Source organism: Carcharhinus amblyrhynchos, unplaced genomic scaffold (genome assembly GCF_965287045.1).
Source record: "Carcharhinus amblyrhynchos unplaced genomic scaffold, sCarAmb.v2.hapA scaffold_38, whole genome shotgun sequence".
NCBI lineage: Eukaryota > Metazoa > Chordata > Chondrichthyes > Carcharhiniformes > Carcharhinidae > Carcharhinus > Carcharhinus amblyrhynchos.
In genome coordinates, this window is record NW_027649779.1 from 9606541 (window position 1) to 9668090 (window position 61550).

Genomic DNA, 61550 nt, shown 5'->3' on the forward strand with positions numbered 1-61550 from the left:
TTTAGTAGGAATAACAGCAAAATAGACTATTATTTAAATGGTAAATAATTGCAGCGTGCTGCTGTGCAGAAGGGCCTGGGTATCCTTGTGCTAGAATTCCAGGGAGTTGGTTTGCAGGTGCAGCTGGTAATGAAGAAGGCAAACGGAATTTTATCCTTCATTGCAAGAGGGATGGAGTTTAAAAACAGCGAGTTTATGTTACACTTGTATAAGGTGCTGGTGAGGCCACATCTGGAGTATTGTGTACAGTTTTGGTCTCCTTACTTTAAAAAACATATACTGGCCCTGGATGGGGATGAAGAAGTGATGCACGAGGTTGATTCCGGAGCTGAGAGGGTTGGCTTATGAGGAAAGACTGAGTAGACTGGGGCTATACTCACACAAATTCAAAAGAATGAGGGAAGATCGGGCATAGGCCTGAGTTCGAGGCTGTCACGTGGTTCTATATGCTCACCCCACCATCAATAGCCAGGGAGGAGTTGTAAACCTGCTCTCCTCCCGTCAGTGTCTGCTCCTGTGAGTCTACACTGTCTGTACCAGTATGTCAGTGTGTAATTTTGCCCTTCATTGCTCGAGGAATGGAGTTAAAAATAACGAGTTTATGTTGTCGCTGTATGAGGTGCTGGTTAGGCTGCACCTGGTGTTCAATTTTGGTCTCCTTACTTGAAAAAGGACATACTGGCACTGGAGGGGGCGCAGAGGAAATTTAGGAGGTTGATGACGGAGTTGAGAGGGTTGGCTTATGAGGAAAGACTGAGTCGCCTGTGGTTATGCACATTGAAATTCAGAAGAATGAGGAGAGATCTTACAGAAACATGTAAGATTATGAAGGGAATACATAAGATAGAAGCAGGGAAGTTGTTTCCACTGGTGTGTGTCTATTTGTGTGTGTCTGTGTGTGCTTGTGTGTGTGTGCTTGTATGTGTGTGTGTGTGTGTGTGTGTGTGTGTGTGTGTGTGTAGGTGTGTAGGAAAAGGCACGGGACGGAACTTCACAGTCTTACTCCTCCTGAAGCTACAAAATCCCGCCTGAGACCATCAGACCTTGATATGCTCCGCCCTCGACTGTTCTGATCCCTGTGGCGGTCAGCCCAGTATAATTTCAGCCAGGGACTTAACGGATACACCAACAAATGTCAGAAGGGGACAGTAAAAACATTGAATCGTGTTTAGTAGGTATTCAATCCGAAAGGCTGATCTTATCCACAGATCATCTGCAGTAAACATAGAAATCCAAATGAATAAACTCGTGTCCTTTGTTGGAAGACTCCAGTGCATTGTTCCCAGATTCTGATCCATTGTTGGAATATTGCTGTTCATTGTACATAGATTCTGATCCATTATTGGAACATTCCAATCCATTGTTCCCAGATTCTGATCCATTGTTGGAATATTCCGGTTCATTGTACACAGATTCTGATCCATTATTGGAACATTCCAATCCATTGTTCCCAGATTCTGATCCATTGTTGGAAGGTTCCGGTTCATTGTACACAGATTCTGATCCATTATTGGAACATTCCAATCCATTGTTCCCAGATTCTGATCTCTCCTCTCCCTCCCTTTCTCTCCAAAGCTGCTGATCTCTGTTAGTGTCGGAGCTGCCGCTCCCGTTGACTCAGTGGGACAACACGTTGAACGGAATCCCTCATTAATGAAAGAGAGAAACCCTCCAGGCACACTAATCAGATCAATGGAGATTCACATCAATTACAATCACTAAACAAACAGCTTCACTTAACCCCCTTCAATCCAACATTTTTTCGACCCAAAGTAGAAAACGTACAGCCTAGACGGAGTGTTGAGGATAAGGGAGGTATGGGAAGTTGGAAATAATGGACCATAAACCTTACAATGTTCATTCTATATATCAGAGGTCAGTCTGCTAGCGTTTATTTCCAGAGGTTTAGCATACACGAGCAAGGGTGTGCTGCTGAGGTTTTATAAGGCTTTAGTCAGACCACATTCTGAATATTGTCAGCAATTTTGGGTCCTGCACCGAAGGGAGGATGTGCTGGTCTTGGATAGTGTCCAGATGAGCATCACAAGACTGATCAGGGGAATGAAAGACTTAACACATGAGGCATGTCTGAGGACTCTGCGAGTGTACTCGATGGAGTTTGGACCGAATGAAGAGGGGGATATCATTGAGAATTAATGAATAGTGAAACGCCTGGGTAGAGTGCACTTGGGGAGGGCGATTCCGTTAGCAGGAGAGATTAGGTCCCAAGGCACAGTCTCAGAGGAAAGGGCCGACCCTTTTGAAATGTGGTGTGGAGATGCCGGTGTTGGACTGGGGTGGGCATATTGAGAAATCTCACAGCACCAGTTGTCCACTCACCTCATGAAGAAGCAGCGTTCCGAAAAGATTGTGATTCCATATAAATGTGTAGGGCTTTAACCTGCTGTTGTGAGAATTCTTACTTTACAACATTGATGAGCAGGGTTTTTTTCGGAGAGAGGGTGGTGAATCTGTGGAATTCATTGCTGCACAAGGTCAGGTCACTGAATGTATTGAAGGAAGAGTTATCCAGGTTCTCGACTGGCAATGGGATCAAGGGTCACAGGGAAAAAAAGTGGGAGAATGGGTTTGAGAAACATATGCACCATAATTGAATGGTGGAGCAGGCTCGATGGCCCTAATAGTCTAATTCTGTTCCTATATCTTTTTGTCTTACGGTGATAATGTTTGTGGGGTTTAGATGAGATTAACATTAATCGGAAATGATACAGAATGCTAAATCTAGGCTGTAGTCTGGATCTAACGTACAGCTTATATAGAAAACAACTTTAGTCAGGGGCTTCACATAGATCACATAGATCTCAGTGTTACATATTGTACAGTCCTAGCTAAAGTCATCTTATAGAACTATCTCTCAGTGTTCTGACTGTGCAGTCTCAGCAACAAGCTTCACATAGAACTATCTCTCAGTGATATGTACAGAACAATAAGAGCAAGAGACTTCAGGTAGAAGTATCTGTGTTCTGGACGGTATGAGGTACAGTCACAGCAACAAGCTTCAGGGAGATCTATCTGTCAGTGTTACATACAGAACAATCAGAGAAAGAGGGTTCATATTGATTTATCTCTCAGTATTACATAAAGAAGAATCTTATCAAGAGGCTTTACATCAAACTTCCTTAGCATTTTCTATTGTGAGTTTGAAAAGAGGCAAGACTGAGAACATGATACCAGGACACCTAAACAGAGTCAGCAGCACCTTGAGGAGAGTGTGAGAGGGGGACACGGGGACAGAAAGTTAGCACATTGAGGAGGGTGTGAGAGGGGGACACCGGGACACCGGGGCAGATATTCAGTACCTTGAGGAAAGTGTGAGACGGGGACACTCGGACATGGGGAGAGACACTCAGCACCTTGTGAAGAGTGTGAGAGGGGGACACTAGGACACCTGGACAGATAGTCAGCACCTTGAGGAGAGTGAGAGGGAGACATAGAGGATTCAAACTACTGGTAGAGTCGTACACACTGTGATTGAAGCCGTTTGTTTGTGTCTTGTGGTGCTGAGGGTTCCTTTCCATATCGACTCCACAGTCAGGTGTCAGGGAACGTGAATGAATGGGTTCCATGTCCTCAATACTGAGACAACAACAAACACAGATTACAGATGTAACGGAGATTGACGTGGAATATTCCCAGTAGCAAAAGAAATTATCAAGTGATATGTCATGATGGCTAATCCCATTTCCCTCGCATTGTAATCAGCTACAATTATTTTGGGAAGGTGTTAGCTATTCATGACTAACTTTGAAGTCCACTAATGTAAAGACCTAACACTCACTGTCAGTGAATAATTAACAAGGTATATTGTTTAGATAACCAGGAACTTTAACTAAACAAGTCACATTTGTATTAAAGGTGGTTTTTGACTGACATGCTTTTTCAGAAAGAACAAGGGTCATTCAGACTAAAACAGTAATAACAAAACCTGAGTCACTGTCAAAAAGATATATGTAACCAGGTCTGATCGTGTTCGGAAGTTTGGAGAAAAAAAAACAAAAGAAGAAAGAACAAAGTAAATTAAAGCACAGGGAAAGATCCATTGGCCCTCCAAGCCTGTACCAACCTGAAATAAATCTCCACACCCTTCCGGGAACAATGTCTTTCCAATCGCATCATATTCATGTATTTGTCAGGCACCCCTTAAAACTCATACCAGCATTTATTACCCCAGGAAGGGAATTCCAAGCACCCACCAACATCTTTGTAAAAAAAAACTTGCCTCGTACATCTCCTTTGAACCTTGCTACTCGCACCTTAAGCCTGTGGCCCTTAGTAATTGACTCTTCCGCATTCGAAAATAAGCTTCTGACTGTCCATTCTGTCCACGCCCCTCATAATTTTGTAGTCTTCTATCAGGTCGTCCCTCAACTTCCGCCATTCCACTGAGAACAATTCAAGTTTCTCCAATCTCTCCTCTTAGCTAATGTCCACCGCATCAGGCAACATGCTGGTAAATCTTTTCTGTACTCTCGCCAAAGCCTCCACATCCTTCTGGTAATGTGGCAACCAGATTTGAATGCTATATTCCAAGTGCGGCCAAAGTAATATTCAAAAAGCTGCAACATGACTTGACAATTTTTAAATTTAATTCTCAGGCTGATGAAGGCAAGGATGCCGTATGTCTTCTTGGCTACCTTCTCCACCTGCGTTGCCACTTTCAGTGACCTGTGTACCTGTACACCCAGATCCTTCTGCCTATCAATACTCTTCAGGATTCTCCATTTACTGTATATTTCCTATCTGTATTGGACCTTCTAAAATGCATTACCTCACATTTGCACTTTGGTCATTGTCCGCTGTCTGTACATGCTATCTGATATGATGCTTCCTGCTGGTTAGACGGTGATTTATCTGAATCCCTGTCTGAAGCTGGCAGAGTAAAGAAACAGCTGCTCCAGTTGATCTAAATTCCTTTAACTGCCTTTAACTTCTTCAGGTGTTCGGGGCCTTGCTTCTGGTTGTGTTCCTGGTTCAAGCGCCGGTGGATCTGCACTGAAGGCAGCTGGATAATTTTATAATCCTACTGATTTATCCCCGTATTCAGTTTGGCTCGAGGTTAGCAACAACCGGCATTTCAAATCTAATAGGTCCCGTTTAGATGAGTGTTTTATTTAAACTCATCGGCTGGCATAATGCGAAACCTATAGAGCCAGTTACCCAGGCAAACCCGATGCTTTTGTCCAAATGTTGCAACTTAGAGTCGCTGTGTACTCTGCAGTTTAAACTTCTTAACGTCAAACAAAAACAGCTTTTTAAAGGGACAACACACTTTTTTTCCCTTTAGTCTTTTTATACTTATTTTAGATCTCTTTTTCAGCCCACAAGGATATCATCGGTGCAACTTATGGGTCGAAGGGCCTGTTTGTCCTGTAGTTTTTCTATGTTCTATGTTCTATCTTTCTAAACATTGTTTATTTAACTTTGAACTCAACTTCATAACACAGGCAGCATTGAAGAAGTGTTCAGTGCTTTGTAGATGTGATAACTCGACGAGGACGCACACCAGAAGCAACAGTAGCAGACAGGGTAGAGCAGATGGCAAGAGTAGCAGAATTAAACATGGGCTACATCATTAATAATTAGTAGAGAAACTTACCAGGGACACCAATAACAGCCAGGATTGGATAGTAAAAATACTGAATCACTATCAGTATATATTGGACACGCAGAGCTAAAGATATCCAATCTCGAGAAACATAGTACAGTGCCCAGTATAAACTTCTCTCGATTGTTGTATCATTCAGAACTGTGACCCTCAGATGCTGATCCATTGTTGAGACGTCCTGCTTTTCATGGATTCAGATTCAGTACAAAAAGTCTGCAATCTCTTTCTCCCAGATGTTTGTTCCTCGACTCCCTCTCTCTGGAGCCGTTCATCACTGTAGTGCTCCCACTGTCAGTGTAGATAACACTGGAGGAATCCTTTATGAAGCATAGATGGGAATTCTTCAGAGGCACAATTAGTACCGGCAGAATTAATTCTGGCATTAATTACACTCACTGAACAAATAAGTTTACCTTCCATTTTGCATCTAAAATCTTTCCTGTAAATGCACCACAAAACAAGCTTGGGTTGTGTGAGCTTTCCTGATGGAAGGAATTTTGCGAATATCGGAAGGGCTGACGAGTATCTTTCAATCCTTCTGTGGAATGCGATTCTCACAAAAAAATAAAGAAAAAGATTGTGCAACAGTTCCCCCAACCTGTCCGTAAAAGAGTGCACATTTTAAACCTGGAAATGTAATGGTGTCAGCATCGTATCAGTGACAGAAAGGGAAATGTTTGAACCCATAAGCTTGGAGAAAATAACTTGTAACATCTAACACCATATTAATGATTTGGATGCGAATTTAGGAGGCATGGTTAGTAAGTTTGCAGATGACACCAACACTGGTGGTATAGTGGACAGTGAAGAAGATTATCTCCAATTGCAGTGGGATCTTGATCAATTGGGCCAATATGCTGATGAATGGCAGAGGGAGTTTAATTTAGATAAATGCGAGGTGGAGCATGTTGGTAGATTGAACCAGAGCAGGACTTACTCTATTAATGGTTGAGTATTGGAGACAGTTAGAGAACAACGAAATCCCTTCAGACTCCTTGCTGTTGGCCCTGAACAACCAACTTAAACCACCAAACAAAGAGCAAAGGGCAATACTGCACAGGAAGAGGCCCTTCGGCCCTCCAAGCCTGCGCTGCTCATGTGCCCGACTAGACCAATCGTTTGTATCCCTCTATTCCCAGTCTGTTCATGTGGCTATCTAGATAAGTCTTAAATGACCCAAGCGTGTCCGCCTCAACCACCTTGCTTGGCAGTGCATTCCAGGCCCCCACCACCCTCAATGTAAAATATTCCCCCTGATATGTGTGTTGAACCTTGTCCCCCTCACCTTGAACTTGTGACCCCTTGTGTTAGTCACCTCTGACCTGGGAGGAAGCTTCCCACTGTTCACCCTGTCTATGCCCTTCATAATTTTGAACACCTGTATTAGGTCATCCCTCATCCTCCGTCTTTCCAGGGAGAACAGCCTCAGTTTACCCAATCTCTCCTCATAGCTAAGACCCTCTATACCAGACAACATCCTGGTAAACTTCTTCTGTACTCTCTCCAAAGCCTCCGCGTCATTTTAGTAATGTGGCGACCACAACTGTATGCAGTATTCCAAATGTGGCTTAATCAACGTTCTATATAGCTGCAACATCATCTGCCAACTTTTATACTCTATGCCCGGTCCAATAAAGGCAAGCATACTATATGCCTTTTTCACCACCCTCTCCACCTGTGCTGCCACTTTAAGGATCTGTGGACTTGCACATCCAGGTCCCTCTGTCTGTCTATACTACTGAAGTTTCTGCCATTTATTGTATAGCTCCCCCTACTGGCTATGAGACCAGCCAATCCCCATGACACTGCCCACTGGTACTGACACCCATGTTTGGCACCTTACTCCTGCAGGGACAGTTGAGGAGTTTGGTCTGGAGACTATTTTCCTCTTATCAGCTGCCAGGCGGCATAGGAAGGGCCCTTCAATTCTCCTAGGAGTTAGGTGGGACTTAGGCTGAGAGTAATGGGTTAATCTTTCCACTCTCCCCGGAATGGGGGTGCCAAGGCCTGGCTGATCTTCCAGCCTCGGCAGACCCGAAGCTACAAGTGTGAGCAAACCCCTTTGAATTCCTCTGACAGAAATGAGAGTTTAGTTTGACTTGGTCGGGTGGGGTGTGATTAGAGGTGTCTGGGGGAGATTCAGGGTGGCACAATGGCACAATGCTTACCACTACTGCCTCACAGTGCCAGGGTTGAATTCCAGCTTAGGCTTACTATCTACATGGAGTTTGCACATTCTGCTCATATCTGCGTGGGATTCCTCCGAGTGTCCCAGTTTCCTCCGACACTCCAAAGATGTGTTGGTTAAGTAAATTGGCTTTGCTAAGTTGATCCGAGTGTGAGGAGGGATGGCAGGTTAAATATGAGGAGTTACGCAGAAAGGGTCTGTGTGGGACTGTGGTAAGTTCAGACGATGGGTCGAATGGCCTCCTTCTGCAATGTCGGATTCTTTGGGAGGTGCAGAAAAGTGTAGCTAGATTGGACAAGTTGGAGTTATTTTCCTTGAAACAAAGAAGGCTGGGTGGTGACTTGATAGAAGTATACGAAATTATGAGGGGAAGATACAGAGCGACAGGATAAAATTATTTCCCTTGGTGGAGAAGTCCAGAATGAAGGAACGAGAGAGCGTCATGTATTTATGCAAAGGTTGTCATTGTTGTCCAAAATTCAGTGCGTTATTTGCTGGTAGAGACAAATGCCGTAAGCTCCTTTAAAAGTTTCTGGCTCTACACATTATTAGAACATAAGAACATAAGAAATAGGAGCAGGAGTAGGCCATCTAGCCCTTTGAGCCTGCCCCGCCATTCAATAAGATCATGGCTGATCTGTCGTGGCTCAGTTCCACTTTCCCGCCCTCTCCCCATAACCCTTAATCCCCTCTCTTATCAAAAACCCATCAATCCGCGTCTGAAAAATATTTAACGAGGCAGCCTCCACCACTTCAACGGGCAGAGAATTCCAGAGATTACCACCCTTTGAGTGAAGAAGTTCCTCCTCAACTCCGTTCTAAACCGCCCCCCCCCCTTTATCTTGAGGCTGTGCCCCCTTGTCCTACTGTCCTTTCTGAGCGGGAAGAGTCTCTCCACCTCTATCCTATCCATCCCATTCATCATCTTATACGTCTCAATGAGCTCTCCCCTCATTCTTCTAAACTCTAACGAGTACAAGCCTAGTTTATTCAGCCTCTCCTCATAGCTCCACCCCCTCAACTCCGCTATCAGCCTAGTAAACCTCCTCTGCACTCCCTCCAAGGCCAAAATATCCTTGCGTAAGTGCGGCGACCAAAACTGCACACAGTACTCCAGCTGCAGCCTCACCAGTGCCCTGTACAGCTGCAGCAAGACCTCCCTACTTTTACATTCAATCCCCCTCGCTATGAAGGCCAGCATCCCATTAGCCTTCCTGACCACCTGCTGCACCTGCAAGCTGGGTTTTTGCGACTCATGCACAAGGACACCGAGGTCCAGTTTTTCTCCACATAAGTAATAGTCCTTCCTACCATTATTCCTACCAAAGTGGATCACCTCGCACTTGCCAACATTAAATTCCATTTGCCAGTTCCTGGCCCATTCGCCCAGCCTATCTAGATCCTTCTGCAGGCTCTCCACACCCTCCGCGCAATTTGCCGTTCCACCATTCTAGCTGTCATCAGCAAATTTCGACACCATACACCACACATACTATTTGATAGGATTTAAATTAAGAGAGCAGCATGTGCAGCGAGACCTGGGTATCCTCGTACACCATTCACTGAAGGTAAGCATGGATGTGTAACAGGCCAGAAAGAAGACAAATATTATGTTGACTTTCACAGTGAAAGGTTTCGAGTACAGGAAAAGGGATGTGTTGTTGCAAGTATACAGAGGCTTGGTGAGGCCACACACCTGGAATATTGTGAGCAGTTTTGTTCTTTTCATCTGAGGAAGGATGTCCATGCCCTCGAGGGTGTGCAGAAAAGGTTTACCAAACTGATTCCTGGCATGTTAGGGCTGACACATGAGATGAGATTGAGTCTGTTAAATTCATATTCGCTGACGATCAGAAGAATGAGGGAGGAATCTCTTAGAGACTAACAAAATTCTAATAGGGTCATACAAGGTAGTTTCACAAAGAATGGTAGGGGAGTCCAGAACTAGACTCAGAATAAGGGGTCGACAGTTTGGAAGAGGGATGAGGGGAAATTTCTTCACCCAGAGAATGGACAACCTGAGGAATTCACCGCCATGTAAAGTGAAAGTTTACAAAATAGAGAATGGTTTGAAGAAGCAGTTGGATATGGCACTTGGAGCGGAGGGGGTCAAAGATTATGGTGGGAATGCAGAACCGGGATATTGAGTTGGATGATCAGCCATGATCAGAATGAATGGGGGAACAGGCTGGAAGGGCGGAATGGCCTCCTCCTGCTTCAAATTTCTATGTTTCTATGGGCTGGGTGGGAGAATGTGGGATTATAACAGGGACTTGGGTGATCTTGGGCCGGCATGTAGAAGACGGGCCAAATGTCCTCCCCAAACATAAAATCACTAATTTCACAATAGGTGTCATTTATCGACTATGTGGTAATAGCCCAGAAATGCTAAATCTTGTAAATGCTGAAATTAGACAACTGTGCCGTCAAAGCAGAATGAGTATGAATGGATGATTTTAATCCTAACATAGACTGGGAAAGACAGGCAAGTACCTGCCAGGAAGGTAATGGTTCTCTGGAGTGTGTTCGGGATCACCTCCATGGCAGCATGCCGTGGATGCAACAAAGAATCAAGAATTACCGTATCTAATGCTGAGCAATGAACCTGATATAAAACACGACTGAGGTGTTCATGAGCGCTTGTCAATCATCGATTATCCAATGACAGTGCCACCCCTGGACCCGACGGTGCAAAGCTAACAAAGAGGAACATGGCAGTCTATTACTCTTAGAATCAGGTCCATTATTTGAACATTGCAGTCTATTGCTCTCAGATTCTTATCCAGTATTTGAACATTGCAGTCAATTGCCCTCAGATTTTCATTCAGTTTTAGAATATTGCAGTTTATTGTTCTCAGATTCTGATTCAGTATTGGAATATCACATTTTATTACTCACATATTCAGACCCATTATTGGCACATTGCAGTCTGTTGCTCTCAGATTCTGATACATTATTTGAACATTACAGAGTATTGTTCTCAGATTATAACCAGCATTGAAACATTGCAGTCTACTGTTCTCAGATTGTGATCCATTATTGAGACATTGCAGTCTACTGTTCTCAGATTCTGATTCAGTTTTGAAATATTACAATCTATTATTCTCAGTTTATGATCCAGTATTGGAACATTACAGTCTATTAATCACAGATTCCGACCCGTTTTTGGAACATTCCAGTCTGTTGCTCTCAGATTCTGATCCACTATTGGAACATCCCGGTCCATTCTTCCCATAATCTGATCCAGTATTGGAACTTTGCAGTCAATTGTTCTGAATCGGACCCAGTATTGCAACATTGCAGTCTATTGTTCTCAGATTCTGATCCAGCATTGGAACATTGCATTCTACTGTTCTCAGATTCTGACCCATTATTGGAACATTACAATCTATTGCTGTCAGATGCTGATCCATTATTGGAATATTGCTGTATATGTTCCCAGATTCTGATCCAGTATTGGAACATTACAGTCTATTGTTCTCAGAATCTGATCCACTATTGCAACATTGCAGTCTGCGGTCCTCAGTTTCTGATCCATTACTGGATCATTGTTCTCTATTGATCTCAAATTCTGATCCAGTGTTGGAACATGGCAGTCTATTGTTCTCAGATTCAGATCCAGTATTGTAACATTGCAGTATGTCGTTCTCAGATTCTGATCTAATATTGGAACATCGTATTCGATTAATCACAGATTCCGATCCATGTTTGGAACAATGCAGTTTGTTGTTGTCTGTTTCTGATCCAGCACTGGAAAATTCTGATTCTGTACTGGAACATGACAATCAATTGTTCTCTGATTCAGATCAAGTGTTGGAACACAGCAGTCTATTGTTCTCAGATTCTGATCCTGCGATGGATCATTACAGTCGATTGCTCTTAAATTCTGATCAATGTTGGAATATTACAGACCATTGATCTCAGACTCTGATCCAGTATTTGAGCAGTGCAGTCTATTGTTCTCAGATTCTGATCCAGTATTGGAACATTGGAACATTTTTTTTCCCCTCAGAATGTGATCCAATATTGGAGTGTAACAGTTTATTGTTCTCAGGTTTTGATCCATTGTTGGAAAATTACAGTCGATTGTTCTCAGATTCTAATACATTATTGGAACATTACAATTTATGGTCGTGAGATCCTGATCCAGTAATGGATCATTACAGTCTATTGTCCTCAGATTCTGATCAAATGTTGAAACATTTACAGCCCATTGTTCTCAGATACTGATCCAAGTTTGGAAGATTACATTCTATTGTTCTCAGACTCAGATCCATTTCTTAAAAATTGCATTCGGATGTTGTCAAATTCTGATCGTTTGATGGAACATTGCAATCTATTGTCTATTGTTCTCTGATTCTGATCCGGTATTGAAACTTTGCAGTCTATTGTTCACGGATTCTGTTCCAGTATTGAAACATTACAGTATATTTTCTCGGATCCTGATCCAAAATTGTTCTCAGACTCTGATCCATTATTGCAACATTACAATCATTACAATCTGTTGTCCTGAGATTCTGATCCATTATTGGAACATTGCAGTCTACTGTTCTCAGATTCTCATCCTGTAATTGATCAATTTTTCACGAAGAAGAAAATGTTCTTATTTCCCGAAGTTACACATGATCTGCCTCTCTAATCTTAAGGACACTTCGTTTTGAGTGCCAGTCTGCCTGCTTTCATCCTAAAGGCTTCTACTAATACTTTTTCCTTCAAGGCTCCAGCGAGAATTGAACTCGTGACCGTTGGGTTATAAAACCAGCGCTTAAACCACTGAATTATGGAACCAAATGCAGCAAGCTACTCGCAGTAGGTGCAGTACTATCAGTGGATTGAGGAACAGGATTGGGTTTGAGGTCGGTCATTTTTGATGAATGTGGAAATGTCTGAGGTGGAGAGCAGGAAGTTAAAAGTCGCAAATAGAAAGTGATATGATTTCATGTGTGTATCTGACATGTATGTTTTGTATGGGGGCGAATCAGCAAGCACAGCATTGGTGGTTCAGCGGTGTAATGCTCGCGCGCCAAGCGGGAGGCCCGGTTCGACTCCTGCCCAGTTAACGAGCAGTGGTTACTTCATCTCTGTTGTTGTTGTGTGTTAGTTGCATTGAATTTGCTGTAAAAAATCATGAACATTTCTTTGCATGTGAAAGCATTGGTTGAATGAAATGAGCAGCGGCCCCTGATCTTTGCATTGATGGCTCTGTTGTCGAACTGTCAAGTACCACGTGAGAAGCCCTGGGTTCGATTCCCGCCCAATGCAAAGCCCACTCTTATTCACTTCTCTCTCCATTCAGCCCATAATCTTTCTTTCTTTGCAATTCTGTACTACCCACCCATTTCAACCTCCTCAATCTCTTTACCATTTGCCTCATGCTACTTTTTTAACATCTGCATCACTTTTCCTTTTTCTTTCAGTCATTAGTTTCAATACATCTATTTCCCAGTCCATCAAATCTAATTCATGTCTCAGATCATCTTAGGTCCCTTTGTTGAGATTTAGCACCCTGGCCTCAGAATCTACTACCTCAGTATCCAACTTGATATAGAATTATATCATATTATAGTCATTGATCTCCAAGGGCTCTATCTCAACGAGATTGCCAAATAATATTTTCATGTTACACAATACCCCGTCTAAAAGGGCTTGTTTCCTTGCTGATTCCTCAACGTTTTGGTCCAGAAATTTATCCCGTATATACCCCAGACATTCCTTCTCCATCGTACTCTTATCTGGGAACATGAGTGGATTCCAGGTTACCTCTGAACAATGCCTATCAACAGTGGCTTCATATAATGCAGATTCCAAGTCATGCTTTGGTGGGTGTTTTCATTGTGGTGTTGGGAGGCGCGGAGAGGGGTCGGGAGAATGGTGGTGGTGATGTACAAAAACGGCAAGCAGTTTGCCCACGAAAATATGGAACCTTCCATGTTGCCAATGTTGTACATAGGAGGAATGGGCTCGTGAGTGAATCTATTTGTTTACTGAACTGTAAATCAAATGCACCTAGCTTAATTGTCACCCTTGAGGTTTTCACTGCATATAAATGAAGGATGCTTTTAATGTGCTGCAGAGCTTCAGTGTACAGCTTGGAGGATTTGTTCAATTTCAGAAATAACAATGCACGGGCCAGCGAATGGACTATTTTATGCCACTTACTATCCTATTCTCGCTGTTATTGGTATCCCGGGTAAGATATGGATTTTGAATATATAGATACAGATTTTGATAATATTTTTGTTTGGTAAATTGATAGAAAATCTGTTGTTGTATCTTAGAAATGGGCTGTTTGTTATTTAAATGCAGTGTTATTTCAGTTTAATATACTTCACTTGGGTTCATATATGGAGATGCAGTATATGATATTTCAGTTTTAGACAGAATTATAATTTAGAAACATGGGCTCCCTACAGTACAGAAGGAGGCCATTTGGTCTATTGAGTCTGCACCAACAACAGTCTCAGAAGGTTCCCCTGTAACCCCACATATTTATCCTACTAATCTCTGACAATTAAGGACAATTTAGCAAGATCAATCAACATAACCCGCACATATTTGGACCGTAGGAGAAAACCACACAGACACAGGGAAAACATAAGAACATAAGAAATAGGAGCAGGAGTAGGCCATCTAGCCCTTCGAGCCTGCCCCGCCATTCAATAAGATCATGGCTGATCTGTCGGGGCTCAGTTCCACATTCCCGCCCTCTCCCCATAACCCTTAATCCCCTCGCTTATCAAAAACTCATCAAAACGCGTCTTAAAAATATTTAGCGAGGCAGCCTCCACCACTTCAACGGGCAGAGAATTCCAGAGATTCACCACCCTTTGAGTGAAGAAGTTCCTCCTCAACTCCGTTCTAAACCGCCCCCCCGCCTTTATCTTGAGGCTGTGCCCCCTAGTCCTACTGTCCTTTCTGAGCGGGAAGAGTCTCTCCACCTCTATCCTATCCATCCCATTCATCATCTTATACGTCTCAATGAGATCTCCCCTCATTCTTCTAAACTCTAACGAGTACAAGCCTAGTTTATTCAGCCTCTCCTCATAGCTCAAACCCCTCAACTCCGTTATCAGCCTAGTAAACCTCCTCTGCACTCCCTCCAAGGCCAAAATATCCTTGCGAAAGTGCGGCGACCAAAACTGCACACAGTACTCCAGCTGCGGCCTCACCAGTGCCCTATACAGCTCCAGCAAGACCTCCCTACTTTTATATTCAATCCCTCTCGCTATGATTTCCAGCATCCCATTAGCCTTCCTGACCACCCGCTGCACCTGCAAGCTGGGTTTTTGCGACTCATGCACAAGGACCCCGAGGTCCCTCTGCACCGTCGCCTGCTGCAGTTTTTCGCCACATAAGTAATAATCCTTCCAACCATTATTCCTACCAAAGTGGACCACCTCGCACTTGCTAACATTAAATTCCATTTGCCAGTTCCTGGCCCATTCGCCCAGCCTATCTAGATCCTTCTGCAGACTCTCCACACCCTCTGCGTAATTTGCCATTCCACCAATCTTGGTGTCATCAGCAAATTTCGACACCATACACTCGGTTCCCTCCTCCAATTCATCTATATAAATGGTAAATAGCTGAGGACCCAGCACCGACCCCTGGGGCACTCCACTAGTCACCAACTGCCAATCCGAATAGCGCCCATTAACCCCCACTCTCTGCCTCCTATTTGACAACCAATCCTATACCCACGCTAACACCCTACATCCAACTCCATGCCCCCTTACCTTCTGCAATAACCTCTTGTGAGGTACCTTGTCAAACGACTTCTGAAAATCAAGAAAGACCACATCCACCGGCTCTTCTCTATCCACGGCCCTAGACACATCCTCATAGGACTCCAATAAATTTGTCAGACACAACTTCCCCTTAACGAAACCATGCTGCGTCTGCTCTATCAAGCAATTCCCCTCAAGATGCCTCGCTATTTCCTCCTCGATGACGGATTCTAACATTTTACCTACAACAGACGTTAAACTAACCGGCCTATAATTCCCCGCCTTTTGCCTGCCACCCTTCTTAAACAACGGCGTAACATTAGCTGTTTTCCAATCTTCCGGCACTTCCCCGGAATCCAGCGACGTCTGGAAAATAACCACCAAGGCATCCACTATCACCTCCGCCATTTGTTTCAGAACCCTCGGATGCATTCCATCCGGTCCTGGAGACTTGTCCACAATCAGTCCCTCCAGTCTGTCGAGCATGCAGACTTCACACAGACAGCGACCCAAGTCGGAAATCTAACCCAGAGCCCTGGCGCTCTGAGGAAGCAATGCTAACCACTATGCCACTACACCCCAGTTATTAGTCCCACTTATTTTGTTCACAGTATAAGATATTATCCAATGCTCCATGGTGCAAATTTATAGACACTGCGTTTGTTAGATTTCCTAGTTATGAAATGTTATACATGAATGTGTATGGACGTGTTTCTTTTAAACATTGCAGTTCAGTCAAATGTTATAAGATGCTGCCTAACGTTTTAGCATTGCACAGAACAATGACAAATCACAGTGCAGTAAAATTCAATGTCGTGCATTATTTCATTACAATATGCTGCACTGATTTATCAAAATGTAACAATTATATTAAATATATTGTGATATAAAATATATTAATTCATAACAGGAATCCACAGTACTATCTCTAGATGGATATGGTATGTTTCAGATTTTTCCATACATCATAATAGAACGTTAATTTAATGAATGTTTTTATTTACTGGGAAGGTCAACATACATTGTCCATCTCATGGTTTTACTTCAGAAATTTGATTTCAACGTTTTTTTTTGCCACTACGAAAGTCCATGCGGAAAGGCGAACTTGTCAGCAGCTTGCGCAAACCAAATTTCCCATTAACCACAACATTCGGGCAAATGTCTTAAAGACTCAGTAAAGGAAAATATTTTAAACCGAGCTATAATGAAAGCAAGAGAGGCAGGGCACTTGAGGGAGAGGATTGCTAACATTGAGGTTTTGGCAGCTAAAGGCAAAATTAACACTGATGGAGCTACTTAATTCCTGAGCATACCAGATGTTAAATATTGTATGATATTAACAGTGTCGTCGGAGGTTTGCAGATAAGGAGCGGCGAGGCTATGGATGACTTGAAAACAACAATGAGTTTATGAAATTTAAGGACCTATTAGGCCGTAGCTGTTGTAGGTGAGAAAATATCGGTGTGATAAATGGTCAGGACTCATTGTGAGCAATCCTCCTGTTTTCAAATGTTTCAAATGAGCATAAACACACTAAAGATCCAGTTTGGACGAACACCCAGAAGACTAATCATGTTGCTGAAATGCAGTTTTTACAAGATATTGGACAAGTGTTTAAGCCCCAACTAACCTAAGGCAGGTTTGTGATGTGTGATATGACAGTCGATACTAGGCATCTGCACTGGATGATGTTTATGGGGCAGGGAGGGGGGAGGGGGAGCGTTTGAACGCTCAAGTCAAATACAAGTAGGAGCTAAGATTGGAAATGATCTTACACTTCAGAGGATGAACTTAATGGCGAGAGGCTAAACTTTTCTTGGTCGTTCAAGACAGTGTTTCCTGTTTCAAAAATGTTGATCATAGAAAACGTCTGTTCATCTAGAATAGGATGCCAAACAAAAGACCAGGGTTCTGGCGTAGCAAAATAACATTAGGGTGGGTGAGGAAGGTTTCAGAATGCATTAGATGAGGCTCGTGTTTAGAATCTGCTCGGTAATGTCTTCCTGTCTTTCTCTTTTTATCGTTAATAGCCAACTTGATGGTGATTATAATCTTATCCCGAGGGCGGAGTGGCCTCTCCCGGTGCATCACCTTCTACCTGGTGGCGATAGCAGTGAGCGATTTTCTTGTCATTATCACTGCCGTCGTCCTCAACCGGATTGGAGGAATTTATTTCCGTGAAAGTGTTCTGTCGACCACCCGCGGATGCGCTGTCAGCACCGTGTTGGTCTATGCCACGCGGGATGGCTCAGTCTGGCTGACAGTGGCTTTCACCATTGACCGTTTTGTGGCCATCTGTTGCCAGAGACTAAAGACCAAATACTGCACTGAGAAAACTGCATTGTCGGTTATAGGACTGATCTGCACCCTGAGCTGTGTCAAGAATATCCCTTTCTACTTCACCTACCAGCCCTTATACATTCTGGACGGAATGCCCTGGTTCTGCGATATCAAGTCCAGCTATTACACCTCGCCCGCCTGGCAGGCATATGACTGGCTTGACCGCATCTTTACACCCTTTCTTCCATTCCTCCTGATTCTACTGCTCAATGTCCTCACGATAAGACATATTGTAGCGGCCAGCAGAGCCCGTAGAAAACTCCGAGGCTGCCAGAATCAGGAAGACCTAGAAATGGCAAACCGCAAAAGGTCAATTGTCCTGCTGTTCGCCATCTCCCTCAGCTTCCTCCTCCTTTGGGTCACCTATGTCGGGCATTTCCTCTACGTACAGATTACGGGTGAGGCCTACTTTACCGGCCTGGATTTCAATGACCCACAGTTCATTCTTCAAGAAACGACCAACATGCTGCAGCTTCTCAGTTCGTGCAATAACGTTTTTATCTATGCGGTGACGCAGACCAAGTTCCGGGAACAGCTGAAGAATGTACTGAGGTTTTCCTTTACCATTTTTATTGCCTGCATTAACCGGTGAATAAGCAATAAAATATTGTTATCTTTCCCTTTCAAGCTCATATTCTCGTATTGTTTCTTGTCCATTGGATTGGTTCATTTTATGCCAGCTTATCTCTCACCTGAATCAAAAATTCCAGAGTTCCATCCCTCCCTAACACTGCAGAGCTGCAATGTCCGTCCTCCAGTGTCCAGAGTTTCTGGTACTAACTAAGTGCTGCTGCGTTGGAGACAATGAATTTTTTTCTAGATAGAAGAAAATTCACGTCTGCCCCCAACAATGGAAAACACCAGATCCCCCAGTCAATCAGTTGTAGAGAACCAAGATGATTTTTTTTTTCTAATCAAAGTTGTTACATGATTATGTCTGATTATTATTGAACATTTTGTTATCCTTGTAATGTAGTGAACTGATAATGATTCCACCATTATTTTAAACCCCGTTGATTCACATTGTTTTGGTGAAATATCCCAGCTTTTCTGATTTAAAAATAAGTTTTAAACAATATGATTCCACCAAGATCCCAATGAAATCCTAACTTTCAAATACCAACACATAAAAAAAAAACAAATGTGCAAATATATCCCCTGGTAACACATTCTTTTCAGATTCAGATGTAACTGTTTCAATTTTAATGTTGACGCGGAGCTGTGGTTACTATCAGAGAATCTTAGAAGCCCCACAGAAGGAGAGGATTCGGCCATCGAGCCTGTACCAATTCTCAGAAAGAGTATTTTACCCAGGCCCTCTCACCAACCTATCCCCGTAACCACACAAAATTGTCATGGTTAATGCACCTAACCTACAAATAATTGGGCACTAAGGTGGGATGCAGCATGGCCAATGTACCTAAAATGCACATTTTTGCATTTTGGGTGGAAACCCGCACAAATAGTGGGAGAATGTAAACTTCGCGCAGCCAGCCGACACCTGAATTGAACTTGGGTCCCTGATGCTGTGAAGTGCTAACCTTGAAATGGGAGACCTGGAGAAATTGGATTTTCTGCACTCGGAACTTCAGGGGAAAAAAGAAACGAGAGAAGCGAATAATCCAATCTCATTAGTTGTAGATTTAGGACTCGGTTGAGCGACATTCTAACAATACTAAGCACAATGTACGTTGTTAATCCTGGTGTGGTGGTGCCAGCGTTGTACTGGGGTGGGCACAGTAAGAAGTCTCACAACATCAGGTTATCTGATGAAGGAGCAACGCTTCACAAGCCTGTGATTACAAATAACCCTGCTGCACTTGAACCTGGCGAGACTTCTTACTACTCGTTATTTATTGTTACATGCCAGCAAACGAGGGAAAATAATGTCGGAATTAATTTAAATGGCAACCGTGACAAAGGCAAAAGAACAATAAAAAAAACATAAAATTCAGGAATGATAAAATCAAAGAAATAAAATCCGTAATAATATTGCACAACAATATTTCAGCAATATCATGGTACAGTTTTCGAAAGTACATGTGTCTGCAGAGAACGAAAAATCCACTAGCTGGCTCTACAGGACCTTCTTTGATCAAAAATACATGAAACTAGTTCACCGCTGTGAGATAATTCTTCGACTTCGGATTTCACTGTGAACAACAGTATATGTAGATCAAACAGATGTAGAAGAATTGTCAATGTTACAGCACTTACAGAGTGAACTCCATACATCATTGTATTTCATGATCCAATGACTGAAGGTATTCTGAGGAATATTTGCTCAATGTTTCTAACTAACGTCGTTAATCAGAAAGTGGGACGGAGGAAGTGAGAGCGTGTGTGCGTGTGAGAGAGAGGATGGAGGTGGGGTAGAATGTGGTGAGGGTGGAGGGCGGACAAAGGAGAAAATTAATCTCTCTTCTCATGCTGGAAAGATCAGCCACGATCTTACTGAATGACAGAACATGCTTGAGGGGCCACATGACCTACTCTTGCTCCGATTTCGTATGTTCTTATGAAAGATTTTTTTTATTATTGATGACAAACTCAAAATATGGAGGAAATAACGGGACTAGCAAATCTCTTCACGCCAATATAAGGGTCAGTTTGACAATTCTTTCTGGCATTGGTCCACAGCGCCCTGGGCCCGCTCTGTGAATAATGTTTCAAAGAGCACAACAGCAGCTACACTGGAAATTAACTTCCATAGTTTGTGAATTGTTTTCAGGTGTTCAGAATCCATATAGGACGCTCCATCAGTTAATAATTTTATTTCGCTTGGAGAGGAATAGTTGAAACGCGTATTGTGTTCAGTTGTTTCCACGGCGCCCAATATTGTTTGTTGTTTTTAAATTCCTCTTGTTTATTTTGATCCAGGATTCCCATGATTGAGTTTGTGAGCATCCATCACCTCACAAGATTTCCAGAATTCAGTCTCCAGCTTGCTCCAAGGTTATTTTCCCCCCACAAGACAGTCGGAAGCGTTCAGGAAAAGCCATCTGAATAGATACTTGGGTGAAACGAAAAGGTAAAACGCTGGAAAATCTCAGCAGGTCTGGCAGCATCTGAATGGAGAGAAAAGAGCTGACGTTTCGAGTCCAGATGACCCTCTGTCAAAGCTAACAGATATAGAAAGTGAGAGATCTTTATACTGCAGCGGGAGGGAATGAAAAATGAATCATAATCATAAAAATCGGAGAAAAGGACAGCTGATAGTTGTCCACAGAGAAAGTGTGCTTCCCTTTTGATGTTAAATGTTCCCATTTTTGATTTCCAGCTTGGAGGAGAGGTGAAAAATTGTCATGGTTAATCGACGTAACCTACAAATAATTGGGCACTAAGGGGGGATGCAGCATGGCCAATGTACTTAAAATGCACATTTTTGCATTTTGGGCGGAAACCCGCACAAATAGGGGGAGAATCGTTTTCTCAAATAATTCAGGGGGTTGGACTGGAAAGTTTCAGGAAGTTTGCAGCACAGAATCAGGCCATTCGGCCCAACTGCTCTACTTTTTCCTTTTTGTTTTTCTGTTTTGTTTTATTGCTCCACATCAGGCTCCTCCCTTCTTTTATGTTCTATACCCAGTAACATCGCCTTCAGTTCCCTTTTCATTCATCAAAACATCAGACTTCCCCGTAAAAATATCGATCGGCCCAGAGCCTTTGAGTTGTAGTTTTTCCATTCAGGGGAGACCATTCAAGCAGTGAATATTAAATATTGACTTGTACCCTTCCACTGGAGATAGACACAATGATGCATTTACATAGAAACATAGAAACATAGAACAGTGCAGCACAGTACAGGCCCTTCGGCCCTCAATGCTGTGCCGAACTGTGTCTAATCCTAAGATCAAGCTATCCCACTCCCTATCATTCTGGTGTCCTCCATGTGTCTATCCAACAACCGCTTGAAAGTTCCTAAAGTTTCCGACTCCACTATCACAGCATGCAGTGCATTCCACACCCCAACCACTCTCTGAGTAAAGAAACTACCTTGGACATCCCTCCTATTGATGATCTGGAGGAGAGAACTGAGAGTATGGTGTCGAAATTTGTTGATGACACTAAGATTGGTGGAATGGCAAATTGTGCGGAGGGTGTGGAGAGTCTACAGAAGGATCGAGATAAGCTGGGCGAATGGGCCAGGAAATGGCAAATGGACTTTAATGTTAGCAAGTGCGAGGTGGTCCACTTTGGTAGGAATAATGGTAGGAAGGATGATTACTTACGTGGCGAAAAACTGCAGCAGGCGACGGTGCAGAGGGACCTCGGGGTCCTTGTGCATGCGTCGCAAAAACCCAGCTTGCAGGTGCAGCAGGTGGTCAGGAAGGTGAATGGGATGCTGGCCTTCATAGCGAGGGGGATTGAATATAAAAGTAGGGAGGTCTTGCTGGGGCTGTATAGGGCATTGGTGAGGCCGCAGCTGGAGTACTGTGTGCAGTTTTGGGCGCCGTACTTACGCAAGGATATTTTGGCCTTGGAGGGAGTGCAGAGAAGGTTTACTAGGCTGATGCCGGAGTTGCGGGGGTTGAGCTATGAGGAGAGGCTGAATAAACTAGGCTTGTACTCGTTAGAGTTTAGAAGAATGAGGGGAGATCTCATTGAGACGTATAAGATGATGAATGGGATGGATAGGATAGAGGTGGAGAGACTCTTCCCGTTCAGAAAGGGCAGTAGGACCAGGGAGCACAGCCTCAAGATAAAGGCGGGGGGGCGGTTTAGAACGGAGTTGAGGAGGAACTTCTTCACTCAAAGGGTGGTGAATCTCTGGAATTCTCTGCCCGTTGAAGTGGTGGAGGCTGCCTCGCTAAATATTTTTAAGACGCGGGTTGATGGGTTTTTGATAAGAGAAGGGATTAAGGATTATGGGGAGAGGGCGGGAATGTGGAACTGAGCCACGACAGATCAGCCATGATCTTATTGAATGGCGGGGCAGGCTCGAAGGGCTAGATGGCCTACTCCTGCTCCTATTTCTTATGTTCTTATATCTCCCACCATGAACCTTACAGTTTTGCTCCCTAGTAGCAGCTACATCCACCTGAGGAAATATACTCTGCACGTCCACTGTATCTAACCCCGTCATTATCTTATAAACCTCTATTAAGTCGCCTCTCATCCTCCTCTGCTCTAAAGACAAAAGCCTCAGCTGCCTCAACCTTTCCTCAAAAGACCTACCCTCCAAACCAGGCAGCATCCTGGTAAATCTCCTCTGCACTCTCTCCAATGCTTCCATATCCTTCTTGTAGCGTGGTGACCAGAGCTGCACAAAATATTCCAAATGTGATCTGATGTCGTTGCAGCATAATCCCACAGTCTTAAACTCAAACTCCCTATAAATAACCGGGAAAACATTATAGGTCTTCTTCACGGTTCTATGCACTTGAGTGTTAACCTTGAGAGATCTGTGGATATGAACCCCAAGATCTTCCGGTTCCTCCACATTCCTCAGAACCCTGCCTACATTTTGACCCTACATTTATTGCTTCAATCTCTCAGCTCACCTGTTTCCTTGTGAATAGATGTTCTTAGAGGAGTCGGCAGATCCTGATGGCTCACCACGCACTCAAACACAGCCGCACTCAGCCAGGCTTGTGTGGAGATGTTTAATTTGCTGATCACGCTGTCAAGATCTGCCTCAGACTTTTCGGCAAAAATTATAACAAGGAACTATGTTTAAATATACACAGAACATAACATACAGGCAGGGTTCGGCTGGATTTCTGAAGGGACTAAGGAAAAAAATGAGCGCCGAAGAAAAGTAAATCCAGCGAAAAAGAGACATGTGTCCAATTATAATGAAATATTATTTGATAATGTCTGGATGAGAAAATGGACAAATCCTTAAATCACTGAAAGGTAAAGTTGCACAATAATTAGCTGGTAATCGACTTGTTCACTAGCCGAAAGGTAAATATGAATGCAAGTATTAAATTCGCTATCCTTCGGCCAGATTTCCCTGTGAATGTTACTGACAGAGATATTAATGCCATTGCTTTGCCATTTGTTCCCTTTCCATGGAAACAGGGAAATAAATGTTCCTCAGATATGTCCTCAAACCTGCTGCACTGTCTTGTGATTAAAGCGATGCAACACCACCATCTGCTGGCCGACAACAGCGACTGCAGGCGCTGGTGATTGTGAGCCTGCGAACCGGTTGCTGAAATATGAATATTGAACGATATTGTCCGAGATTGGAGTTTGTAGAAGGATCTCGGCCGGCGTATTCGCCCTTTTTTATAACAGGCACCGCAGATAAAACGTGTTCTTCATTTCCCATTGGGAGATAATGCCTGGAGATTGAAGTTGGGATTATTTGAGACTTCAGATTGTACATTCGATGTAGTTATCAGACGGTAATCACATTCAGAATCTTAGTGGGTAAACATTGCTGCCCTCTGCAATTCGTTTGTCAGACATTTTCACGGTTTAGTCTGAAAAAGACACAAAGAATTAGACATTTACAGGGATGGACACACACACACAAACACACACACAGATCTCGGGGGCCATGCATATACAGGCACACACAGGTTCTGAAGCACTCAAAGATAGAGGGGCACACACACACACACACACACACACACACACGGGTATTGGGGCCTACAGAGATACAGGGGGGCCTACACAGATTCAGGGACACATATAGGTGCAGGGGCACATATGGATGCAGATACACCAAGATTCAGGCGCAGACATACCGAGATACTAGTAACTCCAAACATACAAGAGTAAATACAGAATCAGGGGCATACGAACAGTGAAACTGGGGCATACACAGATACAAGGGCGCACACAGAATCAGAGGCATATACAATCTCTCAGCTTGTGCACTGCCAAACTCTCTCTCGTAGTTCCAGACTTTTCAATGAGTTCACTTCTCATTATTCCAAACCTCAGAGAGAACAGCGTCATCGCATTACATCCCTTTCCGAGCACAACTCTCCTAATGAAACTTGGTCACACAGACAGCGAGAGTTTAGAGGGAAATAAGAGCAAACCAGGGAAATGAGATATAGACACAGGGAGACTGAGTGAAAAAGACCGAGGTGGATACAGAGAAGCAAGGACAGACAGATATAGACAGAAAATGGATTAGTCATCCATATCACATGAATGAATAACAATGTACATGAAACCAGGGGTCGGAATCCACAAGCAGCGTGCCCTCTGGAATCATTGATTTGGGATGAAGGGAACGTCCATGAGCACATTCAACTTTTGAAAGCATCTTGAATGAGTTGTGTTGTTGGATTTCCTGCATTGTCAGGTTCTCAAACCAACCTGGGAGTGAACTCATTCTGCTGTGTGCACGGTAAAGAAATGAACAAGACTTGGCCATGAATAACAATGGGGCTTACCTGGGATTTGAACGCGGCGAGCTATCGCACCCGAAGCGAGAATCATACCACTAGAGCAACAAGCCACTAGTACAAACGTAGGGCAAATACAGCTAGTTACATTGTCATTTTAATCTGATCAGACAGCTGCAGTGAAATTTGGAAGCGCTGGAAAAAAATACTGAGGAAGCCAGACAGCAAGTGTGCACGGGGAAAGGATTCACTTCTTACACCTCCATAACCTTTCATTATAATGGTTAAAGGTTGGAAAGGTAGGAAGTTTTAAACACGTGAAATCCAGGAGCCAGGCAACATAACAACAGGAAGGGCTCTGATAGCGAGCAATTCAGGAGAGATAAAAGCGAGTCCTGTGGGTCCCATGGCCTGAGCGTGAGGAAAGCAGAATATCATACAATGTTTATACCACAGAATGAGACCATTCACAAGGTCATTGAAACAGTCCCGTGTGCTGTGGGTAATAAGGAACCGGTGGGTGAAGTGTACAGTGATTATACAGGAGCCGCAGTGATGAGGGAATCTGCATTTGCAAATTAAAGCAAGGGCCTGCCGAGATATGAACTCGGATCGCTGGAATCAAAATCCAAAGTGCTCACCATTACACAACGGAACCCATTACATGGCCACGGCTTGAAAATCGTCGGTAAATATTTGTACCATGTCAACAGCAGGGAGAAATTTCAGTCCCGTTGCACAGTTCATATTTATAAAGCCGTTGCTGGTTCCTCCTGTAAAGATAAGTAGGCTACCTTCCACTGCATTAAATTTCACTGTAAGTGACCACATTCAAATAGTAATGTTTGTATCGAACTGACAGAAACCTTGCTGCAGTAAATCTACTGAACAACATCAGCTTGTCAGAGCTCTGCTTTCTTCACAGTCCTTGTGTCACTTGCCAGAATTTTCCCTTTCCGTTTCCGATTCCAGCATCCGCAGTAATTTGCTTTTATTACTGAGAACAATTGATTGAGATTATTCGAAGGAATATGAGAATGATGCATTAAAAAAGGGTAGAAATAATTGCTCCCTTAGATATTTGCCAGACGAAAGCTTTTAAATGTTGATGTTGGGGATAAGTTGTACAATCAGATTGAAAGTTACGGTTATCTTCCTGAACTCAGTGACATGGGCTCTCAGTCTAACCATCGGAACCTGCAGCAACACAGCCTAGTTGAACATTGCAGATAGGTAGATTAGCTTTAGGATGGTTGGGTTTGTTTCTGTAGTATAGTGGCTATCACATTCGCCTCACACACGAAACATTCCCCAGTTCAAAACCAGACAGAAACATTCATTAAACTTTCTCATGTCGTGTAAGGGAAAAGTTGCTTGATTTCAGTTTATTGCTCAACATTATCTGAACCTCGATGTTAAAGACATGTTATCATTGCTCTGACTTCACCCTCAAATATTTTCTGTGAAATAAGAAAAGTTTTTTTTTGACTCACTGACAGGGAAGTTCGATTTTGACGCCGAGCAGATGTTCACATCTAGTTCAGTCTACAACAGAATTTACTGGGTTTATAGGCGCAGACTGATATGTTTAATCACCATCTGAAATATCTGACAGCAGCGTGTGCTCAAAAAAATAGACACAAGTGATCCTGTGAGTGAACTAGAGGAAATGGTGCACATTTCACAGAAAAATCTTTGTTTTAAGATCGCTTTCCACCACTTAGAAACAGGAAGAGACCCTCAGACAGGTGAGGGAATCGAGACTCAGTGTGGATCTAGCTGGACTTTGCCGTAAGGGGCCGGAATTTATGCGCCTGAGTGTCTCACACCCATAACAAAAACGGCTCAAGGATCACTAGCAGATACACATCTTTTTTTTAAAAAAAAATCTCTTCCATTTCGATTTAGTTGACTTCTTTAAAAAACTATGTTCAATCTTGAATTGTGATCTGTATTACCCGGTGACTCGATTCATTCTGTTGGTCAGTTATGTTTGCAATTCAGTGATGTTCATGTTCAGAAATATTCAATTCAGAACGAAGAAATGTGTGTTAAATAATACATTGATATTAAATATTGAAACAGATACTGAGTACAATTGAAATGATGCACTAACGAACGGACAGAAATCATTGTTCTCTTAAATATTTGGGAGACGAAAGCTTCCCGTATGCCAGCCGGCCGAAATAGCTCAGTCGGGAGAGCGTTAGACTGAAGATCTAAAGGTCCCTGGTTCAATCCCTGGTTTCGGCAGGATCCCTTTGGTGGTTTTCTGTGCTATCTGCTAATTACCACTGCATTTTGTCTCGCACTGTCTTCAAACATCAATTCACACAAACTACAACAGACCAAATACCCAGCGCAATTTCCCCCCGGCCAGATGTTGTTATATTTCCTCTTTGTTGGATTTCATTTTTTAAAAACCTTCCTCTATTCCTCAACATTCCCAATTTTAATGAAAGGTGATGGAGGTGAAGGTTTATCTTTGTTTCCTGATGCAGACATGCCATGTAACGTCCTGAGTTTTTCCAACCTCATCACATTTCAGTGCAGATGTCTGGTCCGCTTTTACATGGCAGTGAAAATACATTTAGTTGACCTGCTGTTTCATCGAAAACAATGTATATTTGCATTACCTCTTTTGATTCCTCCGGAAGGAGGCCATTCGGATCATCGAGTCCTCACCCACGACAATCCCACCCACGCCCTATTCCCCGTAAACCCACATATTTACCCTTCTAATCCCTCTGACACTAGGACCAATTTAGCATGGCCAATCAAACTAAAACACGCATCTTTGAAAGGGAAACTGGAACACCTGGAGGAAACCAACGGAGGCACGGGGAGAACGTGCAAACTCCGCACAGACGGTGACCCGAGGACCTGAGTCCCTGGCGCTGTGAGGCATCAGTGCTAATCACTGTGCTACCGTGCTGCCCTTTCTACTGCATTCAATGTTACTGCAGTTCACTCCATTCAAAGTTTTAGCATCAATCTGTGATAAACCATCCTGTGGTGATTCTGCTCAATAACATTAAATTATCACCGTTAATGGACCATCCAACGTTGGACACCATTGATTTTAAATTTGCTGCTTTTCTGGGTGAACTCCAGCTCTCCATTCCTCCCGCAATGTCACCGCTCAAACTGAGTCTTTCTCCTTCCCACATTGTTAAACTCACAGTTACTGGTTTCTGAGTGAAAACTGCCTCCACTTCACTGGGGGTGGGAGACTTTACTATTTCATTCAATTAGAAGTTTTCTTGTCACTGAAGCAGAGATTTGGACCGAGATCTGTAGATATTTGTGTCAGTAGAAACAATAAAATTTCCCCCATTAACAGCCAGATTTTAACCCGTATCAGCATTTTGTACCATCAGCACTTTCTAGCCTATCGCTCTCTTATTTTCTTTTTGGTTCTTTACATGTGACTTTTCCAATTCAGACGCAAACAAGGAAGTCTCCCCAACATTGATTCTGACAGTTGCAGACCTGAAAGTAACACAGGATTGTTATACAGCAATAAATTTACATTCCCTGACCAGGAATCGAACCCAGGCCGTGGTGGTGAGAGCGCCAAATCCAAACCACTACACCACCAGGGAAGCTGACGAAACTGTTTTAAAAATGTTCATTTATCCATGAATCACCTGCTTTTTATTGTATTTCGGACTTTTTATTCACCAAATGCAAGTTTATCCTTCACATTGTATCCTTCACAAAGACCTTGTCTTTGTCAAAACTGAGTATGTCATGTCTCTATTTAGATGAGAAAACACCACGCTGGTTAGTAATATACTGTATACACTCTCTCAGAAATGACTGAACTGGACCCAGTCTGCACTCATGTGACTACAGGTGCTATATCGATATCTGTGCATTCGGCTCTGTCCCTGTATTACTGCACAAAAACTCGTCACTCATTTTTATTACAACAGATCATATTAGTTGGATTGACCATGCAAAAATTGCCCGTTATTTTCCCTTTGAATATGTGGATTAGCCATGGTAAATGCGTGGGACTAATGGGGATAGGGCAGAGGGGAGGACCTGGGTGGGATGCAGACTCGGTGGGCCAAGATAACCTTTCTTCTGAACTGTAGGAATTCTATGGTTCTATGTCTAAGAAATATCATAGACATTTGCGTGCTTATTTATTTTAAATAATCTATTTTCTAATAACCCTCTTTGGAGAAATGATCTCTTTTAGCAATTCCCCTTCAGTTTTCCCAGTGATAACCTTTAGCCCATCTCTGCCTTCCACGAATGCATGAAAACACCAAACAGTTCATGTGTTTCAACTGAAGAACATTTAAGATGTAAGTATTTATTGACAACCATTCTGTTGTGTGTTCTTGCAAACAAAATGATTTCAGCCTCACTATTTTGTTCCCGGCGTTGACTTATCTGTCTTTAGAGATCTGTTGAAAAACGGATAGGCTGACAATGTGTGACAGCAATATTCACAACGGTTTCAACTCTCTTCAGTTCAGCAACACATTGTTAATCAATGTTCCTTTTTTTTGCCAAAGTGCATGAACCAAAATGTTTGCCTTCATTCGGATTTTTTGACATGCGTAAAAAGGACAATACCATGTAATTTACAAGAAAAGATGAAGTCATCTTGTTTGTTCAGAGACTGGGATTCATGTCCCTCAGCACACGGTTTAATTGTTCCAATGGGGACATTAGAAGATTTATAAATAGGAAATTTCACACTGTGTGCAATGTTGTTTAACTGGGAGTGGTCTCTAGTACAGCCAGCGATCATTGAATTTCAGAGCCATCTTCTGGATTATACCACTTGAGCTTCGTACTCTTTGGGTATTTTACGACATCCAAAGGATTTACTACCCGTTCCTTGCTGTAGTTGGTGTCACTGGTAAGTCATATTTCTCTGTGTTCACTGTCCTTGTCTATGTTACCCAGTTATTGATATCATTCTGTGTAACCTTCATGGTTTGTTGCTGTGAATGCACTGGAAACATTTCTCGTTGCCACACAGCTATCCTCACACTACCTGACATTCACTTTCAATCTTTCCACTGTACGGCCATCGTTATGTAACATGATTTCCAGTGTTATGATTCACAGCCAATTCCAAATCAGCTGATTCAACATCTTCAACTGCACAGTCTTCAGCACAATCAAAGCAGAGTCATCCAGACCAGAAATATTTGCTCCAAACCTCCTGGCACCATTGTGACCCCCATATACAAATCTGAAGAAGGCAGCAAATTGGAGACTTTATTAACTGGTGAATGTGGTTTCTTGCTACATCATTGCGGGGCTTTTCTGCTGTGAACTTGGTCTCGAGCAGAATAAGTGAACTCAGTCTATTCTGAGGTGGATTTAATAAAAATGTTTCAGCTGTTACCAAGGATCCTGAGAGATTGCTTCTCTTGTGCTCAGTCTAAAATACAAGTAAATTGTGTTTCTCTTCCTTACAGTGAATGTATTGACGATTCTTATCCTGTCGCGAGGAAAGTGTGGTCTTTCCAAAAGTGTGATACGTTACCTCATTTCCATGTCAGCAGCGGATCTACTGGTCATTATCATCGATCTCATATTGAGGCAAATTCCGATTAAGTTTGATTTTGTAATCATTTACCACATTAAAATATGTAATATCCATGCTGTGCTGCTTTATGCAGTCACTGATTGCCCTGTCTGGTTCACTGCCTCTTTCACCTTTGATCGATTTGTGGCTATTACTTGTCAGAAGCTGAAAATAAAATACTGCACTGAGAAAACTGCAACAGTAGTTCTCGGAACTGTGAGTGTGCTATTCAGTGTAAAGAACATTTTCTGGTATTTCATGTATGGTGATAGATATGCGATTCGGAATACTCCCCATTTTTGTTATGTAGGCTCTGATGCCCTCTATTCTGCAGCATGGGGAGCAGTTGAAAATCTGCATTATATTTTAACACCGTTCATTCCTTTTTTGTTGATTCTGTTGCTGAATGCTTTCACCATTAAACACATTCTAGGGTCGATGAGAACAAAACCTCTCGCTGAGTTCAGCGCTAAACTCACCGCCTTCCAGTGATCTGGAGGCAGTTTTCATTCACAACGGTGAGACGAACAACGTAGAAAGGAGAGAGAGAGTCAGTTTCAGCCTTGACACTTCTGGGGGAACGGAGATCTGGAATTCACCCAGGATTGAGTCAAAGTTTAAAAAGAAAGACGCTCAACATGGGGCTCGAACCCACGACCCTGAGATTAAGAGTCTCATGCTCTACCGACTGAGCTAGCCGGCCACATGCACTGTGGGGCTTTCCGTAACCTAAAATGCGTGGAGAGAATATGGCTTTTCTATTTGGTGTCTCAGTTTGTTCAGATTTCAACGTTTACATTGAATCCCCACAGTTTCTATCCATCCCTCTCAGTCATCAATTACATCATTCACATCTTTCAATTCTTAGCTTCACCTTTCCCAAGCATTCCAAAATCCTCTTACATCATTCACCGTATTTTTCCTTTGTTCTTAATATTTTAGCCAGGGGAGGGGCCGGGGGGAAACCCTCTCAAGATTTTCATGTCACACTGTTCCCCTATTTCAGATTTTTCAATAAGATCATCTCTGATTATTCTAAATTCCAGAGCGAACAGACTCATCCCACAGAATCTCTCCTCTCAGGAGAAACACAGAAATCAATCGCCCCACAGCGTCTGTGAAGGGAACAACATCTAAATCTTCCGGCTGGATGAACTGGCCTCGGAGCTGGAGAAGTCAGAGATGTAACACTAACGATAAACTCTGAAGAACATACATGTCAGATACACAACATACATGTCAGATACACACACAGCACACATGTCAAATCATGACACTTTCAAGTTGCGTCTTTTAATTTCCTGTTCTCCACCTCAGACATTTCTCCATTCATCAAAAATCCCCCACCTCAAACCCCATCCTGCTCCTCAATCCACTGATAATGTTACAAATACCGCAATAACCTAGCATCATTTGGCTCCGTAGCGCAGTGCTCAGAGTACTGGTCTTATAAACCAGTGGTTGTGAGTTCAATTCTCTCTAGAGCCTCCACGCAATGTTTAGCTAACATAAACTGTAGGGAAAAGGAGTGGGCTTGTATCATAACTGAAACGAGGCATTAATAATCCAGATTTTAAGAAAGTTCACTGTTCGAAAAAGTGAGAGGAGGACAAACAGAAGAGAGGGCTTGTATCTCTCTTAACGCCCCAACTTCTACGGACCTTCAGAACGTTATAAGTTTCAAGCAGATCACCTTGTTACGAGGGCCAGCGCATCCTTTGAAACAATTCTCATGGAAATATAAACAACGTTGAGTTAGGTCCATTATGAGAGATTAAAAGTGATAATCTGTGACAGGTGAATGGCAGAGTTCAGGAAATTTCAGCCACTCCCACTCAAAATTGGATTTGCGTTTCATAACGCCACCGAATGTACAAATACACGTGTTAAATATACATCTCCAATCTCTAGTCACTATCTCCCACGGGAAAGAGAAATAGAATTCCTGTGCAGTGACTGCTGATAAAATGGCAAACTGACCAGCCGAGCTCCTGTTGGAAAACTTCAATCCCGACAATTTTGTCCAATATCCACACTTGAGCAACTGGTTGCCAAGTGCAGACATCCAGCTACTGAATGCAGACACATGAGACCAGCGCTGCGAGTCGCCAGCAGATGGTGAAACTGGATCACTATAATCATGTTTGCAGTGAAAAAGGTTTTCAGAGTTTTTTTTTTAAGAGTAGGAAAAAGTGAATAAAAAGTCGTTTACATATTTTCCAGTAACTTATGGCATGGAATGGTTATGAATAGAATACTTACTTTGTTATTCCTGCTAATAAAGATGCCTGTTTTCGGTTAATCATTCCATTACATTCTATTTTATTATTTTAAATACTTGTTCAGAATTCATTAAAAAAACATATTCATAACTGAAGATAAATCTATTTTTGTCAGAATTTTTCAACAATTATTTACTTTTCAGACCCTTCACTAACAAAGACCAACCTTGCTTATATTCTGTTCTATGGGGAAGATTTGCAACCACCTTTGCCAAATAATCCATTCATCCATGAATCTCTACTCCAATCTGTTCAATTCACCATTGCTAAATCCGGTAATGAATACTGTGCAAAGGGCGCGGGACTGTTTGGGCTGAGGGTCGAGCTGAGCGGGAGGGTGGGGGTGTGGTGAGGTGGGGTGGAATTGTGAAGAGAGTTCACGGGGGTTGAGTTTTGAGATTCATTTCATTGAGGGAGTTGTGTTGCAGCTGAAGTGAAATGCAAACATCCACGCAAGCTAACAGAATGGTACAAAACTGGAGGTCAACATGAAGTCCAGGCTGGTTCATTAGTATTAGCTGATTTGAATCTGGATTTTTTCTGGACTCAATTCATTTTTTTATTTGTTTTTACAATTTCAATACACGTTTTAATCAGAAATGGTGACACAAAATATGTCTACACTGTGTATGTTTCACTGAGATATTGTTTTGTGCAGAACACGAGATAATCACCCTGTTCTAACGAAAAATATGTTTATTCTGTAAGTAATTTCACAATTGCAGTAAATGGAGATCTGATCACATTCTTTAGATCCTCTCTGAATTGTGTCTGGGTCACTGCGTAAATGTATGTATTGGTGCAGCAACTCAGAAGTTGGAGCATAAATCCTAATTCCCGCACAAATGCAGGAATATAGAAATGAATTAAGTTTACATTATATAATCGTTTGCAAAAGGAGTGGATAAGTAACACTGACCATAGTAGGATAAAATTTCCTGATAGAGCAAACAGTAAGATAATGGATTTTCTTCTCTTCACTGTCTCTGGGTCCTTTGAACTATCCATACGCTTGTGGCTCTGAAGTCTCCTGCGGAATTTGGTCGACCCTAGAATGTGTTTAATGGTGAAAACATTCAGCAACAGAATCAACAAAAAAGGAATGAACGGTGTTAAAATATAATGCAGATTTTCAACGGCTCCCCATGCTGCAGAAGAGAGGGCATCAAAGTCTACATTACAAAAATGGGGAATATTCTGAAACACATACCTATCACCATACATGAAATACCAGAAAATGTTCTTTACACTGAATAGCACACTCACAGTTCCGAGAACTACTGTTGCAGTTTTCTCAGTGCAGTATTTTATTTTCAGCTTCTGACAAGTAATAGCCACAAATCGATCAAAGGTGAAAGAGACAGTGAACCAGACAGAGCAATCAGTGACTGCATAAAGCAGCACAGCATGGATATTACATATTTTAATATGGTAAATGATTAAAAATTCAAACTTAATCGGAATTTGCCTCAATATGAGATCGATGATAACGACCAGTAGATCCGCTGCTGACATGGAAATGAGGTAACGTATCACACTTTTGGAAAGACCACACTTCCCTCGTGACAGGATAAGAATCGTCATTACATTCACTGTAAGGAAGAGAAACACAATTTACTCGTACTTTAGACTGAGCACAAGAGAAACAATCTCTCAGGATCCTCGGGAACAGCTGAAACATTTTTATTGAATCCACCCCAGAATAGAATGAGTTCACCTATTCTGCTCGAGACCAAGTTCACAGCAGAAAAGCCCCGCAATGATGTAGCAAGAGGCCACATTCACCAGTTAATCAAGTCTCCAATTTGCTGCCTTCTTCAGATTTGTATATGGGGGTCACAATGGTGCCAGTAGGTTTGGAGCAAATGTTTCTGGTCTGGATGACTCTGCTTTGATTGTGCTGAAGACTGTGCAGTTGAAGATGTTGAATCAGCTGATTTGGAATTGGCTGTGAATCATAATACTGGAAATCATGTTACATAACGACAACCATAAAGTGGAAAGATTGAAATTGAATGTCAGGTAGTGTGAGGATAGCTGTGTGGCAAGGAGAAATGTTTCCAGTGCACTCACAGCTACAAACCATGAAGGTTACACAGAATGATATCAATAACTTTGTAACATGGACAAGGACAATGAACACAGAGAAATATGACTTACCAGTGACACCAACTACGGCAAGGACTGGGTAATAAATCCTTTGGATATCGTAAAATACCCAAAGAATACGAAGCTCAAGTGGTATAATCCAGAACATGGCTCTGAAATTCAATGATCGCTGACTGTACTAGAGACCACTCCCAGTTAAACAACATTGCACACAGTGTGAAATTTCCTATTTATAAATCTTCTAATGTCCCCATTGGAACAATTAAACCGTGTGCTGAGGGACATGAATCACAGTCTCTGAACAAACAAGATGACTTCATCTTTTCTTGTAAATTACATGGTTATTGTCCTTTTTATGCATGTTAAAAAATCCGAATGAAGGCAAACATTTTGGTTCATGCACCTTGGCAAAAAAAAGGAACATTGATTAACAATGTGTTGCTGAACTGAAGAGAGTTGAAACTGTTGTGAGTATTGCTGTCACACATTGTCAGCCTATCCGTTTTCCAGCAGATCTCTAAAGACAGATAAGTCAACACCGGGAACAAAATAGTGAGGCTGAAATCATTTTGTTTGCAAGAACACACAACAGAATGGTTGTCAATAAATACTTACATATTAAATGTTCTTCAGTTGAAACACATGAACTGTTTGGTGTTTCCATGCATTCGTGGAAGGCAGAGATGGGCTGAAGGTTATCACTGGGAAAACTGAAGGGCAATTGCTAAAAGAGATCATTTTTCCAAAGAGGGTGATTAGAAAATAGATTATTTAAAATAAATAAGCACGCAAATGTCTATGACATTTCTTAGACATAGAACCATAGAATTCCTACAGTTCAGAAGAAAGGTTATTTGGCCCACCGAGTCTGCATCCCACCCAGGTCCTCCGCTCTGCCCTATCCGCATTAGCCCCACACATTTACCATGGCTAATCCAAATATTCAACGGGAAAATAACGGCCAATTTTGCATGGCGAATCCAACTAATATGATCTGTTGTAATATAAATGAGTGACGAGTTTTTGTGCAGTAATACAGAGACAGAGCCGAATGCACCAGATATCGATACAGCATCTGTACTAATATGAATGCAGACTGGGTCCAGTTCAGTCATTACTGAGAGAGTGTATACAGTATATTATTAACCAGCGTGGTGTTTTCTCATATACACAGAGACATGACATACTCAGTTTTGACGAAGACAAGGTCTTTGTGAAGGATAAAATGTGAAGGATAAACTTGCATTTGGTGAATATAAAGTCTGAAATACAATAAAAAGCAGGTGATTAATGGATAAATGAACATTTTAAAGACTTCGCATCAGCTTCCCTGGTGGTCTAGTTGTTAGGATTCAGCACTCTCACCGCCGTGGCCCGGGTTCGATTCCCGGTCAGGGAATGTAGATTTATTTCTGTACAACAATCCTGCGTTACTTCCAGGTCTGCAACTGTCAGAATCAATATTTGGGAGGTTTCCTTGTTTGTGTCTGAATTGGAGAAGTCACCTGTAAAGAACCAAAAAGGAAATAAGAGAGCGATAGGCAAAAAAGGGCTGATGATACAAAATGCCGATACGGGTTTAAATCTGGCTGTTAATGGGGGAAAATTTATTGTTTCTACTGACACAAATATCTGCAGATCTCTGTCCAAATCTCTGCTTCAATGACAAGAAAACTTTTAATTGAATTCAAAAGTAAAGTCTCCCACCACCAGTGAAATGGAAGCAGTTTTCATTCAGAAACCAGTAACTGTGAGTTTAACAATGTGGGAAGGAGAAAGACTCAGTTTGAGCGGTGACATTGCGGGAGGAATGGAGAGCTGGAGTTCACCCAGAAAAGCAGCAAAGTTTCAAATCAATGGCGCCCAACGTTGGATGGTCCATTAACGGTGATAATTTAATGTTATTCAGCAGAATCACCACAGGATGGTTTATCACAGATTGATGCTAATACTTTGCATGGAGTTAACTGCAGTAACATTGAATGCAGTAGAAAGGGCAGCACGGTAGCACAGTGATTAGCGCTGATGCCTCACAGCGCCAGGGACTCAGGTCCTCGGGTCACCGTCTGTGCGGAGTTCGCATGTTCTCCCCGTGCCTCCGTGGGTTTCCTCCGGGTGTTCCGCTTTCAAAGAGGCGTGGGTTAGTTTGATTGGCCATGCCAAATTGGTCCTAGTGTCAGAGGGATCAGAAGGGTAAATCTGTGTGTTTACGGGGAATAGGGAGTGAGTGGGATTGTTGTGGGTGCGGACTCGATGGGCCGAATGGCCTCCTTCCGAAGGAATCAAAAGAGGTAATGCAAATATACATTGTTTTGGTTGAAATATCATGTCAACTAAATGTATTTTCACTGCCATGTAAAAGCGGGCCTGACATCTGCACTGAAATGTGATGAAGTTGGAATAACTCAGGACGTTACATGGCATGTGTGCATAAGGAAACAAAGATAAACCTTCACCGCCATCTCCTTTCATTAACATTGGGATTGTTTAGAAATAGAGGAAGGTTTTTAAACAGTGAAATCCAACAAGCAGGAAATAGAACAACATCTGGCAGGGTGGAAATTACGATCGGTATTTGGCCTGTTGCAGTTTGTGTGAATTGATGTTTGAAGACAGTGCGAGACAAAACACGGATCCTATTAGCAGAGAGCACAGAAAACCAGCATGGGGATGCTGCCGAATCCCGGGATTGAACCAGGGACCTTCAGATCTTCAGTCTAACGCTCTCCCAACTGAGCTATTTCAGCTGGCGTGTAGGCTAGAAGCTTCCGTCTCCAAAATATCTAAGGGAGCACTGATTTGGAGCTCTGCTCCTTCATCAGAGTGTTTAACTCGGCAGTCAGCAATTCACTGTGTGTGTGTGCTCTCGAAAGGGGCCACTTGCACACGCTGCTTCACCCCAGCAAATGGTTCAGTTGGTAATGTTTCTGTTCGTTGTTCTTGACGAAAATGACACAGTGCACATTCCTGCATTCAATCTGAACTGTGAGACCAAAACTCAAATCCATTTTGGCAGCGGTGGGACTCGAACCCACGCCCCCGAAGAGACTGGAGCCTTAATCCAGCGCCTTAGACCGCTCGGCCACGCTACCATGTGCAAAGGTATCACAATAATGTTATTTGATGATAATGTTACTGAAATCCATTAAAAGCAATGGAACTTGGAACGGCCATCAGGAGGATTGAGCCTGCTCCTTCACTGATTCAGGTAAGTCTGAACTTAGTAACAAACAGAAATCATCTCACCTCAGAAACACAAGGAGCTGCACACAGTAACATGCAGTGAAGAGCCGGCGTCATTTAAACTGTCCTTCAGCTCGTCTTTTCCCAATTTCTGCCAGAAATGACAAGATAACCTCCTGTTGGATTTGCTCGGAGTCTGCACTTCAGGACACGAGGCGCGATTATATTTTATATGTTCATCCAGGTAACAACTCACATGTGTTTTCAGAGTTTCGATGGGAGCAATAAATTTTCAATTTCAGACCAGTAATCCGAACAGCAGGGAAAGAGTCAAACTCTAACCACCAGACCAGCAGCTTACAGCGTGTTTTAGAATTTACTTCATCCACGCTGCTTTTGTTACTTTAATTTTCACACCAGACCACTTTCATCACAAACAGCTTTCTCCCGCAAAATGGCAGCTTCTGATTCAACCATGATGTGTTCATCCAATGAAAACATTACATGAACACTCCGACAGCTCGAAACTGAACAGAAATATTTGCAAATGTTTTTTAACGCAGATGAGGGAAAAGTTTCATTGTTCAGTGTCAATATAAATGGTGAAACCTGACTCATTAGCAGACAGATTTTACATTGCAACATCTCAATCGTTAGTACTTTGCAGTCTATCACTATCCTTCTCTTTCTGTGTTTGTTCTTGAACTGTTCCACATGTGAAATTTCCAGCTCTGATAGAATCTTGCAAACCTCACTCAGCTGATTCTAGTAGATCTGCTTTCGATCGGAGAGTAAATCAGATCATTATTAATGGTTGGCTGAGATCAAATAATCTTATTTTCCTCGGCGGGAATTGAAACTACCCATCAGTGGGGAAGTGCTGAACACAAACCACTGGACTACCAGGGAAACCAGTGAACAGTAGTTTCCAAACTGACATGACACAAATCCCTTTGCTTCTTATTTTCATCTTAGATCTTTTTTTTCACTTCTGACACGTTCCTATTTCAAAATGTCCTGTTTGGATGGAACATTATTGCCTCGTTCAGCCAATGACAACACGGATTGAGCTGGGTCATGGAATTGACAGTGAGGTGAAATGGTCTCATAAGCTGATGAAGTTTAGAAGTGAGGGGGGAATCTGATCAAGGTATATACAATTCTAAATGGATTGATAAATAAAGATAGACCCAAAGATTTTTTTTCATGGGGCAAGAGGTCATATGGATAGTTTGAGGGTCGGTAAATTTAAAACTGAGATGAGGAGGGACTATGGCCTGGGAACCTTAGTGGTTAGTAAAATTAATATTTGAAAGTTTCTGGCGAGGGACCACATTTTGCAACTTTATGAATGGGGACATTCAATGTTTAGGCATAGAAAAGGGCGACAGAGTAGCACGGTGTTTAGCATTGTTGTTTCACAGCTTCCAGAGTCCTGGGTTCGATGCCCAGCTCTGGTCACTGTCTGTGTGGAGTTTGCGCTACTCCTTCATCACAGTGTTTAACTCAGCAATCAGAAATTCACTGTGTGTGTGCTCTCGAACGGGGCCACTTGCACCCACTGCTTTACCCTAGTAAGTTGGTAATGTTTTTGTTCGTTGTTCTTGACGAAAACGACACTGTACACATCCTTGCATTCAATCTGAGTTGTTCGACCAAAACTCAAATCCATGAAATGAAAATTATTCATGATTTCATAAAATGCTGCAAACACAATATAGATGCCAATGTCAGCATTTGTTATCCATCCCTATTTCCCACTGAACTAGCTATTTTGTTGTGCCATTTCAGAGGGCAGTTTAGAGTCAATTACATTGTCTTACATTCTCTCTCCAGAGATGCCGTCAGGCTTGTTGAGATTTTCCAGCATTTTAAGTTTTTTTATTAAGTTCCAGCATCTGCAGTAATTTGCTGTTGGCTGAAGGAGTCATTCCTGTTCTGTCTAAACATGAGGGTTTTTTCGACAAACCTTTCTGGAGAATTTGAAAAACGCTGCAATGTATCAGTCCGATTAAGGCTGCTGCTCACACCTTCCCCGGTGGTCTAGTGGTTAGGATTCGGCGCTTTCACCACCATAGCCCAGGTTCAATTCCCAGCCAGGGAATATCGAGGTTTGTTACTACCGACGAGAACAAAATTCCAGAAGCTGAAATTCTTTCCTGACAGAAAACAGGAGTCATCGTTGTGTCAGTTTGAACTGCCTGGAAAAAAAAATAAACCCGTTTGCCCAATCCCAGCAATTTATATTCACATTCCCCTTGCTGCTTCCTTCTGTCAAATTGAATAATAATACATTCTACTCCACTACATTTCACTGTAGCTCACCACATTCAAAGATCATTCGTAGCCTTTGCCTCTTCTATAGCTTCTTGTGGGAAATCTGCTGAACAACATTAGCTTTTCACATTTCTGCTGTGATATCTGAGATTTGTATCTCATTGATCATCATTACTGTCTCCATTGCTTCATCCCAGATCACTGTCACTACAGATATAGTCACACAGTCAGTCTATCATCTGCAGTAAATGATATTCCCTTCCTTTGCTTTCAGGTACATTCACCTCCAGAAACTGATTACATGGTGAGTATAATGTTCTGTTTAGCTGACAGTTTATCATCAATCCCGTTCCAGAATGGAGTAGCACCGTGTCAAAGTGGGTGGGAGTTGGTGACTCCACCAGTTCTGAAAGCTCACTGAACCCCCGCGTGTTTAGCCGCGCCCTCTCACCCTCCATCGCTCCAACTCATTGATAAATATTAAAACTAATGATGGCGAATTGAAGACGTGGAATCGAGATTAATAAATGGTGTTGGTTTGCGGCCGGGGCGAGGTGGGGGGGGGGGGGGGTGCGGGGGCGGGTGGTGGGGTGGTGTAGCGTTTGTGGGGGGTGGAGGCGGGAGGTGGGCGGGAGGGAGGGGTTGGGGGTGTGGAGGGATTGGGGTGTGGGGGGGGGGGGGTGCGGTGGGCATTGGAAACTATGATGGATACTGAGATGATGATGTCCATGAAATACTAGCCCCAAACTCCCATTGAGTTACATTCAGAGTCTGATTGCAGCTCGGAACAGAAAATTGGATTGTCTGCGATTACACTGAATAAAATCCCGTGTCAGCACTCGACAGTGAGATTGGTATAATGAGCAAATAACTCAAATCAGTACACAGTTAGTCGTTTCGAGGCGCTCATGCAATTTACAGTCTGTGTTACAGATCAAAGTGAGTTAGGGCTCGAATAGTGCTGAAGTCAAAAATTATAACAAGCAACTACATTTTAAATATACACAGAACATGACATAGAGGCAAGGTTCGGCTGGATTTCTAAACGGACTAAGGGAAAAAAATGAGCACCAAGGAATAGAAAATCCAGCGAAAAGTAGATATGTGTCCAATTATAATGAAATATTATTTGATAATGTCTGGATGAGAGAATAGACAAATCTTTAAATCATCAAATGCAAGGTTACACGATAATTAGCTTGTAATCGGCATGTTTACTAGCCGGAAGGCAAGTATTAAATTCGCTATCCTTGGCCAGATTTCCCTGTGAATGTTATCACAGAGATATCAACGCCATTGCATTACTAATTGTTCCCTTTCCATGGAAACAGGGAAATAATTATTCCTCAAACCTGCTGCACTAACCTTGTGATTAAAGTGATACAACACCACCATCTGCTGGCGGGCCACTGTAACTGCAGGCGCTAGTGCTTGTGAGTCTGCGAACCGGTTACTGAAATATGAATATTGAACGATATTGTCCGAGATTGGAGTTTATAGAAGGATCTCGGCTGGCGTATTCGCCCTTTTTATAATCAGGCACCGCAGATAAATCGTGGTCTTCATTTCCCATTGGGAGATAATGTCTGGAGATTGAAGTTGGGATTATGTGAGACTTCAAACTGTACATTCGATGCAGTTATCAGACGTTAATCAAATTCAGAATCTTAGTGGGTAAACATTGCTGCCCTCTGCAATTCGTTTGTCAGACATTTTCACCGTTTAGTCTTAAAAAAGCACAAAGAATCAGACATTTACAGGGACACACACACACACACACACACACACACACACACACACACACACACACACACACACACACACACACACACACACACACACACACACACAGCCTACAGGGGGGCATACACAGATTCAGGGGCACATATAGATGTAGGGGCACACAAGATTCAGACGCAGACATATAGAGATCCCGGTAACTCTAAAGATACAAGGGCACACACAGAATCAGAGGCATATACAACGTCTCAGCTTGTACACTACCAAACTGTCTCTCGTAGTTCCAGACTTTTCAATGAGTTCAAGCAGGCAACTGTTGACCCGTGAATGTTAACAGTGAGAAGAATAGAAAAATTCCGTCCCTGGGTGGTTTCGAACCACCAACCTTTCGGTTAACAGCCGAACGCGCTGACCAATTGCGCCACAGAGACTGAGAAAGTAGGTTATAAGTATATTCTAAACTAGTGTGTCAATGACCACAATTCTATTTCTGAAAACCTGTTCCAGAACTGCAGCATGTTTACAATTCTATACAAGTCTCTTTCGTCCCGTTGATCCCGCAGCACTGCTGTAGTGTGTTGGTTATTCCCTTTCTCCTATGAACGTGCAGGTAAAATGAATCCGTGTCTCTTATCACAAGGAGGAATGGGAACGAACCACAAGTTGCCTCACGATCCAACACTTGCCACTCAATCATCAATAACACCATTCACAACTGCACCTACTTCCGAATATTAAGATCCATTTCCCTCGGGATTTCTTCCAAGAGTTAATATTGCCCCTTATTTTAATAGGATATTCGCTTCAATATACATAGCGAACGGAGAAAGAAGGGACTTTGCATTGGCCGGGAATCGAACCCGGGTCTCTCGCGTGGGAAGCGAGAATTCTACCACTGAACCACCAATGCTACTCTTGCCAATACTATTTCCACATGCTCTCTCTTCCTTCACACTCAGCAGCATTATAATTTCCTTACTTTGTGCTTTCATTCCCCAAATGCCCACAAATGCTCTCACTCAAATCTCACACGCAACCTCGCACAAGCCTCTCAAGCTGTTCAACACCTTCCTTTCATTCACAACCGCATCTCAAACTTTCAACCTTCCTCCAAAACACGTGCACTCTGCAACAATCCCCCTCTCACACAGCCTCTTTCTCCCAAATATGCCTCTGCTTTCTCCACATCAGTCTAAACACGCTGAAAACTTGTTCAAATCATTTGCACACTGTTTCTTACACTCAACCCATATCACTACAATAAGCATCATGACATTCTGCAAAACTTTAAGGTGCTACATTTCTTTAAAGCTGGTACCCAGTGCGACACCAGGCCAAACTTCCACTTTCAACACTTGATGGCACCTGTGTAGGGTTACAAGTTAGCTCGGAATGAGTTAAAAAATAGGGCTTAGGAGAGCTAGTAGGGGGCATGAGAAGTCTTTGGCAAGTCGAATAAAGGAAAACCGCAAAGCTTTTTACTCTTACTTTAAAAAATGCATTAAATCTTCATATATCGAGGCCAGTCTGCGACATCTGAAAGCAATGAATCCTAACCTCGAGACCCCCAGGGTCCCATCTGCCTGATTCTCCCAGATACTGATTACAGGAATGTGTACAGCGCCAATTGTCCGCACTCACACACTCCTTCCTGTCTGTTAAGATTTGAAATTGTTTATATTTTCACATTGGCTTCCAGTGTGATGAAAGCAGAGCTGTGATAAGCTGATGTTGTTCAGTAGATTTAATGCAGTAAGGTTTATGTCAGTTCGATGCAAACATTGGTGTTTGAATGTGGTCAGTTACAGTGAAATTTAATGCAGTGGAAGGTAGCCTACTCATTTTTACAGAAGGAACCAGCAAGGGAAATATAAATATGAATAATTGTACAACGGGACTGATATTTATCCCTGCTGTTCAAATTGGCACAAGTATTGATCCACGATTTTCAAGTTTCACCTTGTGTTGGGTTCCGTGGTGTAATGGTGAGCACTCTGGCCTCTGAATCCATTAATCCAAGTTCAAATCTCGGCAGAACCTCGTTTTAATTTGCAAATACAGATGATGGATTGGCTGAAGGGCCATTCGTTTAAGTTTATCACCAAATCCTAATCGAAAGAAAAATTTGACAGCCCGTTCAACTGCTGTTACTCAATTCAAGGGCAATTAGGATTGGTAGTAAATGAATAAAGGCAATCTCAATAATGGACCTTTTCCTCACAAGTAAAAGCAAACTTTCTGACAGTTCTTGTGCCTGAAACTTTCGAAACAACGAGCTAATATACAACAACTATCCTAGTGCTAACGTGTGGGCCAGTGGCGCAATGGATAACGCGCCTGACTATGGATCAGAAGATTCCAGGTTCGTACTCCTGGTTGGCTCAATACAATCCTTTAAAACGTGTTCATAAATTCCTTGTTACTTTCGATGAAAAAAGTATTTAATATCTTTATACTTATTCAGACAAATGTTGGCAAGCATATTTTCAGCTTCTCTGGAGAAAGTAATGTTAGGAGATTGCTAATGAACAGCAACCGACTATTTTACGTTATTTTTTCGGGAAAAAAAAAACATTCAATAAGATTAGGATGTTAAATAAATGCTAACCGCAAATACATTTTGGGCAAAATTCAACATGTCTTTGTGAATTTACACAATTTTGTCAATTTTTTCATAAAATTCAGCATTTCTGATTTTGGAGAGAGCATTTCAAGCTGTGGTCAGTGCAAAGATAATATGACTGTAACAGCGAGATTCTGATAATATCCAGCACCAAACTGAAATCATACAGACTTCCCTCACCCTAGCATGTTTCAGATGGTGATTAACTATGTTAGTCTGCATCTAAACCTATTAAATTGCCTTGTAGACTGGATGACTTGCTGATACGTGCAGGTGTCAAAATAGGAACGTTTCTTTCCTGGCAATGCATCAAACAATTTATCATTTCTTATTTCACACAAAGCATTTGAGGCCGAGGCCAGAGCGAAGATACTATGGGGGTAACATCGAGATTCAGATAATGTTCAGCAACAAAATGGCCCGGCCGATGAAGGCATGCTTTAAAGTGCGAGGGGCAAGGTTTAAAGGAGATGGACATGGCAGATTGTTTGCACAGAGAGTAGTGGGTTCCTGGAACTCGCTGCTGGGGAGAGATAGTAGAAGCAGATGCAGTTGTGACTTTTAAGTCACTTGACAAGTACATGAATAGGATGGGAATAGAGAGATATGGTCCCGGAAGGATCGGGGGTTTTAGTTAAGTGGGGCAGAATGGTCAGTGACGGTTTGAAGGGTCGAATGGCATGATCCTGTGCTGTAATTTTCTTTGTTCTTTATACTGCCATTTTTCTTCACCCAAAATATAGACCCTGTAGCTCTATATTTAACCACTCCATCTCTGACATCTTCTCCAGTCACACAACCCTATGAGGTGTCTGCACTGATCTTATTGTGGCATCATGAGTGTTCCACATGCAACATGACTTGTATCTATAAATTCTCATCTTGAACATTTCAATTGAAATTTCAAGGCGAGCAGAGCCTTTTGAGCAGAATGGCCCAGAATCCCATCCCCTTTAACGTGAACAAGTTGTTTCTGATTTCACTACAGAGCTTGTCTATTAAACAATGACTGAACACAGGGGGGTGAATGTGAGAGGCTGAAGTTTCCAGTTGAAGAGGTTCCCAGTGTCTCTGAGCAGCTGAACTGGGGAAGCCTTTGGGCAGAGACTGCGCTGCTGCTATTTCCCTTCCTGACCACCAGAGGTCGCAGTAACTCGACCGGGCGCTGCTCCTCCCGGTATCACCTCTTGCCCACTCCTGCCCGGCCGCTGCTCGTTGGCGGAACTTCAGGGTCATGTAGAGAGGCGGGGCCAGCCGCCATGTTGCCGTGACGTCACCATCACCCCCCCGCCCCCTGTCGAGGAAAAAGCGACGGTTCAGAAATGTAGAAAGTGAGAGAAATTCCCACCCGGAAATCCCGCCAGGAGCGGAAGTAAAATTAAATGAAATACATATTTTTATAAAGAGGCAGGTGGCGGAACCGCGCATGTTCTGTAGTATTTTCCCAGAGCGCACCGCGCCGGAGTGATTGAAAAACAGACACAATAAAAAAATGTTCCCGAATGGAGAAGGAACCGAAAGTCTGACGGGTGAGGATGTGAATAATAATCATCAAGATTCAACATATTAAAAGATTAAAATGTAACTGCCTGGGCGCATGTGCAGGAAGGGAATTCCCCCAGAGTGCACTGAAACTAAATATTGAAACATATACAGAGTACAATTGTACAATGAGCGTTGACAAGATGTCATCTGGACTCGAAATGTCAGCCCTTTTCACTCCTTATAGTTGCTGCCAGTCCTTGTGAGACTTGCCAGAATTTTCCCTTTTCTTTTCCGATTTCAGCATCCGCAGTAATTTGCTTTTATGACTGAGTATAATGGATTGAGATTATTCGAAGCAAGATGGAAATGACGCATTAATGAATGAGCAGAAATCATTGCTCCTTTCGATATTTTCGAGACTGACACTTTTAAATGTTGATGTTAGGGATACGTTGTACAATCAGATTGAAAGTAACGGTTATCTTCCTGAATTCAGTGATATGGGCTCTCAGTCTCACCATCGGAACCTGCAGCAACACAGCGCAGTTGAACATTGCAGACAAGCAGATTTGCTCGAATGTATTTCAAGCTGTTTCTGTAGTGTAGTGGTTATCACGTTCGCCTAACACGCGAAAGGTCCCCGGGTAGAAACATTCAGTCAAATTTTAGCTTTCTGATGTCTGCAATGGAGCATTCCTTGATTTCAGTTTGTTGTTCAACATTATCCGAACCTCGACGTTAAAGGCATGTTTTCGTTGCTCTGATGTCACTCTCAAATGTCTGCTGGAAAATAATAAACTCCTTTTTGACGCACTGACAGGAAAGTTCGATTTTGACACCGAGCGCTTATTCCCATCCTGTTGAGGCTGCAACAGAATTTAATGGGTTTCTTGGTGCAGACTCATATGGTTAATCGCCATCTGAAATATCTGATAGTACTGTGTGCTCAAAAAGACAGATACAAGTGATACTGTAAGTGAACTAGTGGAAATGGCGGACATTTCACAGAAGAATCTTTTTAATGGCTTTTCATCATTAAGAAACAGGAAAAGCCACTCAGACAGATGAGGGAATCGATGCTCAGTTCGGATCTACTGGACTTTCTTGTAAAGGGCCGGATTTTATGCGCCTGAATGTTTCACACCCATAGTGAAAAAAGCTCAAGTGTGAACAACAGATAGTTCTTGATTCCCCTCCATTTAAATGTAGTTGACTTTGTGTAAAAGCTGACGACAGCCAATCTGAAAATTGCAATCTGTATTACCCGGAGGTTTGATTCGTTCTGTTGGCCAGTTATGTTTTCAATTCAGTGATGATCAATATCCCTTGAAAGTTATTTGCTTTTGATTGAAAGCTGACTGTGGTCAATTTCAAAATAAGTACCATGGGATGTGTATTTCGCAGTGATTCGCTTTCTTTTGTTGGTTAGTCATGCTTGCAATTCAATGCTGTCTATTTCAAAGATATTCAGTCCAGAATGAGGGCATTTCGTGTGAAATAAATGTATTGAAGTTAAAGGTTGAATCAAAGAACCGGGAAGGTGCAATGTGATTCGATGGGATTTTTATTCTCCGCTCATTTTTAATCGGCAAATAGTGACGTTGTGCAAAAAGAGGCCATGATGTTCTTTACGTGATCAGAGAGCGCCCTCCCGTGGACAGTACAGCATCGTAGACGGAAGCGGAACCAAAACCCGAGATATCTGCACTCTGAGACACATCCAATACAGGCACAACACTGGACAAGAGGAAACTTCCGCTCAACATCTACACTGTGAGCACCTCTCAGAGTTTTGAAGGTTTCAGTCAATTTGCCTCTTACTCTTCTGAATTCTTGTGGGCACAAACCTGACATCACCATCCTTTCCTCATAGGATAACCCGCTCATATCTGGCAATAGTTCAATGAAACTCCTCTGAACTTTTTCTAACGCATTAACATCTTTCTGAAGAAAAGGAGACAAGTAGTGTGCACAATATTCGAGATATGTCCAATGCCCTCGCTAATGCCAACATTTCCGACCTATCTTTGTGTGTCAGCATATTTAACATTTATATCTTCACACTCTTCATCAATGCAGGAATCATCCCACTTATATGTTTCTTGACCCATTCAGCCCGAGTGTATTTGTTCAAGTCAAATCCAGATCAATTAACTTGTTTGAATTTTATGCTGTGTGACAGAGATTGTTTGTGAGGATATTTCTCTAAATGGGCGTTCAAAAGTCATGTGATACGGTGCTGCACAACAGTCTTGTTCAATGGCAGAAGGATCTTGACAATGAGGGCGCGGGTTGAAGTAAATTGGTGGAAGAAACATGGAGACATCACGAAAAACATTGTCAGACAGTGAGTGATCCAGATCTGGAATGTGCTGTTTGAGAGTGTGGTGCAGGCAGCGCCAATTAATGGTTTCAAAATGGAATTACATATGGTCTGAAAATGAACAAAATGCTAGACTGTGGGGTACAGAGTGTTATTGGATGAATTGCCTCTTTAAAGGGCCAACACATACATGAAGCTTCAAAATACCTTCTTCTCTGCTGTAAGTACTTTGTCAATGTTGAAAGGGAGACAGTGTCATAGTGGTAATATTTCTGAGAGAGTAATTCCGAGGCGAGGCAAATTTCTCTCTATATATATATTCAAATCCACTTACAAAAGGCTTTAAAATGCAATTACAATTTTGAATTTAAAGTTCGTTTCTGTAATTGCGGCCATGACAAGAAATATATCGGATTATCTAATGCCCTGCAGAAAAGGAAACCTTCCATCATTCACCAGTTTGGTCCAGAATTGACTCCAGGCGCACACGTGTTTGGCGATTATGTACCTTCTATGAGGGTCTAGAAAACCAGTAAATTCAGTGTATTCGTGATTGCCATTATATGTTGGCCTTACCAGCTGGGTATACAGCCCATCAAAGAATAAGAAACAGCAACTGAAATCAGCATTTCACAACACCTGCAATAGCAAAGATAGTCCAGGAGATGGCAGTGAAACTGTGCTTTTTGGCACGACACGATACAGATGATCATCTGAGTTATTTCTGTAATAGACTCAGTCTTTGTCCATCCTAAACGTGACCCAGTTTCTCTGACACGAAATCATTTTTCTGATTATATGATAATAATTCTGAGCTGATTTTGTACTCAACAAAATCCCAGTTGTTGCTATACTGCACCAAGCCTCATTTGACATTACACCGTTCACTCTGGCAGTTATGACAGCACGGAATTAATCCTCGTCTAATGGCATGAAACTCTATATCTCCGTTGTTACTTCACTGGACCATCTCTCTCCTGATAATGTACCAGGATATGTTACTGTTTGCATTCCACGAGGCTCCGTCTCAGTTATTACATTGCTGAAACCTGCCACATATAAAGAAACATTGACAATATCTCAATCACTGCTGCACTAGTCCACCTCCCTGTTTATACCGAATAATATTCTGTCTCTAATTATTATTCTGTTTCATGATTTATTTATTTCTGCAATTGCCCCGTCAAAGTTTATATCAATCTAAAGGTTTGGTTTGAAATTACTGCATCGGCTTTGCCTCAGTTTATATTATTCAATGACCAGAATCAGACAAAATTACACTGGGAGACAGTTCTATTGCGCCAGCTGCTCTCTCCTTTATCAGTGTGCCAAACCATACCTCTGCTCATTTTACACATTATCCTTTCTCAATTATTGCTTTATTCTGCATTGCCTCACTTTTTATTCCACTGGGTCACATCTCTGTTTATATCACACTAGATCATGTCTCTACTTTCTGTTAGCGCTGATACGCTGGAACCAGTCTCAGTTTAAATTACAGCGCACATTGACCCTGCTTATATTAGAATAGACCTTGTCTTTGTCAAAACTAAATATGTCATGTCTCTATTTACATGAGAAAACACCACGCTGGTTAGTAATATACTGTATACACTCTCTCAGTAATGACTGAACTGGACCCAGTCTGTATTCTTATTAGTACAGTTGCTGTATCGATACCTGGTGCATTCAGCTCTGTATCTGTATTACTGCACAAAACCCATCCCTCGTTTATATTACAACAGATCATATTAGTTGGATTGGCCACGCAAAATTGCCCGTTATTTTCCCTTAAGAGTATGTGGATTAGGCATGGTAAATGTGTGGGGCTAACGGGGATAGGGCAGAGGGGAGGACCTGGGGTAGGACGCAGACTCGGTGGGCCAGATGGCCTTTCTTCTGAACTGTAGGAATTCTACGGTTCTATGTCTAAGAAATATCATGGACATTTGTGTGCTTGTGTATTTTATATATTGTATTTTCTAATAACCCCCTTTGGAGAAATGATCTCTTTTAGCAATTCCCCTTCAGTTTTCCCAGTGATAACCTTCAGCCCATCACTGCCTTCCATGAATGCATGAAAACACCAAACAGTTCATCTGTTTCAACTGAAGGTCATTTAAGTTGTAAGTATTTATTGACAACCATTCGGTTGTGTGTTCTTGCATACAAAATGATTTCAGCCTCACTATTTTGTTCCCGGCGTTGACTTATCTGTCTTTAGGGATCTGTTGGAAAATGAATAAATCGCATCTTGAATGACGAGGAGATTATGAAAATTGATCATCTCAATGTCTCACTGAAGTTCTTGATATAGGACTCAATTGTGTGCTGATTTGTGAAAATGATGCTGAAAATGACCCTGGATATATAGCCGACAGGAGATAATTATACTTCGAATTCACAGACTTTTTATTCCTATTAATGCTAAGGATTGAAACATCTGCTGCTCTCCTGAGAAGGATCAATATTTTTATTTAACCGTTATCTTCACCAATTCCATGGTAACTATCCCAAATATTTTCTACTCTGCATACGTTGTACAATCTCGGTAATACGATGAATCAGGATCAGGTGTATCATAAGGGTGTCCAGACCTTATGTGATATAAACAGTGATGTTGCCGGGTGAACATGGACTGCATCGATTCAAGATAGCAGCTCATCACAACTTTGTCAGGGGCAATTAGAGAAGGGCAACAGGTGTCGGTGCTCCCCACATCCTATAAATGATTAAAAATTCTGCAGTAACAACAGAGACAGAATCGAATCTAATATAGACAGATATTCTTGCACAATTATGACATAAACTGACCAAGAGAGTCATGTAAAGCAATGTATGGGATCTCTAGAGTAAGAGAGACAGAGCATGATATCATATTTAAATAAACATTTCTTGTGCGTTTGATAATTCTGGAAAAAAGTAATTTGTTCAATAATAATCGACAGGTGTCCAATGAAGGAAATCAGATTCAGGTTCTAATTCACAACTGATTGGGTAACTCTTTCCAAAAAATAGTCACAGGGAATTAGAACATTATAATTTGAATGACTAGCTTCAGTGTAGCACTAACAGAGACAGCTGGGCCCGGAGCCAGACTGGGACCTGATATAAAAAAGCAATTATTTCTTGGGCCTTAGCCCAGGTGTCGTTGTCATGACGAGTGACGCAGGGATTTGTGTGGCAAACACGGATTGGAAACCCTATGGCAACCGCAGGAGTGACTGACTCCACCTGACTAAGAGCTGTTATTCCCAAGGTGGGGAGGGGGGCAGTCAGTCATGGGAGACTCCATATTTTCCTGTTATGTGAGGCAATAATGGTGAATAATTGTGAATAATCTGGTCCCTCTCATTCTTACAAATAGTCCTGCAGTTACAGTCAAAATGAGGACACGTGAAGACTGAAAAAACTAAATATAAAAACATCATCGGAGGCAAAAAGAACAGTGCAATAAATGTTAAGGATTGTTGTGCTTTTCCTAAACAAGTTCGATCCAATGCTAATTTGTTCAAAGCCACGGCTTGTATGTAGAATTGAATAATTGAATTTCGGATCAGTCCACCTCCCCGCCCCCACCCTCCCCACCCCCCAGCACTCCTCCCCCACGCACACACACAAACACACACACACAAACACACACAAACACAAGTGCTGTCACAAGGTAAGAGTAGCACAAGATGAAAGCTGTATGAATGTTGCATTTTATTCAGGCTCAATGAAGGTCGGGGGTGCGGGGGGGGGGGGGGGGTGGGGGGGGTAGAGGTCGGGTACAGAATCGATGCTTGGGCAATGATACTTTAAGGCCATTAAAATGGACCTATTCTCGAAAATCCTTCAAATTTTAACTCGATGAAGGATATATCTCATTAATTTTCCAAAGTTACTGTGAAATCTGATTCTATCAGCCTTTCAAGCTCTTTATTCCATTTCATGACAACTGTTGTGTCAAGGTGAACAATTCAAATTCTGTCGCCCTGTTCAACAAAATAAATCTTTTCCCATTGGTTACCGACCGTCCTTCGAGTAGAAATATTCTCTCTTTAATTACCCCACTCACAACTTCACGATTTTGAACTCGAATTAAAGTGTTCAAATGATTGACAAGGAAATGGAGAGAGACAAAAGGAAATTTGGGAGAAAGAAGAACAGAGTGCTGACAGACAAAAGCTGAGGAACAAAAATAAATAACAGATGGACAGAAAATGATCAAACAAGGAAAGATAACAGCTATCATTCCCTTCCTGCACGGAATCCGGGGGAGTTCAGTGACTGATCCACTGACCATTCCGATAATGCCCGGGAATGGAACCTCTGAACAGATCGCAATAGAATCATTTGTAAATGTCACCGCAATGTGATCTGTGTGACTCTGCCCAGACTCTGTGGGCGGATATAAGCCGCACTGACAGATGTTCTCACCAGATTGTGGTCTCTGGATTTATTTTCTGCTCAGAAGTGAGATGTGCGGTTTGGAACCGGCAGCAGAGAAAACAGGAAGTTGTGTTACCTGAGAATGAAACAACCGAGGCCAGTTTGATGTTATCACTGTGAACATTCTTCCTGCCTGTGAGGGTGAACTCACTCTGAAAGCATCAAGAACAGTCACACAGATTGCTGCCGGTCTCAGCATTACATTCACTTCCATTCCCATTTTAAGGAATCAAGAAAATGATCATATTTGGGGTTTAAATAGATTAATTGAAGGGAAAACGGACTGAAGATTATCACTGAGAGAAAAGAGGAAAAATTAAAGCAACATTTCTTTCCCGCCGAGGTGTTTTAAAATAGGAGGTTTAAGTGTGTTCGGTGCTGTGTAAAAGAAGTCGAGGAGAGGGGTTTAAGCGGATGAACTGGTTTGGTTCCTACACTGAATTTTCCACTGATGAGACTTTTGTGCTTCATCTTTTTATTCAAAAGGTGTCGTAACCAAAAATAAATAAATTTTTTTTTCAACGAGTAGCCAGATCGTTTCCTGGGTACCCGTGTAAGTGATTTAATGGAGACTGAGGGAGAGAATAAAATTTATCTGATTTAGGTGCAGTCTGAGGCAGAGAAAGATAGGAGAGAAGTTCAGTGAGTCATTTGAAAGATGCATTGCACTGGCAGCGGAATGGTCAGCTGTACATCACACTCAAACAAGCCCCGGGCAAATCATTACATTTAGGCATTGACTGAGACATAGAATGTGCAAGTAAATGCTGAATATGTTACTCATATCGTTTTTCAAGTTAGTAAGAATTATTTACACAGTGGTTCGCACTGGAACCTCACACTGTTACGGACACAGGTTCCATTTCGGCCTTGTGTAACTGTATGGTGTTTGAAAAATCACCCAGTGTGTGCGTGGGTTTCCCCAGGTTTACCGCTTTCCCTCTACATTCCAAAGATGTACAGGGTGGTTGGAATGGCCATGCTCAGTTACCATTTAGTGTCCATTTACAGTGCAACGTGACATGCGTTAATTATGTTCTTCAATCTCTTTTGGGCAAGAGAACGCTACAAGTTTCATCCCAAGCTTTCAAGAAAAGCTTGGCCTGGTTACCACAGGTCCCTGGACAATATTATAGGGTCTTCTTCCGTACAACAGTCTTGGATCAACCTACAATTCCTTCGTCCCAGGGATTCAGAATCAATTCACTTCGCCCAAAGACACGTAAAAAAACGTAAAGAGAAAACTCTGGAAAATCTCAGCAAGTCTGGTAGCGTCTGTAAGGAGAGAGAAGAGCTGACATTTCGAGTCCAATGACCCTTCATCAACGCTTTGTCAAAAGGTCATCTGGATTCGAAACGTCAGCTCTTTTCTCTCCTTACAGATATTACCAGGCCTGCTGAGATTTTCCAGCATTTTTTTTCTATTGGTTTCAATTCCAGAATACACAGTAATTTACTTTTATACTTCAAACAACACCGTTGTTTGGAAATAACACTAGTACCAAAGATTCCTACCTTTACTCTGTCTGTCCCAGATAGACTCCAGTTCCACTGTGAGGAAAATGAACCTTCACCACCACTGAAATTGCCGAGCAAGCCACCCAGTTTTATCAAAGCTTTTATGGAGAGTCAAACAATAAAATCATCCCGAGGGCAAGTTTCGCCAAGGTGGTTCACAACCGCCTTTTCAGCAGGGATAATTAATGTTGGCTTTGTTGCTCACATCCAGAGGATCAATGAAAGCAGCGCAAAGTGCTGCAGGTTCCAGAAATCTAAACAATAAAAACGCTACTCAGCAGCTCAATGGGCATCAGCAGAGAGAGAAGCAGATGCACATATAAGGTCGATGCCAGGATGCAAAATCTCTTGATATAACTAGAAAGAGCAAGGCAGTTATGCCCAATATCCGACACAAATCCTCATTTTTCATATAAAATCGCAAAGTTATGGTCATTTATTATATCTCGGTTTGTTAGAGCAAGTTATGCGTCCATTACTTACTGTATTTCGAACATTATAGCAGTGACTAAATTCAGCAAAGTGAGCTGTAAGAACGTTGAGACGGCATGAGGTCGGGTAAAATGTTCTATAAATGCAAGTTCCACTAAAATGAAAGCTGTAATTTTTTGGAAGTGCTGAGATTATTGCAGATATATTCATTCTTCTGCCTGATCATAGCAGCATGAACCCATAGAATCCCTACACTTCAAATGGAGGCCATTCTGCCCAAAAAGTCTGCAGCGGCTCTCCAGCAGAGCATCCTACCTGGGCCCAGCCTTCACCCTGTCCCGACAACGTCACATATTCACAGGCTAATCCGCCGAACCTACACATCGCTGGACACTAACAGGGAATTTAACATAGACAATCCACCTTGCGAAGGATGCTCTGCTGGATAGCTGGTGCAGACTTGATGAACAGAATGGCCTCCTTCTGCACTGTAGGGATTCCGTGATTCTACGTTGCGCATCATTGGACGCTAAAGGGCAACTTATCGTAGCCAATCCACCTAATCTGCACATGTTGGGACTGTGGAAGGAAACTGGAGCACTCGGAGGGAATTCACATGGATATGGGTCGAATGTGAAAACCACTCACATCCACCCAAGGTTGGAATCGAACGCGTTTCCCTGTGAGGCAGCAAAATTAATTGTATCTCTTCGTGATAATCATATTGGATTTTTTATTCTTCTGTCATGTGAGTGTAATCACTATTTGTGACAGGAATATTGAGACATCAGGTCTCTCTTTTGTTTAATTGAACTTGCCTAGTTTAAACAGATTAAAACCTCAATCAGATTAACATTCAGAAGAATATCTGTCTGTTCACAGATGCTTCATTAATTGCGACATCAGAACTTTCGGAACTAACCCTGAAATGAAATGTATCATTTTCTTTTAATTAAATACAACTGGTGTTATGAATGTTCAAAAGATTCTATTCATTTCGAACCAACTGTTAAAATTCTTAAAATAATTCGCTATTTTGAGTTGAAACTGATCAATAAGTGACGGTTTATCTGGTATTGCTGTCATGAACATTTCATTGTTAACAGTGAGGTATTTATGTAAATAAATACAAAAATAGAAATTTCAAATTAGATTGTTGACTAACAAAAACACAGCAAATATTTCCCCACCAACACAGCACAGAAATAGAGACAACCATGCAAATCAATCAACGGATTCCAGTAATGGTTGTTTTTCAACAATATTTGTTCATGAGTTTTATGAGGAAAAAACATCATGATCATATCTATGTTCAGAATTAGGAAATAATCCCTCTGATCCCGAAATAAAATGACACAGAAAACACAGAACATCTCCTGTGTTTCATTTCTTTCTCTGTCTTTCTCCTGTCTGGTTCTGTGTCTTGTCTCTCCACGATGGTTCATCATCTTCACTCCACAGATAAAGTCAATATCTGTCCAATGTATTCTCTCAGCCAGAGTTACAGGCTTCTAAAATATATAATTAAATGAATTTGAATCCGTGAGTGAGTTTCACTCCACAAGATCTCTTGAACATTCTATGACCTTGAAATGCTTGCTACATTTTCTTTTGCATCTAACCTCGGCTGTAGCTAATGATAAGAATTCGATGTGGCAGCACCAAGGGACCTTTCCCTAGATTTAGCCGGTGTTATCCCTGTCCTTGCAGTATTTGACTGGGTAGTGTGGAGGAACATTTACTCTGCATCTAAACTCACTGTAGCTGCCTTTTGAATGTTTGATATGACTTTGCCAATATCAAGATTTAGTCCGCATCTAATTTCTGCTGTACCTGACCTGGATGCGTTTTATGGAACTGTGCAGACAATCTTTCCCCTGTATCTAGCACCTGCCTCCCGAATATCTAAAGGAAGGGTGCAGGAGAGGTTTTAAGTAGAAGAGAGTCCATTCTCTTTCTGCCTTGATTTAGTTTGAGCAGAATTTGCAGAGGGAGGTTCACTCTGTTTCTAGACAGTATACTGTTCTTCGAATGTTTGATTTGAATAGTGTAGAGGGAGATTCACTTTGTACTGACTCATGTTATTCCTTCATTGGGAGTGTTTAATTTGGCAATGCAGAGGGAATTTTGCATACTGCAGCTAACCACATGTAACTCCTGTCCTGTAAGTTTATGGTGGGACAGTCGGCCTTCTCTATAAATTTCATGGGGATTGAATCTGTGTCTGTATATTACAGTACTCCGGTTTCCTCCCACGGTCCAAAGACGTGTAAGTCAGGTTGAATCGGCTATGCTAAGAAATTGTTCGTTAATGACCAGGGATGCTTAGGGTAGAGGGATTAGTGGGTGCAATATGTAGGGGTATGGGGGCAGGGCCCACGTGGGATTGTGTTCGGTGCAGACTCGATGGGCCGAAGGGCCTCTTTCTGCACTGTAGGATTCTAAGATTCTATGAACTGAGATAGTGCCGAGTAATTAATGATACTGGACGAGGTTTATATGAACTGAGATGGAGCCAAGTACATTAGTGATAAAGCACTGAGACAGGTATAAACTGAGACAGAGTCCAGTGTGTTAGTGATAATTTCTGATACAGTATCTTGACTGATGTAAACTGAGACAGAGCCCACTTTACTCTTAGTAATTGCGGATACGGAACCTAGGCTGATAGACACTGAGATTGCGACAATGCAGCAATTAGGAGGTATTACAAAGTACAATAAAACTAAGACATGACGTAGCCTTAAATAATCAAATACATGGACTGGTGCAACATTAACTTAAACAGGACCTAGACCATTCAAATTTAATGAACTATTAACAAAATAAATATTACAGAATCTTGTGTAATGCATGAGATATTGTTTCCAGTTAAGTACACAATGGGAAATGTTCTAAGGCAGTAAGAATTAAGATGTGGTCTCATGTTAGATTAGCAGGAACATGGCAGCCATAACTTAGAAACTATAGTATTAACAGGGTCTGTGCCTCGTACATGAACAGCTGATATTGACCAGAGTGTAAGGAAAAAAGCTAAGATGAGACCTTTTGGAATGTGATCTGAGCAGAGCCTAGTTTTACACAGATAGAGTCAGAGGCGAGTTGAATATAAGCAGAGATATGATATATTTGACGTTACTTCGTGGAATTTTGACGTCACTGATGAAGTCAACTTTTGTTGCCAAATCATAATTCCCTTTGAGAATGTGATGGCAAGCTTTGGGAAGCTGGTGGGTGGGGTGCACTTTGAGACAGGTACTTTTTTTTCCAGAAAGACATTCAGTTTTCTAAGTGACACGAGTCAGCCAAGTAGGGAATATTCAATCATCTGTGTTGGAACAGACTTGGTGGGCAGAAGGGCCTGTTCATGTGCTGCACTGTTCTTTGTTGTTTGTTCTTACTCCTCACTTTTGCCTTGTCGATGATGGATGGGGTTTGGGAATTCAGGAGGTGAGCTAACTGTTCACCGCCGAACTCCTGGCGTCTGAACTGCTCTTGTAGCCACATGATTGAAATGCCTGTTCCAGTTCAGATTTTCACGAAATGCAATGCCCAGGGTGTTGATAGTTCTGCACAAGTAATGCTATTTAGTGTCAAGGGGAGATTATTGCAATCTCCCTTATTGGAGGTCGTCATTGCCTGCCATTTGTGTGGCATTAATGTTACTTGCCACTCAGTAGCCCAAGACAGAATGTTTCTGTAGTCTTGCTTGATATAGACAAATACTGCGAGAGGGGGGAATCGGAACTGGTGTTGAACTTTGTTCAATCATCAGTAAAGATCACACATATGAACGTTGATACTGACTAAAGCTTGGGGCTATGTTACTAACCTGGATAATTCCTCCAAAACATAAGAACATAAGAACATAAGAAATAGGAGCAGGAGTAGGCCATCTAGCCCTTCGAGCCTGCCCCGCCATTCAATAAGATCATGGCTGATCTGTCGTGGCTCAGTTCCACTTTCCCGCCCTCTCCCCATAACCCTTAATCCCCTCTCTTATCAAGAACCCATCAACCCGCTTCTTAAAAATATTTAGCGAGGCAGCCTCCACCACTTCAACGGGCAGAGAATTCCAGAGATTCACCACCCTTTGAGTGAAGAAGTTCCTCCTCAACTCCGTTCTAAACCGCCTCCCCTTTATCTTGAGGCTGTGCCCCCTAGTCCTACTGTCTTTTTTGAGCGGGAAGAGTCTCTCCACCTCTATCCTATCCATCCCATTCATCATCTTATACGTCTCAATGAGATCTCCCCTCGTTCTTCTAAACTCTAACGAGTACAAGCCTAGTTTATTCAGCCTCTCCTCATAGCTCAACCCCCTCAACTCCGGTATCAGCCTAGTAAACCTCCTCTGCACTCCCTCCAGGGCCAAAATATCCTTGCGCAGGTGCGGCGCCCAAAACTGCACACAGTACTCCAGCTGCGGCCTCACCAATGCCCTATACAGCTGCAGCAAGACCTCCCTACTTTTATATTCAAAATTTATATTTTATATTATAAAACCCTGTGACTGAGATGATTGACCATTAACAACCACAACCATCTTCCTTTGTGCTCCAGCTAGTGGACTGTTTTCCCCCTGATTCCCATTAACTGCAGTTTCTCTCGGGCTCCTTGGTGCTACAAACGGTCAAATGTTGTGTCGATGTCAACGGCATGCACTCTCTATTCAACTTTTAATTTAAAATTTGTAGCTATATTTTAAACCATTTCTGGAATTCGGTGGTCCTAGCGGAACAAAACTTGAGCATCTTGGTGTGTGTGTGCATTGTGTTTTATTGAAATCAATATCAAAATGATTACTTGCATCCTTCCATTGTTGGGTACAAATTAAACACAGCTAATTCAAATTGGAATCCTATACATATATCATCTTTTCTGATGATTGAGGAGGCCAATTTTTGAAAAGTTAGTTCTGTCACAAGTGCTGCCCATTAAGTTACCATTTGTCATTGTGTGTTAACGTTTTTGTATCATGAATGGATATTAGATGCTTTGGTGTAGAGCCAATTATTCTATAGACATTGCCATGCTGACGGTGTTGAATGGCTTAGCGAGATTGACCAAAGTGCGTTAAAGATATGGACACATACGGAACATGGAGAAGTTGTCGGCTGGAGTAAATCTTCCAACACAATCACTGCACTGTACATCAGGAATACCCGGTGTGCAAAAAGATGATGTATTTCATGTGTGATCCTAGCAAATATCTTTCCCGTGACGCTATGAATGAGATATGTCTGTCGCTGGAGCAGCTTACTTTGCTAAGCTTCCACTGGCTTAATGTACAAAAAGTGTGTTGAATTTGAATCATCCATCTCTTGTGGAATATTGGGTGTCAGGGTGGCACAGAGGTTAGCACTATTGCCTCACAGCCCCAGGGCCACAATTTTTGTTGCCAGCATGGCTCAGTGTCTGTGCGGAGTTAGCACATTCTCCGTGTAAGCATGGATTTCCTCTGAGAGCTCCAGTTTCCCCCCACAGTCCGAAAAAGGCATGCAGGTAAGGTGCACTGGCCAGGCTAAATTCTCCCTCAATTTACCCGAACAGACACCACAATGTGGCGAAACAGAGATGTTCACAGTAACTTCATTGCAGTGTTAATATAAGCCTACTCGTGACATTAGTAAATAAACTTCAAACGTGAAAGCTTCCAGCAGTTAAGGAGAATGCCATAAATGTTCAGAAAAATAGTAATTATTTTCATCAATCACCGTTCATTCACAATTTAATAAATGCATTCACCTGTTCGCATGCATTAATAAACTTAGTATATTTAATATTATTTTATGGAAGGTGGGCGATGCTGTCTGGACCAGCATTCATTCCCCATTGCTGATTGCATTCAGTGAGTTGCTGGTGAGCCGCCTTCTTGAATCGCTGCAAAACTTGCAGTGTCGGTGATCGCATAGTGCTGTTTGGGAGGGTGCTCATGGATTCTGACTTAGCGACAGCACAGGAAAGTTAATAATGTTCAAATCAGGTTGATGAGTGTCTTGGAGGGGAATTTCCAGGCGGGGTTGTTCCAATTCACCAATTATCATCAATTCATACCGATAAACAATTGTTTCACCAATTATATTCAGCATGAAAACAAAAGATACTACGGAATCTGGAAACAGAAAAAAAAACAATAAATTCTGAAAAATCTCAACAGGTCTGACAGCATCTGTGGAGAGAGAAGAGAGCCAACGTCTTGAGTCAGGGTGACCTTTTTTTTATATGAAGAAGTTTGAAGAGGATGATGAAAGTGGGAAATGATGGGGGTGGATAGGGATTAGGAAGTTTTTTTTAGGATATAGTTAGTGATTTAGGCGTTGATTAGGTTAGTTAGGATGAAAAAGTTGATTATGATATTTGGAATCGATATGCAAATCGATGTAACTTGGG

General features: G+C 42.2%; 6 non-coding genes across 6 annotated transcripts; 1 reads left to right on the plus strand and 5 right to left on the minus strand.

The window, feature by feature from the left end:
- Nucleotides 1-27374: 27374 nt before the first annotated feature.
- trnaf-gaa (transfer RNA phenylalanine (anticodon GAA)) lies at nucleotides 27375-27447 on the plus strand. The gene has a single exon. It is a non-coding gene; the product is annotated as a tRNA-Phe (tRNA).
- A 3937-nt stretch (nucleotides 27448-31384) lies between these two features.
- trnak-cuu (transfer RNA lysine (anticodon CUU)) lies at nucleotides 31385-31456 on the minus strand. The gene has a single exon. It is a non-coding gene; the product is annotated as a tRNA-Lys (tRNA).
- Nucleotides 31457-37819: 6363 nt separating this feature from the next.
- trnaf-gaa (transfer RNA phenylalanine (anticodon GAA)) lies at nucleotides 37820-37892 on the minus strand. Its single transcript has one exon. It is a non-coding gene; the product is annotated as a tRNA-Phe (tRNA).
- Nucleotides 37893-38155: 263 nt separating this feature from the next.
- Nucleotides 38156-38237, minus strand: trnal-aag (transfer RNA leucine (anticodon AAG)). Its single transcript has one exon. It is a non-coding gene; the product is annotated as a tRNA-Leu (tRNA).
- A 4465-nt stretch (nucleotides 38238-42702) lies between these two features.
- trnan-guu (transfer RNA asparagine (anticodon GUU)) lies at nucleotides 42703-42776 on the minus strand. Its single transcript has one exon. It is a non-coding gene; the product is annotated as a tRNA-Asn (tRNA).
- Nucleotides 42777-43184: 408 nt separating this feature from the next.
- trnag-ccc (transfer RNA glycine (anticodon CCC)) lies at nucleotides 43185-43255 on the minus strand. Its single transcript has one exon. It is a non-coding gene; the product is annotated as a tRNA-Gly (tRNA).
- Between the last annotated feature and the right edge of the window lie 18295 nt (nucleotides 43256-61550).